General features: G+C 41.4%; 1 protein-coding gene across 2 annotated transcripts; it reads left to right on the plus strand.

Annotated features, from left to right (window-relative positions):
* The first annotated feature begins 41,205 nt into the window (after nt 1–41,205).
* KCNG4 (potassium voltage-gated channel modifier subfamily G member 4) lies at nt 41,206–58,302 on the plus strand. 2 transcript variants are annotated; one of them, XM_027685211.1, is made up of 3 exons: nt 41,206–41,636; nt 42,503–43,302; nt 56,823–58,302. In XM_027685211.1, the coding sequence occupies exons 2-3, from the start codon at nt 42,553–42,555 to the stop codon at nt 57,612–57,614; spliced, it is 1,542 nt and encodes a 513-aa protein (XP_027541012.1). In that variant the 5' UTR covers nt 41,206–41,636; nt 42,503–42,552; the 3' UTR covers nt 57,615–58,302. The 2 variants fall into 2 exon arrangements, with proteins under 2 accessions (XP_027541012.1, XP_027541013.1); XM_027685212.1 differs by lacking the exon at nt 41,206–41,636 and adding an exon at nt 42,004–42,076.
* Nucleotides 58,303–72,089: the final 13,787 nt, after the last annotated feature.

Raw genomic sequence — 72,089 nt, forward strand, 5'->3', positions numbered from 1 at the left:
TGTTCAAAGCAAAACAAGATCTGAGGGGCAGCAGCTCCTCTGCACAGAAATGATACTGGGAGTTATTCTGGCTGCTAAGGGGCTCCAAAGGGTGCTCATGTGTGCAGGAAGGGATGCTGCATCCCTGACTGAGGCTGCTTTATGGAGCTGTGCAGGACCTTTAATGGGACAATCCCCATTTAATCCCAGACTCCACTGTAATTCTCAAGTGACCAGTTCAGACTGCTTATTCTGAGACTTTCAGAACGTCATGCTACAGGTTTCTTTTTTGCTGTAATTTTGTATTCAGCCCTCACATGAAATGTCACTGCAGGAAGAAGTAGCAGATCACTTCCCCTGGAGCACTGGGCAATCCCAGCTCTCCTCCCACACAGCCCTGCAGCTCGCTGAGGGCTCTTCCCATGGCACAAGTGAGCAACAGAGCAAGTAAGCAAACACTTGTACAACATCTGCTGGAATTACAAGACCTTTTCCTCTGACTAGCTTTAAACATGAGCCATCACCTTAAAACTACTGTTATTTTCTAATCTCAAAGAAGTGCTGCTACTGCAGGCACTAATATTAATCAATGCCACTAGTCCTAATCAGTGTTGGCAACAGCTTCATCTGGAATTCAGAGAGGTGATAAACAGATATTTTCATGTTTTGTTTACAAACTCTCCTCTCTTCCCCGCAGGAAAATGTATGTTTAGTAAATACCTCTGATGACATGAGCAGGTTTTATTGTTTGAGTTAAATGAATGTCATAGACTTAATTAGTTACACATTTCCCGAGCAGGAAATGAGAACCCATTAGAACTGCTGCATTAAAATACCCCTCAGCTACTGCTTCTTTGCAGCTGATTTCAATTTTGTTCGTCTGCCTTTCCCTGTGAGTGGTTTCACCAGAGATGCTCAAGGAGCAGCATAAGATGAACTTTGCAAGAGGGAAGTGACCTCCCATTTTGCTTCCAACAACTGGAGCAGGAGCCCTGCACCCTTCCCAGTCTCACCCCTTCCCTCACAACAAGGGAATAGTCCTTTGGCCAGCTGGGATCAGCTGCCCTGGCTGTGTCCCTTCCCAGCTCAGTGTGCCCCCACCAGTCTCCTCCCTGCTGGTGTGGGGTGAGGAGCAGAAGAGGCCTTGGCTTTATGTGAGCTCTGCTCAGCAGCAACTAAAACATCCCAGAATTATGAACAGTTTGCAGCGCAAATCCAGAACACAGCCCCAAACTAGAAGCTATGAGGAAAATTAATGCTATCCCAGTTCAAACCAGCACACCTAAACTCCCTGACTCACCCTCATCTGTACCATCCTTCTGTCTCCAGAAGGAAAACCACATCCACCATCCTCTGGACATACCTGTGTGATTTCAGCCCTCTGGTGTTACCTGTCACCTACAGCTCAACTTTTCCCTTTACAGAATTGTCTCCATAACAAGAACAAGCAAAGAACTAGAGGAAGCTCAAAGAGGATGAGCAGACAGACAGGGGTTTAGTTTACCCCAGTTTCCAGCAATATGCTCAGAGAATAATGAGTATGATGTACTGCTCATTTCAGTTCAGGGCCATGTTCAAATAAGCTGAGCCATTTAATTAATGAATATACTTAAAACAAAGAATAGAGGGATAAAAATCACTGAGAGGTGCAATTATTTTGACAGATGCTGCAAGTAAGGTCCTGTAATTCCTCATGGAAGGATTGTGCTGAGCTAATTGTAGTGCAGTGATTCTGCAAACAGGCTCTTTTGGGGGGCTCTTTTGCCTTGAGTGGAACTGGTCCTTCACTGGGACTTTATTTAGAGACTTCTGAGGCCTTATCAAAAGCTGAGAAGTACTGTTTTATAATATAATATATAAAATGGGGCAAGAATAATCATTGCAGTTTGGATTAGTGAGCTGAGACAGGATTTTAGCACCTGTCCCTGAGCTCCTGCTTGTATTGCTGTTGAACACACGAAAGGCACATCCAGACAGGCACAAACATGGTCTGCACCATCCCAGGGTGGAGGGTGCTGGAGCACCTTCATGGTGTCTGACAAATGACCAAGGGCAAGGGCTTGTGAACCTTTTAGTCAAAGGTGATCACTGAAATTCTTTAACTCTGCCACTGCAGACCGAGAGCAGCACATCTGGAGAATCAAACTCCTCCTCAAAACAATTATCTGTGATCTATGTCATCTCCAGCTTTTAATCCTCTCCATAAATCAAAACACATAGCTTTCTCTTTTTTTCAGAGTACCCTAAACAGTCACACAAAGTTCACTCCCTGAAACCCACCTGCTCTGAGATTCTCACTTTAAAATTAGAGTCAGGCTTGCTTTGTATAAACTCAAACCACAAACTTCTACAGTGGGGGCCTAGAAGTCAGGGCTCAGACTTTCTTGAGAAATTTGCCATTTGAGGATGGATCTAGAGAGAAGTGCTCATTTTGAGTGAGGTCTGATTTTGTTTGGAAATTAAATCTATTTACACAAGCTCTTAGCAGCTTAACAGCTCTGGGTAAATCTCCTGTAACCCCACACAGCATTATCACTTCTGTTTGAGAAGGTACTGAAAGCTGAAAACTCACATTTTCTAATTTCAGGATCCTGTTTGCTTTCTGATTTGATAGCATCCTATCTTTTCTGATGCTTCATTTCTTCCATTTCCAGTTACGACTGACTCTTCCATTACTTCAGGACTATCAAGTATTGCAAAAGATGAATTACAAGAAAATAGAAGTTTGGTATTTCGTTAATGCTACTCAGCAGTAACAATCTGAAAAGCATTCTAAAGACTCTAAAACCTACTCAGAAAAAGAAATAACATTCATTTCATTTATTTTAGTGATGCTGTTAGTGTCATCCTCAAATGTCACACAGCATTTTCTCTTCTTTTAAAGGCAATTGAAGATCTGACTGCAACCCTGTTTGCCATTTTGCCACAACTGTTGATTTGACTTGAGACGATGAGTGTTTTTATTGTGCAGAAAATGTCACAATAGAAACAGCCTGGCTCCAGAATAACAAGGATCCTCCACCTTCTGAAAGCATGGCAGGGCACTGCAAACTGGAACTGGCCTGGGGGCTCAAACCCACTCTAGATTTAGACTGGGAGACGCCTTTGCTGAGACATTTAAGAGTGTCCTTCGTCACTTTTTAAGAATGCTGCTGTCCCAATCAGATTACATAGTTTTTTAAACAAAGATACTGCAATTCCCAAAGAACTGCAACTGTTCATGCATAAGATGTTCTCTTGATAAGAGGAAGAAGATGTAGAGTCTTTGCTGGTTGAATACACTTGTCCATGCAGTGATTTGTGAAACATCTGGGTGTGCAAGCTGTGATCAGGGAGCTGAGAACCCCTGCTTTGAAAGGGCAATTGATAATAAAGTGTCATGATGTGGAAACTATGTCTGTAACCACGACTCAGCTCTCCAGGCTGGCCCCTGTTTTCCTGCAATACTTGTTGGTGTAGCCACTATGACTTACCTGTGACAGCACTGATTAATGCCAGCTAAGAGCTTTCCACTGCCTTTCCCGTCCCACTGACAACCCCTGACTCAGATTTGTCTCCACGGACATGAACTGCAGCTTCCACAGCAGAAAATGGGACAGGTGGAAGGCAAGGGTCTGTTTTATTACTTTTTATCACATACTGGGTCTTCTAAATGTATAACCTGATATTGATGTACAGCCATTTTTGTCACTGAATATCCATCTGAGAACAGAAGACACTACAAGGACTTTAGGAGACCTGTTAACATCAGCTGGATACATGAATTTCTCCCGGAAACCTGGATGGCCTCCCTGTGCTAAAAGAAACATCTCTCCATATTTCAAAGGTAACCTGAAGCAGTGCAGCTACTGCATTAACACAATATCATTAAAAACTACTTAGGCTAAATTTCCACAACAGCCATTGCCCTTCCCCAGGAACAGTCACACCACAGGAGAGATAAAAGGACTGTTCTTCCGATGGCTGTTCAGTGATGGTCCACAACTGAGTGTTTCGAATTTCATCATGTTAAGCAATCTTTCTTCGGGGATATAGAGTCAGTGCAAATGAAAAGGAATTATTGAACAGGCTTGTAATTAGCCAAACTGAGCACTACAGGTTAAAGGCACACATATTCCCTCAAATGATGATGTAAGGACTCAATTAGATTTAAAGGATACTCAGAAAAAAATCATGATGTACATTAAGCACAGGAAAAACACTCCAGAAAGAGGTTGTATGAAACAAAATATTTACTAAGTCTTAGAGGAACCTGCTGGTGGGAGATGTCTGACTTGCAGCATTACCAAGAAAATAACCTCTTACAGTCTCCTTGGAACTGATGGGGATTTTCAAAGAATATTTTGCAAGTTAGTCCTATCCCAGCACATCTGCTCTTCAGACTAATGCTCCTCTGTTTCTCCCAGGTTCCTTCATTGTCTTGCACAGCCAGCAAGGAGACTCTGCCTGAGACCTTCATCCCAGAGAACAACATGGGAGCATCTCGTAGGGACACATTGAAACTTGCACACCAAACCGCAAAAGCAGCAGACACACTGTGGTACCATGACAGAGATCTAATTACATCCTTTTCCATCCACAATTAACCTTACAGGTGAAACAAGAAGGTATCAAGTACAAAAGTGCTGCTGAAATACAAAGTTAGAAAAGTCTCCTTCATTGCAGAGCTACTGTGAGCAAAGAGGAAAATCAAGGAACCAAATTTGAGGCCCTTTCTATGTGCCCTGTTAACCTGACACATCACTGAGCTGTCACAAACACAAAATCCAGTTTATACCAACAACAGGCATCTGGGCACACACTTGTTAACCCACACTGCAGATTCAAAGCAAAGTTTTAGCAGATTAGGGGAGAGAGAAATAAAAAGAAGTGAAAAATTTGTTGCTGTAGAAGCTGAGCATTTAAAGCACTTCTGTTCGAGACAGTGTGGAAATAAACAACTTCTTGTAGACACTGCCCTCATGCTGCCTTTTAATTGAACTACATAGATCAAGGAGTGCCACAGGGAGGAGAAAAACAAAGCAGCGAGGAATTTAAATGAGTTTTAGGGAGGAATTAGGAAAGTCACAATCAAGCCAGGACACAGCTGTAAATATCACCGATCCGAGTACAATGACAGGGTGGATTTTCACTGCTGGCAGCAGCTCTTACAGATGCCTGTGCAGATCATCCCCCTCAAGCCAGACCCCACAAAGCTTTACTCCTTTCTCCTGTGTGTTATGGATATTATTATGGATCCCTCCTGCATGAGCCCCCACATCTGTATGTGTGGATAACACCTACACATGGAACAGACAGGATTGCCCTGGATGTCTGGCTGTCACACCAACACCTGAGTCCTTCTGATTTGGGACTGATAATTCTTCTAGACCCAAATACATACTCTTAAAAGACTCTCTCTGTGGGGCCCCAGGAAAAAAATCATTTGGTTATACACAGGTACTTCTCAGCATTTTACCCATGATGAATGACCTAAAACCCAAATAACCTCTTTACTTGCCCAGTGCCACGAAGCCTGAGCTCTAACCGAAGACCCCAGATGACACCAGATAATAAATAATTACTATCATCATCTTCTGCATAAGACCAAAACCCAAAAAGCAACACTTGAGTGCCACTGAAGTCAATGGGAGTTTTGCCAGAAACTTCAAGCTGGCAGGATTTCACCCAACCTTTCTTTCACATTAGATTTAATTAGTGGTCAGTAATGAGGCACTCTTAAAATTCTCCACATCTGGGGAAAGAGAAACATGATTAGATTAGAGTGTACAGTTATAATTCACAAATAGGATTGTTAGAACTAGTTTTCCTCTGCTTTTTTTCTCCTTCTTTGCCAGGAATAACACAATTAAACTCAGCGTCTCCACACATAATTGAGTCAGGAATGACTGAAGAAAGGCGGTGGTGAAGAAACCTGCTGCAGACTCCTGACATGGAGGCCTGATTTAGGGGTCTCATTTCAGATTGGAGGGAAGTCTGATTAATTCACATGTGGTCCTGCACAGAAGAGTACAAATTAACCACAAGTCACCCAAGAACATGGCTTCAGATGGAAAATAAATCAAGAGGAAATTAGTCAAAAAGTAAACTACCTCTTCCATCAGGTTAATGAACACAGACCATTTTTCTTGCCAAGAGTGTCCTCAGCTGAATCAAATGAGGTTGTGCTCAGAAAAGCTCAGCTGTGAGTGCACCAGAAAAGCATCTCTGGTCTGGAGGCAGGACCCACAGAAAGCACCATGGTGGTGACACACACTCTGCAGTGCCATGTCACACCACTGCCTGCTCAGACCAAGTCATGGCCTGGCTGAGCCCTGGTAGAAAGTTGAGTTTTTTATTCATTTATCACAACACTGAGTTCCCATTTGGTTTGCTGGGTCTGCCAGACCTCTCCTCTGAGGACCTCCAGGGTTTACAAACTGAAGAGAGAACAACACTCAGCTTACTCTCTGACACCCAGCTGCGATGAAAATGTACAAATACACACCCAGAAGGAGCTGTTGCATTGGAGCTACAGCAGGGACTGTTCCACAAAAGGGATTCTGGTGAGAATCCACTCGGTGGTGTAAGGATTGGGGAGGAATAAATAACAGCAGAGTGGGGTGGCACAGCTGGTACAAGAGAAGGTCATGGGATAAGCTTAACAAGAAGGTTGCACACATTCCAAGTAGATGGAAAACGGGGTGATGAATGGAGGAAGTTCAGAGATCCAGCATGTAAGTTTGATGGTTCTTGGGAAAAGAAACCTAAACAAAACAAGTTTGTATTTGAGAATTCCATAGGAAGCTGTTCCTTTGATTTCCTAAGCAAACATTTCCTTGGTCATATCAAACTCTTCTAATATTCCACAGGGTCAATAGAAAACAAAGACTGGAAGCTGAGCTCAACATAATGCTGTGGCATAAACCCAAAGTCAGGCACGAGCTGTAATAATGGCTGGAAATATGGATTTTATTTTCCATTTGCTTTCCTGAGTAAGTGCTCCCTGGTTTTCATTAACATTTGGAAGAAATCATGCCAACTCCAAACCGATTAGGAGGGGAAGGCAGTAAATGTAGCATGGATTATGGGATCACTGTCTGGATTAAGCTGGCCAGAGAATGGCCACAACCTTCACTTTCACAAAGCACAATAGTTTCCACTTGTGAATGCAAATGACTGGACACCATAGTTACAGCTACATTATTATATCCAGGTCTTTATTTTCTCTTTCACTTCCCAGAGGATTACTCCATTTGCTTGGAATAATAAGCAATAAAAATGAGCGGGCTGTAAAACCCAGTGATCTGGATGGATTTACCCCAACCTGCTTCAAACAGCAAATGTCCATGATCCGTGGTCACAGTGATGTCAGACCATGGCCAGAAGTCTGCTGCAGTCCCAGGAAGGGCAGACACAGAATTCCACACTCACAGGATGAAGAAGGATGACTGTGTGGGTGGTTCTCCTCAGTTAAAATCCACATTTTATATTTTTCCTGCCCTTCAAACATCCTTTGCTATACTTGGGGGGTGTGGAAACGTGGTATTTGTTTCACTACACAGCCCAGAAGTGTTGAGTTTCTAACCTGCCTTTGCTCAGTTAACACCAAAATGAGCAATTACATTCAGCATAACTCTAAGCTCAAATGTCATAAATAGCCTGCCCTGGAGGGATCATATTTTCATCCTCATCAAGGTATAACTGTGCATATCCACCAATGTCACATCCACAGGAAAAAAAGTCAACCTTGCATTTTACACACAATCCCAGATGCTAAAGAGAACTTCTGTCACTGTTAGCCACTTACAACTGGGCTCCCACACAATTTGCATGAGCCTGTTACTGGCATCAGCTGGAATCTCATAAAACCACAGAAGAGTGGTTGACCTTGCATAAGCCTTTCTGTGCCTTGGAAGTGCTTACCAGGAGCCAGTTTGCAATGAAAAAACTCACTTCTCCAAAATGCTTCTGGAAATATGTGACCTTCAGAAAACAAGGTCATACTCTAGGTTCCAAGACTGATGAGCAACAGTTATTCCAATATTTCCTGTTGTTTCTAGAAAGAGGAACTCTGGTACACAGCCTTCCTGGAATTCTCAACTGCAGTGGTAAATCTGGGGACTTGATTCTTAGATACACCACAAATCACATCAAATCCTTCAGGGCAAACAGAAACAGGCTTCTGAGGTAGCCCCCCATATATTAATAAAAGTTTATTCATGTATAAACCCAATACATATTCATAAACCTCGATGCATCCATTGGGGGAATGTTGAATATATCACCTGTGTTACAATCAAGAGCCTGGTGCATCCCAAGGAGCTGCACATATAACTTTACTGGTTTGACAATATTATATTATAGAGCTGTGCTCTGTCACTGTCTGGCCAGGCTGTGTCATCCCGAGGGAGAGAATCTCTGCAGAGCCCATTTCTCTTCCAAGCAGAGGAGCAGAGCAGTTAAGGATTAAGTGCTGCCGGCCTTTTCTCAGGTTCCAGGTCTGAGAACAAAGATGTTTCCCTCCAGCAGCAGGGCAGGGAGTCTAAAACTTGAACAATTGCATCTTTTTTCCTGGAGACTTTTTCACTGCAGTGTAAGAGCTTGCCTCTCCTTCCAATTATTTTAACTCCTCGGAGAGCAATCACCTCTTCTAATGGAAGTGATGCCAAAACTCCTGGGAGCACCAGCGTGGCCCAAAAGAATATAAATCCTTCTCCCACTTTCTCTCTTAATCTCCACTAAATCCCCTTACATTATGCTGAATTAGATAACAGGGGGGGCATTAATATTTCCTCAGATAAGAAATAAGCTGCCCTCAGTTAAACATCCCCTATTATTTATATCCATGTAAGCAACGACCATGATTTAGGGAATGCTGAATTCCCTGGCTTTTTTTGGTTTGGGTTGTTTTTTTTTTGTTTTTCTTTTGAAATATGGTTGCATATTTCAAAAAAACTTGTGAAGCTGGGGACGGAAGTTATTAAATGGGAAAAGCCTGATGGAACAAAGCTGATCCAGAACATGGATTGAGGAATATTATGTAACTATAAAATGTTTCCCAAAAGCAAGTCAATAGTGCCCTGAATCTGTGGACATGACATCACCATCTCCTAAGAACTTAATTCCCACAGATCCATTGTATCTTATTATTATTTACAGGGAAAGCACTGAGTGAGATTGTCTCCAAAGCACACACTGTGTGCAGCCATTAGGCTTAGGAAGTGCTGCTGCCTGTCAGGGCTTCAATAACTGGGTTTATGGGCTTCTCTTTTATTATCTGTGCTGCCAAGACGTGGATCCTCGTTGAATCCACCCACTTCTGCAAAGGGGGAATTGACTGTTGGAGATGGGAAGGCTTTTCTGAGCAACACTCACCTCTCAGGAGAGAGTTTCTCATCCAAAGTGGAAAAGGATCTTTAAATATTTTGTCCAAGCAACAGATGGAAACATCAAAAACCTAATTAGAAAAGTACATTTATTTGAGCTGACAGGTTAATCTGAACTGTAACTGTGGATGACAAAGCCCCAGGCAAAACAAAATTCATGTGGTAATTCAGCAGGAGCTGTTGATTAAAGAATTACCAAATAACCCCCCTGAATCTGCATTTCTGAGGTCCAGCTCTGATTGCCCAGCAGTTAACTTAATGGCCAGCTGAAAGCTCAGTGCTCAAATGATTCAACAGAATATTCCATTTTCCATCAGCAAACACATAAACCAGGAGTTATGAGAAATCCTTTGTACCTATTTGGAATTAGCAGGATCTGGGCAAGCTACCTGTAACCATTTCTTTGATGAATGAACTTTCCCCCCTTGGCAGAGAGCACGTGTTGTAATTTTTCTGAATGTGCTTATTATTTTAAGTTGTTTGCTCTATCATTGTCTCAGCAAATGAAGGGAAATGGATTGTCAGGAAATAAATATCTGAGGTCATTGAATCTGCATGTTTAGTCACCAAAGGGTGTGATTTTCTATCATGAAATCTATTCTTCCCCTGAAGTATTTGTAAAGTGTTTTCTTGCAAAACAGAACACTTCTGCAAATAAGCATAAAGAAGGAACAGCAAAACAAGAGGTTCCCAGCCAGACCATTGCATACTTTTATTTCTGTTTAGTTACCCACAACACTGAGAGTCCTACTGACATGTTTAAATTCAAACTCTGAATTGCACCCACTACTATCAGTCCACCCCACATATCCAGGCTGGGTTTTTTCCTCCATCATCTTCACTGTCAAGGAAATGAACCTTCAAACTCCGTTACCCTGCAAATTCAATGAACTCAGTATAAATCCAGCTGCAAAGATTTCACAGCATCGTGTTAATAATTTACATCTCCAGCGTTTAAACCACACAAATCTCTGGTTCTGTGCTCAGCCCTGGCTCCTGACACCCCGTGCAGGGGAGCCCAGTGTTACACAGGCACAGGGAAGGTGTCTTTCCTCCTCCCAAACGCTGTCCTCTCTCCTCCCTGGCCATTAATCGAGGTTTGCCCGAGCCCTGGAGGAGGCTTTTGTGTGGGCAAGTGAAGAAATAGCCTGACAGACTGCTCCCCGTGTCTAATCCTGCAAATCAGGACCAATAATCATCTTAACTGTTCAGCAGATCTATTTTTAATGAGTGCCACCCCCTTGCTGACTTTGGGTTCCCGATTCCAGATGTGAAGCCATTGGCTGCTGGCTAATACTTGACTTTCACTGGGACTGTATAATCCCTTGGGATTATTCAGTGAGATTCCCTCTTCCTTTTACATAACCAAGGGGACCTTTCTTATTTATCATCAGAATCGAGTGGTTTCTAAATTCAGGTCAGAAAAGCTGTTCTCTAAACAGCCCTGCTGTACACTGATATTTATCCATTTATAAATGCAATATACTGAACTCAGACAACTAGGCTCCTAATTTTCAGCTTTTCAGAAATTGTTACAATTAAATCTCCAATAATATTTTTTTTTTGTTTTCACTAGATTCAAATTTTCCTTGGGGAAAAAAAAAACCCAGATTTTACTCCTAGCCCAAACCTTATATAACTCTTCAGGATATGATTCATACTACAATTGCATTTTGAAAGACACACACATAGACATTGATGTTGTCTGCCAGCATATCAATTTTCTCTGAAACACATAAACTCTCACTGCCTTCCTTTGACTGAAGGAAGAAATCTGTCAGTGTTTTTAAAGTCCAATATGAAATACCTCCGTTGTGACAAGAACTGAGTGGGAAGATTTTTCCTGTTCCCTGAAGAACTGTAAGATTTTGGAAATGTTTCATGTTGTGCATCAGGACAATCCGTCAACACTTTCCAAATTCTCCAGGAAGAGAAATTCAGATTTCTTGTCATAAGTTCTGTGCAGCCAAAAAGTTTCTTTCCTGTAATTTGGTAACATTTTGTTCCCATTTGAAGCATTACATTTTTGAGATATTTAAAATATTTAAAGGCGAAATTACTGCCTTCTAAAACCCCAACGATCTTCTTATTTTGATAATGATTTTAAAAATCATTAAAAAATAAGAAATTCCTTTAAAATTTTGTCATTTTCCAAAGGCAAAAATCCCATTAATTTCAGGAAAGAATTTCTCAGGGTGACTATTTCTTTAAGAATCAGCAGGTTTGTGGACTCAGTTACCTGTGTTATAATGTCTTAATTAAAATGGTCCATTTGAACAGGAGCCAGGGAGAATTCCTACACCTTGGCATTGTGTTACCAGGGCAGTGCCCAGGGGAGCACAGGGAGGAGTGGAGGGCAGCTGGCTCTGCTATCTGATTACTGAAGCACTCATGTGTTTCCACCCAGGAATTCTGCAAATATTAAATATTCCTCATGCTTTAATTCAGGAAAATCTCGCTACCTGATTTTATTTTATGTAAATTGGAAGTTTAGAGAGAAAAAAATTGTTTTCATTTTGACTGTGATGTTTTTGTCTTTACCTGTTACTCTTTAAAATCTTGATGTAAAAACAAGTGGGATCTTTGCTTTACAATTATTTTAAAAGGAAGTATTTTTTTAAACAGCTGCTGAATGTAGTCAGAGGTGTAAGAACCAAGGGATCTCAAACAAGAGTACTAATGACATATATGTCTCTGGGTTTGACTTTTGTAATTGAAAACAGAAGCATTTCTGTGATTTCTTGGCTACACCTGTACTACACCTTCCCATCACAGATTCCTTCCCATCACCCCTTCCTTCCTGCCACATATTCCTTCCCACTCTGTCCCGCCAAGTGTCTCTGCAGTGACCTGCATGCAAGTCACAGGGAGCCTGACACTGTCCTGCCCAGCCAGAGTTGCTGTGGAAGGTTTAGAACTCAACTGGTGGGTTCCCTCACCAGGACACACAGACAGACAGGGGGCTGCACAAACTAGTTGCCAAGGAAACCAGAAAACCCCAAAAAAATGCAATCTTGCCGGATGAAAATATTTAATTCAGTGATTTAACGACTTCCTCTAGATTTAACTTGGTCTTAATGACAATTTTTTAAAATTTCGACTCCTTGAGTAGAAAAAGCCCCTCATTTTACTTTTATCCACATTTTTAAAACTACATCACAGGTAGTTCATAGGACTTGGGCAAAAATACAGGACTGGAGATGGACTTTTGATCTCTTGGCCTTCCAGACCAAAGTTGATTAATTTAAATATTTTTTTATATATAAATTCCATGGTTTTGTTTGAAGGTTCATACTTTGCCATTATCAAGTTTTTATGCCTGTAAAGGGATTTCAAACCTACAACCTGGAGACACCAGGTACCACAGAGCTAAATCCAGTGAGACTGTTCTGTGTCCTTGGTTGTGTCTCCATGACAGAGCTGGAGAGTTCTTTAACTCGTGCTTTTTGAAAAAAAAAAAATTGGTTAATTCTGAAAGGTCAAGCTTTGCACTTCATGTCATTTGACCAAAGGCTGGAACAAAAAATTCAGAGATGCAGCAAGAGGGGATGGTGTGCAAGCAGTGCCTGCTTAGCCAGGCTGTCTTGGGAAGAGCTGGAAGCAAATATCACACTTGTTATGGTGCTGTGTGAATCAGCTATCACACACAATATCCTTTGTTACTTTAGCACAATCCCAAATGGCCTGAATCATTACATTGTTGTAATCTGATTTAAAATGAGAAATAGCCATAAACATCTGCTCCATCACCATCCAGTTTGGCTTGACTGAACTCCTGGGTGTATTGCAGTGAAGGAGCCACCATCTGCTGCTGAGGTCTTGCCCTTTCCATCTTCTGTGCCTCTACTAACAACCTCCAAAAAGCAAGAAAATCCAGAGAATGACTCAGAGGTAGAGCAGGACTGAGACCAGAGCTCAGTGGAAGTTGTCACATGGTAGGTAGGAACATCCAGGAGTCACTCACTGCTACCCACAAACTCCCACACAAATAAATGAGTGTACTTGGAGAAGCCCTGGCTGTGGAGCCATCCCACAAACATCTGTGCTATTTGCCACACTCCCTCCTCCAAAGGACCATGAGAACACGGGAGGAAGGTAATTGGGTCACCTGAACAAACAGGGGGATGAGAGAACACTGACTGAGAATTTGTACTATGAAATAGGAATAAAACCAACCTCAGTTCTCTATGTATCAGTATGTTTGTGCCATCTGGCTTATTTTTCTACAGTGAAAGACAAACTATGAGATCCATCAGTACCTTTTTCTGGCTGCTTCCAGGTGTACTGTTAAAAATATAATGGATTTGGAGAATGTATAATATTTCCCAACCTTACCACTTAGGCTCCAACCCAGTGCACCTCCCAGGTAAGAACACAGACCAGTTTGGGGGTTATGGAAGATCCTCTGTCCTAAGCAGCCAAAGATTTCCCCTGTGTTTTAGTTCAGCCTCAAATATTCATTCTGGATCTTGATATTTTCATTTTCCATCAACTTTTGTCAATAATAGACCTCAAAATGTAAACAGGGGCATTAAACTGTAAAAAAGAAAAACAACCCGGAGAAAATCCTTGGCAAATTGTCTTCTAGAAACACCCTGTTACCTATACATTGAGTTAAAAATCAAACACATGCAAGATAGAAATAGAGAGAAAGGAATGAGCCTCTTGCCTTCACTGTTTGGCTTTTCATATGTTGGCTGTGTTGTGCAAAATATTATTATTCAACCCCCCCCCAGCAATATTTCTCTCTCACAGAGCTCAGGGCCTTGGGATTTCAGCAGCCAGTTCTCACACAGTTGTTTCTGCCTTAAAATCTCTCTGCTAAGTAAATGTACTTAATCCGGTGACAGATTGGGCTCTTACTGTGTAGACAGAAGAAATAATCAAGTACAGGACAGAAAATCCCAGACACCCATATGACTTTACTGCCAGAGAAACCAGACGGTTTCTTAAATTACAGAGAACATGTCAACAAATAGCAATAATGTGGTGAACTATGGCCCAGCATGGCCTGATCCCTGTTCTAACACAGGGCTTGGCTTGTCCAGCTCAGCTCTAATCTTTCAGCTTTGTGGCTGGGCAGGAAGGAAATGCAAAGCTGGCATGAGCCTTGCAGAAAAATTTTTGGGGTAGTAGAGATGTGTTTCATTTCTATTTCATCTCTCACTGTGCGTTTCTTTGGTAGTTAAGTAGGATCAGTAGTGGAAGGAAGACTTTTTCCTTTCTAGTTTTTCAGACGCTGATTCTTTTCTAAAATAAGATCTGTTTAAGTGTGTCACAGCTCTCTGACCTGGGGCACTCATGGTAGCACGTCCATAGAACAGGCAAGGCCAGAAGAACCATGGGGAAAAGCTGCTACAGCATCTTGGTACCAAACTCACTCTTCCTTCCCACTGTGGAAGTCCTGAAAATGGGACTCTGTTCCCTGCTATGTACTTTCTCTTACTTACAGTGAAACCCAGACCACAAGGTTTATACATTTCAAATCAGAAATCCTCCCTGTGTTAGTTAGCATGGGCTCCCAAACCCTGTGGAAGGCATCTGTCTCGTGTAGGTGATTAAATACAGTAAAAGGAAATTCAATCTCCTTCTCAGAAGGCAGGGGCTGCCTCTCCTCCAGTCATGCCACAAGAGGAGAACTGAAGCTGATCTCAGCTGATCCATGATGAGCTCCAAGACTCTGAAGTCTCGACTTTGCTAAAAGAGGTAACAAAGCTCTCAAGAGTTTAATGAAGCCAAAACTCATCCCAGTTCACTGTTTTCCAAGTTGAAGGCTATTCCATTTGTCCATGTAAACTAGAGACAGTTTCCCCCAGATAGATCTCTCTGTTGTTTCTATCCCTCTTATCTAATAATTTTTTCATAATTTTAAATTGGTTTATTTAGCATAATGACACAGAACTACCTTTTCAGCTAAGAAATACCAAATATTTTAATGGATTTTGTCTCCCTTGTAATGTTTTTCATTCCCTGATGAACAGTACTTTGCTCGGTGCCTTAGGGAAAAAAATGTTGCGGACAGATTTCTGCATCCCTCAGACACTTTCAGTCTTCTTTTTTCTCTTCCTCTCATTTTTCTCTATCCCGTGTGATTTGTTTTTCCTCCTCCTCTTCTCATTTTATTCTGTTTCCTTTGACTTTCTGTCTTCTTTATCTCCTTTGTCTTGAGCTGCAGGTGCCCTGCAATACCCCCAGCTGCTTTTGCTTTTCAAATCCCTGCAGCCGCAGCCAAGAAACAAGCAGGAGGGATGGGAATCCTGCAGTCTTGTGCTGGGAAGCAAGAGGGAAAGCAGGAGCCAGAGGTGGACAATCTGTGAGGGACAGGAGCCCTGAGAAACACACTGTGAGTGGAACTGGAAACAAAGCTAAAAATTACAACCAGAGAAACTGAGGGGGCTGAGGGTAAAAAGTTCCACTTCATTTCCATACCTTCTGGATTCCTCACTCCCTTAGGTCCTTTCAAATTGAGTTGAATCTTTGTGATCCTCAGACAGGCAACGTTCACACTGACTTGTTATTTAGCATCCTGCTCTCACACCTCCTGAAGATGCATCAGGCCCTCATTCCACAAGGAATTATTCCAAACTGACGTGGCAGATGGACACACAGATCTCCACAGAAGTTCATTCCAGCACCAGTCCTCTGGTTTTTTTGAGACAACCCCAGTAATGAAAATAAATGCCTGGGGCCTGACAGAAAGCAGGCGTTTGATTACATTAACAGCCAGTTCTGCAGCCAAAAGTGATAAAAAATTAAATAGCCATCTGAGATGTTCAGTAATAAACCCAGGGATGCTGGCACAAACTGCCATCTCTGTCTTGCTCACAGTCTCCAAAGATCCAGTCTCCAAAGGCACTGAGCACCTTCACCCAGATGCAGCACAGCATGTGAGTGAGTGAGGGGTTGGTATCAGCAGCAAAGCCCAAGGAACAACTCATATAATGAACACTAAGCCTGTATTTAACTACTTTGCTACAATAAAGGCAGAAAATCCAATTGAACATTTAATATATATATATGAACTTTATATATATATGAATTTGATATATATGAACAAGCCCGTCCTTAAGTAAGTGATGAGTCACTTCCAATTTGCTCTGTTAGGAATAATGTCCTGCAGCAGATATGCACAGTTTGTATTACTTTACAATAGTTAATATTTAAACCTGAAGCAATAAAATTATGGTAATTCAGAGAAAAGATTGGAAGTGAATTTCTACCCTGACTATTTTAGCAGCTCCCCACAAGCGATGTTTCTCCTAAAGGGTGATTTCATGTTTCTGAGGTTCACAAGCTCCCGTGTAAATGTTTGCTCTCCACAGAAATGTGGTTGAAGAAATATCAGTTCTGACACATAAAATCCCACTTCTTGAGATCTCACAACTTACTATCCAGGTGTTCAAGTTTTTTCCACGGGAGGTAGCTTTGTGTGAAAATGTTTCAGCTAAAGTCATGCTGCTAAATAAAGAAAAAGCAGAAATCACCAGAAAAAAGTAGAAATAAACTACCCGCCCAGCCTGTGAGTAGCATTTTCTTTGTACAGGTTTCACAGCAGATTAAACCAAGAAGCCAAGCCTTTTCAATTTAATTTTCTACTCTTTGGTGCTTTCTTCTCTTTCATTAAATTTTGGGTCCAGCAAGCTGGTGGTTCTAAGAGTTTTAGCCCATATTAAATAAAAAATATTAATAAAAAAAAATTCAACATTAAGACTTCACGGTTGTAATTAAAAGATTAAAAATGCAATCTAAATATAACTTTCAGAACCAAGGAGGAGGTACAAGTAAGAGAATATCTTCATTTTTTTATAAACAAGTAATAATTTACGAAGATTAATTTGTGATTTAGTGGCTGGTGTTGGCAATGCTGTTGTTAAGCACCTGCTCCATCCATATGAAACCCTGTTGGCTTGTTTGACTTGCTCACTTAAATTTAAGCACAGGAACAACCACTTTCCTACACAAGAGCTGCTGGCAGGAAATTTCCCAGCAAGACTGAATTTGAAGGTAATTGATCTCCAAACTCCTCCAACAAAATTCCCTGCTCTGTTTGCTTACATGGTCAAAATGAAACAAATGCTGTATCAGAAAGAAAAACACTTGTAGATGATTTTGATGATTTCAAGCACTGAAAAGGGAATTGTAAACAACTTCCAATAGTTTCAATATTGAAAAAAAACATTCTTTATATTGCTAGAGGGTTCATTCCACTTTTAAAATCAAGGGTTGTGCAGGGTAAATGCCTTGGGAGAGCACAAGACATGCCAGGGATAACAATTTTGTCCATAAGTGCCCGTGGCAGATGCTCCATTCCCCAGGAAGCCAAGGTGGGACAAGGGACCGTGCTGATGGCTCATTGCCTGAGTGCCTGTGTGTGCTCCTGCAACACACTGTGTTTATTGAGGCTGCAATTAATGGGGAGTTATTAGTCATCTCCCTGCTCTGCCCACTCCTGCCATCTGACTTTGCAGCTCATCAAGGGCCCTCTCTCTGCTCTGCCTCCCGATGAAGCCCTCGATGGCTGCTGAGGACTGTGTTTTGCAGTGAGTCCTCACAGCTGGTGCTCCTTCTCTCCTCACCACGGAAGAACTTCTCCTCTTCACTGTGAGCAGATATTTCCATGTTTGCAAACATCTATGTGTGTTCCAGCCAAGGAACAGCTGATCCCAAGGGACTTGTGCAGGGGAGGACTGGCAGCTGTAGCATCGTGTCATGCAATCTTCTTTTAGCTCCTGGGATGGGCCAAAGTCCCCTTGGCTCTCTGACAAATCCACACAAAATACAGAACTGTCTTATACATCAGAACATCTTTGGGATCCCACTGTACAAGTTAACACTGTAATGATAAAATATATTTATAGCACTTCCATTATAAAGATTTTCACAATATGACCCATTGTCTCTACATAACCCAGTTTGATTTCACTAACTTTCTGCACACCACAACAGTCCCTTGACTGTCTTCTGTTACTTCCCCATGTGCCTTATGGTGTCATTAAGAAAACAAACTAGTAAGACCCACTAACTGATGTCATCCCCTCTGCTTTGTTTCATTTCCCTAAAATTAAAAGTAATGTCTAATTTCTCTGAAATTTTGAGAAGATCCCTCAAGGCACATTATGGGACACGAGTTTTCTTTGTTATAAAAAAATCCCTTAGTGACTGTGCTGTGTGTTTATCATATCACCATGCAGACACATGACACAGGTAATGCTCTGCTCTGCTCTTTGCCCCTCTACTCTGCTCTGGTGAGACCCCACCTGCAGTGGTGCCTCCAGCTCTGGAGTCCCCAGCACTGGAAGGACATGGAGCTGTTGGAGCGAGTCCAGAGGAGGCACCAAGATGAACAGAGGGATGGAGCAGCTCTGCTGGGAGGAAAGACTGGGAGAAATGGGATTGTTCAGCCTGGAGAAGAGAAGGCTCTGGGGTGACCTGATTATGGCTTTCCAGTACCTGAAGGGAGCCCACAAAAAAGATGGAAAGAGACTTTGGACAAAGGCCTGGAGTGACAGGACAAAGGAGGATGGCTTCAAACTGACAGAGAGTAGGTTTAGATTGGATATTGGGAATTCTTCCCAGTGAGGGTGGTGAGGCCCTGGCACAGGTTGCCCAGAGAAGCTGTTGCTGTCCCATCCCTGGAAGTGTCCAAGGCCAGGTTGGACGGGGCTTGGAGCAACCAGGGCTAGTGGAAGGTGTCCCTGCCCATGGCAGGGAGTTGGAATGAGATGAGCTTTAAGGTCCCTTCCAACCCAAACCATTCTGTGATTCTGTGAATGCTGGTCCTGCAACTTCTCATGATCTCAGCACAATTTAATTTTTTTCTACGCTGTGCATTTAATTTTTTTAATAGATGGCCGCCAATTCCAGATGTCTCTAAAAATTAGAGCATCTGAGTAATTCAGCACTCCCAAGTACCAGCTCTGTGCAAGCAGAACAGATGGCCAGTCCCACAGCCTTGGACGTACATTCTCCTGACGTGTGAGATGGAATCTGCAGTGCAGGAAAAAAGAAGGTATTGGGCTTTTTATTGGTTTTATCAGGTGACTGACATTTTGCTGGAAGCCAGGCTATTTCTGGCTGCCATGTGTGCTGCTGCTCACACCAAAATTGGAGATGAAGTTGTGGAAAGATGTGAAAACTGTCATGATGCAGCAGACAACAAGAGGATGAAAGTCACTGGTCCAGACAGATTATGACAGAATCCCATATTTCTAATTTAATATTGAAGGACATGTCTATCATCACTGGCAATGAGTGGACACACTGTGCTCCGTAAAAAAATAACCAATTATTATACCAATTCTATAAAAAGAAGTGGGATTATACAAGTAGAAATGAATGATAGCAAATATATAAAGAGATATTATAGTCTTCTTGCATCTCAACGTATAGGTAAAAAGCTGTAGATAGATATACATATAAAGAAATAAAATCTAGACAGGCAAAGAGTTGTCAAGATTTCAGTGCCTTGGCTCCTCTCATTAAATACAGGCCTAGAGCCAAATTTTCTCCTAACTTTCATATTGTTGAAATAAAAATGGCAGAAAAATTTAGCAGCTCTGACCTGTAGCAGGTTTTTCACAAAACCTTTCAACATCTCTGCAGAAAGAAAACCTAAAATTGTGGCTGCACTGGTCTATTCCATGACTGAGTAGAAATGTCTCTATTTCCAAGAGAGTTCTAAATTCTCTGATATATTACTCAAAGCACACACATCTGGATAATTTGCATATCCTAAACATTCCAATCTGGCATGTCAGTCCAATTTCCTTAAATAATATAACGGAAGCAAAACGTGTATTAATTCACCTTGATGCAGAATGACACCTACACAGATTCTTTGCACAAACTCTGGTTCCTAATTTCTGAAGCCTTCTGCTGGTTTTAACTAATATTCACTCTAAAAACTGTATACTTTAAATGGCAAGCTTTAGAAATTAAGTTCCTCTGCTATAATTCCAGACAGGAGGACTCTAAATCTTCCTACAGTGCTACACTAAAGTTGTGTTAACACATGAATGAATGAATGTTGCTTTATGTTGTCTCCCACATATGATATTTGGCAGCAATGTGCAGGTTCATTTCCCTGAGGTTGGGAAAGTGAGAGGTAAGAGCACCCCTGAGAGTGCTTCAAGTTACAGTCACAACACACATTCTCAATAGGACCAGGGTCACTTAATTTTATAAAGATCATTTACAATCCAGGCATTTTTCTTGTGTTCAGAAATCATTTCCTCTCCTGCAGACCACAAGAACACATTAAGCAAGGCAGCCCCTGCTTTGCAGCCTCAGTAGATTTCTGGGTTGCCTGAACTGTTGTAAACACTCTGCAAATTCCTTGAGGGTCTGATCCTTTCCTCAGCTCGTACCAAAATTTCCATTATTCATGACAGTGCAGGATAAAGCTCTAATTTTGTGTTTGAGGGCTCCCAGTCTGACTTCTATGGAGGGGCTGCACAACACCACAAGTTCCCATCTTTACCATCCAAACCATTTTGGTACCTGTAGCCCAGGGGCGTAAAGAATATTATAGAGCGTCTCTTGAAACAAGCAGAGAGCAATAAAGGTGATGGGAGAGCTGGAAAACATTATTTACAAGGAAAGGATGAAACTGGGAGTGTTTAGTCCAGGCACTAGAAGAAGTTATGAAGCCCTAAACTACACAGGATGATTTCCCTGACTGCTCTGCTCTTTGCAGTTCTCCAGATCCACCGGGCAAGGCTTGAACAGCAGGAGGGAGTTTGAAAAGTGGAAAAATGCAACAATTGCTTGTTACTCTTTTGATAAAGAGAGTTCAGCGCTGGCAGCCCAGGAATGGATCAATTTGTGGACAGGGGACCTTCTCAATAATCCATTATTGAGGGAATGAACATCAAGGGGATCAACTCAGACAAGTACCTGTCAGAAATGGGATAAAAGTAGTTTAATCCTGCTTTGGGATCAGGTGTATGTGGCCTCCAGAAATTATTTCCATCCCTATTTTTTATTACTCTGTCTCAAGTACAACTGGAAGATTTCTGCAGTCCCTCTGGGCACAAGTGACTCTGTGACTGCTCAAAGGCAACAGTATTTCTCCCAAGGAGAGTCTCACCCAGCAACAAGGTTGTGTTAACTCTTCCCATCCTCCTCAAGGAAGTAATTAATGTGAAGTGCAGCTTTAAGTACCTTCTCCCTTTGTTTCTTAACAAAAATGGTTGTGATAAACTGTCAGGTACTCAGGGGTCTGTGGGACAGTCTAAAACCAAAATGCTTTACAATTAAACTTATCTCCTACTTACTCAAACCCCAAAATAATTTTCAGTCCCACTGATGTTTATAAACCCCAACAGTCATACTGTCCTCCATCCTAAAGAAAACAACCATAACACATGCACGTGTTTCCCAGCATGTGTGCTTTTTGCCAGTGTGTAGCTTATGATCTGGGCACTTGCCAGACTGCTGGCATTTCAAAATTTATCCCATTCCCCTTGTTCTGTCCCTCTGAGGTACCCACATTAAGCTGAAATGATTATTATGGCATTTATTTTAGAAAGACATCCAAAGAAGGAGGGGAGAAAAAAAGAAACTATTATTTTTTTTAATTTGGAGCGGAAAACGTGCTTCTGATCTACCTACTGTTTTTTTCTATTTTACTATTTCATTACTTAATCTTGATACAATATATGAATAGACACAACAAAATCCAATGGGAGATTTAGAGCAGTGAGAAAACTAATCACTGAACAAACTCTCAGTGAGAGGAGGGAATTCTTTGGGTGGCCACAAGCTGTTGACACAAGACCAGTGGAATCAGGTTTGTGACCTCGTTACACAGATGAGAACAGATGCTATAAACCCCTTGGGCTATAAAACACTTTCTGGTGTTTATGTACACACTGAGGGATAGAGAAGGTGTGTCACAATTGTGTTAACAGAACAAGCTGGAGTTTCTCAGCTGGTCTTTCAGAACAGAGAGTTAATAAAGACAGCAAAATGGATGCTTGGAGTAGTCCCAAAGCTGGGAGACACTCTGTACTCTGAGCACCTAAATTCTAGCATGCTGTAAGAATACCATGTGCTGAGAGGAGAAGTGCTGGCTAAATCCTTCATCCAAAACCCACAGCAAGTGTTGCCTGTGGATACACTGAGCTGCAAAGGGCACCCTTCTTATTCCTCCTCACTGGAACAAATGCTCTGCTATTTAACTGTGACAGGGAACTGTCAGAGGAACGTGTCAGACAAGGGAAAGGTAAGGAGGAGTTTCTCTTTGCTTAATGAGCTCTCTGTTGTCAGTGTCAGATGTACAGGAAACCAAGCTGGAGGTCACCTGCACACACAATATGGGTCACCAGGAGTCAGCAAGTAACCCGAGGACAGCTCCCTGCCCTGAAAACAGGCTGCAAATGGGCAGCTTTAGTACTAACTGCACTCATTGGATGTCTTGTTCCCTACTTACATAGCTAGAGTTTGCCTGTACACGTGCTTTTCTTTCTTCCTTTACAGATGTTTTATTAAGCACACAATAGTGGTCAAAAATGTGAACCCTTCCCCCCATTTCAGACAAAAATTAGCACTAAGGAATAAAGCATCCTTAAGTTATTGCACAGGCTGAGTATTACAGCTGCCACATAAATGTACTGCAGTGCTGCTCAGAACTCTGGATTCAGAGCAGAAAACGGGTTTCATTGTGACACTTACTGTAAAGGGGAGATGAGAGTGGTGCCAGTTTGCTGAATTTGTCAGAGAGAATAATTTAATTAATTAATTTCTGCTCTTTGTTCTCCCAAGGAACAAGAGACAGGACTAGAGGAAATGGCCTTCAGTTGAGCCAGGGGAGGTTTAGATTTGATATTAGGAAAAATTTCTTCACAAAAAGGGTTGTCAAGCATTGCTGCCCAGGGCAGTGGTGGAGTCAAAATCCCCTGGAATAGTACAAAAAACATGGATATGGCACCTGAGGACATGGTTTAATAGTGAACAAGGTGTTGGTGCTGGGTTAATGGTTGGACTTGATCTTGGAGGTCTTTTCCAACCTTAACAATTCCATGATTCTATGAATCTGCTGTCCTTGAGCAGCATCAGAGATCTCTGAGCACTACAAATCAGAATAAATGCACCAATAAAGTTTCTTCTTTGAACACCTGGAAAACCCTACCTAAAAGGCTGGCAGTTTCAGTATTATTCCCCTTTGGAACATCAGCCTGTCCCTGAAGTGTCCTATGATTGTAGTTCTTCTTGGGTTGAATGACAGCTTTAGGTAAGCAGAGATTTTTTTAGTGGTCTACACAGCAATTAACTTGCTTCTCGCCTTTAAAATGATAATATGCCAGATGACCTTTTTAAAAATTTATTATTTAATAAAGAAGCTATTGAATTTATTGGAAATTTAAAACCTGTGACCAATTTCTCCTGAGTCTTAAAGAGAGACAGCAACAAAAGCTACATAATAAAACCCATCGAGAATCCTTTGAAATTCCTCAAAATGTTTTTTGTTTTGTTCAGTGCTGGATAATTCAGGGTCCTGGAGGTGCTGGCTCACACCTGCTGTGACCACAGGGTGCTCAGAGCATCCTCACAGAGATCTCTGACAGGGATGGGGCAAGAGGAGCACACCAAAAAGCCTCTCTTTAACTTATTAAAGCCCTCGGCTGCTGCTGACTGTGGAGGGACTGAATGATCTCCCACACACTTTGAGCAAAGGTGAAAAAGGGCAAGAACACAAGTTCAAAGTGAGGCTTTGCCTGGCCAAGAAAACCCATCCAAGAAGCACCACAAAACCACCTCCAGTTTCCCAGTGGTCTTGAAGTCAGTAACAGGTTCCCATTGTTGTTACTGGGTGTGCTCTTTACAAAATAAAAAACACATATATACATTCACAAATGTGACACAGACTTTGTCACATAATCTTAGACACTAAGGTTTGCATGACAAAAACTGCTTAGAGTTAAACAAACATCACCTAATAGTATAATCTCTAAAATGTGACTATTTTGCTAAGCAAGTCAGTAGCTGCTGGGCTCAGGCTCCTGACAGTCTGAGAGATGGGCAGAAGTACATGTTCCTTTTCTTTCTTTTCAGACACAAATATAATACTGAAGATATTGAAATATTCATGATACTAAATATTTAAATTCTTCCATCCTGCCTGCTTGGATACTTCTACATTCACCCCCCCCCAAAAAAAAAGAAAGAAAAAAAGAGTTCTAACAAACTGAAAAGAGAAATAGAGGGAAACAGAAAAAAATATATGTTCACAAACACAAGTGAGTGTTTGGGAAACAACAGCTTTGTTGAAAATAGATTCCCAATGAAACAGAGATGAGCACATTACAAAGGCATGACAATAAGAAATTCCCTTTCTCACCATACAGTGGCACACAGAGAACTAAGGGTCAGGCTCTGCTCATTTTAAAGACCTCAAGGGTCAGATGTAAAATTTAGATCCAGATTTGATTCTAGAGCTCTTCAACCTTCAGGGTCATACAGTCAGATGCCGGGGCCCTGCTGTGTTTTATTAACAACACTGTTCTTTCTTGGAATGTCCCAATGTGGGGATGGAAGGCATTAGTTCAACTCACGGATGGGCAGTGGGCTAAACCCAGCTGGGTTTGACTACAGGGCAGACTTACGGGAAGCAGAAAGGTGCAGATCTTCAGGAAGGTGGTTTTCCCTTTTTGTTTTAAACAACTTATTCACAGAAACTAGAGAGGGGAAGGAAAGGGGAGAGACAAAGCTTTACAAACTCTTACTGCTGGAGAACCCAGATGTAGAAAGCTCTCCTTGATGGGCATTTCCAGGCCAGAGACTGGCCATCCCCATGTCCCCACAGCAGCTTCAAACCAGAATTCCAATAACTTGCAGGGTTTCAGGTGAGGGAGGACCTGTTTATGAAGGGAACTGCCCCTCTCTCAACAAAGAAGGATGTTCTCAAGTCTTTCTGGGCTGACTTTTTAACAGGGAGCACATTATGAAATACATTTTAAGAACCACTAGATTGAGTCCAAAATCACCTCTTCGCTTTAAATAGTTATTGACTGAGACACCCAGATCCCCTCTCACACTGGAGTTTTCTTGTCAGTCTTTATGTTTCCCAGAAACACATGAGTCAGAATTATCCACAAATTCACAAAAAAATGTTGACATTGGTATGCTGAATATAGAAAACACATGAGCAAACATCTTCCAGATATGTTATTAAAACTAAAGTCATAAAGTTTATCCAACTCTACAAACATAAAGTCACAAAAAAACCTCAAACAAATAAAAGGCTTGTTGAACCTTGGTAATTTTACTTTTAAATGCAAAATTTAAATTCAAAACAAATGGATCATTTCTTTCATTTCCAGCCATGTGAGTGATGCTGAATTAATATGTGGGTCACATTTAAGGTACTTTGCTCCAATATTAGGCCTTTAAATACAAGTTTTTGTTCCTTATTTCTTTCTTCCATTCTCTTTTCTATAATCCTGGGGTATATGAGGTACTTTAATCCTTTAGCTCTTCTTGATACAGCTGCAACCACAGCACCAGGTCACTACTGCAATACCAAAAATTTATATGGTCACTCATTATGCTGTGATCAGCAACATGAACTCAGAGCTTGTAGGGCAAAATTAATTGAGAGCAAACTAATTTCCAAAATGACTCCCAAATAGGGTTCTTAGAATCTGAAATCACTGGGAGCAAATTGCCCCAAGTTCTGAAATTCCTGAGATAGTTTTGTTTTTCAGGATTTTCTATGGACATGATATATGGAGAGCAAAAGGGGGGGAGAAGCCATGTTACACAACCCCCCTTCCTCACGTTTCCCTTGACAAAATGCTTAATATGAGCACAATCTGCCAGTGTCACCCACATGACAGAGCTCTGCATCTGTGTGGCCATATGAGGGCTTAATCTGCCTGTTTCATAAGATAATTACTGAAAGAGGCACCAATATGAGCCATAATCACAGTGGCTGGGGCTTTGCTAACACCTCTAAACTGGTCAAGTTCCCACATCAGTTTGCACAGAGCTTTGAACTCTTCATTGAACATGGAAGTTGGAAGGACAGGATTAGGACTGAGCCTGAAATTTGCTGCCTGTGAGCTCCGAGTCCACAGCCATTACAACCCCTTGGGATGTTTGCCTCAGACAAACTGCTGTAAATAATCCATCAGCCGGTTAAAAAGCTTCCCCCTGATTTCTCTGGTTAATAAAAGAGCATAAATTCTCTCAAAATAATTGCATCAAAATAGAAAATAATGTGGGGCAGGTTAAATCTCTTTCGAGGAAATTCTAACACTGAAATGTTCTACAGAAAATGGTTTCTCAAAGTTTGCAAATCAGTCCTGCAGAAATGTTAAAGAGAAAAGTCCCCATTCCTGCCTAGTGAAAATGCAAAAATTTCTTAAAGGAACCAGAGCAGTGATTTTGCCTCCTGCATTTCTAAAAATCGGGTGTGATGGATTATTCATCATTTGTGACACACCTATATCCTATAGTAGGTGTGCATATATATATATATATTTATTTACACGCATAAATATGTTTAATACAAGTAATAGGAATTAAGAAAATGAAGTTATATAGTAGAGGTAAACAAAAATTAATATAAAACATGCCTGAAAGGGATCTACACAAAAATGGTAGTGAGGAAATGTTCTTTATATATCATCTCCTGCATATGCACTGCATGGAAATAAAATTCTTTTGAAATGACATAAATACGAGTTTTTGTCAAATTCCTCACTCAGTTAAAAATTGATCTTTGCTAGTGCAGGAAAAATACTTTAATTCCTCACAAAATGCTTATTTCCACGTGTCCTTTGGCTGTATTTGGTGACAGCCATTGAGCTGCAGAGCTGCTCTCCTGCAAAGCGAGCAGCTGTGATCCGACACCCGGCGATGCCCCGGGAGGGGTGAAGGAAGCCCCATCCTCGGGTTTCAGCATTGTCAGGGGGCACAAAGACAGGCAGGAGGGATGTGAGGGTGAGGCAAAGAGCAGGATCATCTGCTGGGCAAACAACACCAGCCAGGTGATCCCAAAACAAACACGACACCGCGGAAGACAGGGTTGATGACAGACTCCTAAACCTCCTCGCCTGGGATGTCTCTTTCCATGACTCAGTCGTTGGTTTTAATGATGGTCTCTGGCTGCTTGTGATCCAAGAGAAGGCCTTAATGAAACCACTGCTGCCTGATTAAACCACTCATAAGATATCTGACAGCAGCAGAACTGTGTATGAAAGGGAGGGTAAACAGCCTTTGGGAAGAGAGGTGTTTTTCATTCATCAAATGTCAGACGAGAAAAGTCCCAAAAACTGAGCAAAACCAAGATTTGTCAGTGGAGAGAACTCTTGCTGTCACTCCAGCTCTGCTGATTCCAAATAGAAATGGCAAATGCACAGAACAGGATGTTTTAACAAGGGTTTGAGGGGACCTCACATTCCTGGCCCCTTCTCCAGCAGTTTGCCAAAGGAAGGAGGGCTCTCTCCTGCCCGAGGAGATCCCATCCAAGGCATAACCCAGAGGGGGATAACTGCTGGGGCTCAGTGGCTGATTGCTTCCCAAACACTTGGGAAACGTTCCCACTTGGTTCTTGTGGGATAACTCACCGGATTAGGTAATTTTAGGAGCCCAGCTTTCCTCCTCTGAAGGAGTGGGGCATCTATCATGGATCAAAATGACCCAGAATCAACTTTAATAACAAATAAATAAGAAACAACTTAAAACCAACAAGATTAGCAGAAGGGAGTCAGACTGAAAATGATGAAGTGATGAAAAATATTAAGAATGACAGAACTATCCTCTTTCATTCATAAATGCGATGATTCCATTTTTGTTGTAATAACATTATTTTGCACAAGCGAACGGTTTAAAAAAGAACACTAAATATACACTTAAATCAAGATGTGTCAATGCAATAAAAGCATTTCAAAATCCCTGGCCTGATTTTCTACTCACTTAAATCTCTCTTTGCTTGTGTAATCCCATGCAATATAATAGCTTTGTTCTTTAGGGGATAAAATCAGATGCAGAAAAGAAATTACGACTGGAAATGATTCCAAAAAGTCACAAAATAACTTACTCCCCTGTGCAATATCTCAAAGTGGGAGAAATCATGTGTCTATATTTTTGTCTGGGTAAGAAGACAAATGAATAGACAAAAATTAAGTTAATCAGTATTAAACAACACCACCTGAAATGCTTCTAGATAGATGTGACCAAGAAATTAATATCTTAAAATCAGAAATATCAAAAAAAACCTCTTTGAAGGCTGAGTATCCTTGAATATGTGTCTTCATTTTACCTCCAGTGTGGACCAGACATTCCAGACTCCGCAACTTCAAATACACAAGTGGACTTATTCCTTACTTATACAGGTTGTAAAGCATCAGTGTCCCTTAAAAAAATAAATTCTAAATGCCAGGATATCAAAAGCACTGAAAGTTCATTCTCAGGTTAAACACAGAAGGATTAAAATTAGGCTTCCTTGAACCCACCCAACAGGACAAATAAACAGCATAGCACAGAGCTGCTTTAAAAAGATGGAACTATGGGAATAGTCTCAAGTATTCTCCAAGTGAATTTATCCACAAATGAATTTGGTTTCTTTCCCCCCTCTTGCCTTTATTTGAAACAAATGCTATCAAGAATAGTGATAAAATCACTTTTCTGTCAATTACGTATTAAACTGTGAGGCAACTAACTGAGATTATTTTTTCTGCATAAAAATGATCAAAAAGTATAAAAAGAAAATGTTAATAATAAGCCAACTGGCACATTTCGAGGCCCTCTCATGAATACAGCATCTTAAATGAGTTAGTCATGAGGGTGTGTTTTTGAAGAATCTACATTCACACTAAAAGATGATATAACTCTTAGTAAAAGCAAAAGGATGAAAGCTTATTTTTGTTTATAAGTCAGCCTAAACAAACTGAACTGTAGTCAAGCATATCTGGAGAAAAGAAGGAAAACATTTGCTGATATTGTAACACAATCACGACATCCTAGTCCTGTGAGGGGCAGAGTGAAGGACAACCTTGTGTTCAGGAACATGCAGGGCAGTGGGGTGGGTGAGATGGTCACAAGGACTTTATTGTGCCACAGCACTGAAAGGGCCATTAGGAGCTCAGCATTCTGTGTGCTTGGGATCAGTAATTAAATTCTAATTTTAAAAAACTGGTTTTTAATAGAAATACCAGGATATGGGAGTGTTTGTGTGACCAGATTGCATCTCCAGCCAGAAGAGTTTGCCCCTTATAAAAAAATTCACTCCAGGTTCTGTATACTGGCACATAAAATAAAATCACTTATTGAACAAACAGTAAATGTTGCAGGTAATTTTTATTAGAGCTGTAAATGTAATGAAATTAAAATCTTTTTAAAACAAGGTATTTTGAATATTTCATAAAGTCGTGTAGCTTCTGACTACAAATCAGCAGTCTGCTCTTACTCTAAAGACTCCCCAGGAGAGAGACGTGGTGGGAATCTAGCAGGACAAAGCTTCAGAAAAGCAAAGAATTATCAGTGGAATTTATTATGAAAGGATGAAGTTCAAACACATCACCATTAGCCAGCTAAATCCATTGTAAATAGCTTCTGGAAGGAATTGCAATTTAAAGGACTCATTAGTTAAGGTGGGTTAATATCAGCCAAAGACTTTTACTGCCTGAAGCAAATTCAAAGTGAAGATATGACTGATGGTAACACTTGTTCTTACAGTCTTCTCTGCACATGATCTACAGCTCAGCATTACTTCACTGGAGCCTGAAACTGTTTGCTTTTGCTTTGGCCTTGGCCTGGAAACAGATGGTCCTTCCTTTTCTCTAACAACTGCTGACAGATTTGGCTTGTCATGTCCATATGAACATTTCATACTCACAGTTACAGGACAGAATCCAGCAGGATTGAAACGAACAGAACAATCCTGGGATGGAGGCAAACAGGATTTGGCCCTTCAATTATATATATCAGGCAATTGGCCAATTAATGACAATTATGGGAATTCACTTGAGAGTCTCTCGGTGAAACCGAAGACCCAATTTTGCCTTGAAAATGGGAAATATTTTCATATGATACAAACCCACAGAGCTGACTTAGTCTGTTGCATGTATTTCAAGGGTGAGCTTTCTAAGACAACAACCATCTGTTTGTCCTGTGTTTGTACTAAACAAGAGGGTGTTCAAGTCTATTCCTTGGGCTCTTCAGCTCTGCTACAACACCACTAATGACCAAGTAATAGAAAAAACAATCTTGTCTCAGACACCAGGAAGTCAGCATTGATTTCTAGAGAATATTCATGTAAGAAAATATTGGGTTTTGTTGGAAATCCTAGAGCCATAACACAGCAAAAACATCATGGAAAGTCCATGGCGAGGGAGATGTACTACAGAGGTGGTTGTATCTCAATTCCCTGAAACACTTCATCTGAGCTGGAATATAAATTATGAGCTAATATCACTTCACATGAAAACAATAACACTTCTGTAACAGCATAATAATTAGGAGCACTACCAGAATGTGAATCTGGAGTGTACTAGTCCTTCCAAAGCCCTGCAGCCAGCAAAAATATGTTGGAGTACAAAGCTTCATAAAGCTGTGCCTTAAAATTAAGATCTCATCCTAAAACCAGGGAAACATTATGCCACTTCTTATTTTTCTAATCAGCTTTAGTTCTTTCCTTCTTCTTTCATCAGTAATGAAGAACTTATAGTCCAAGCTATGCCCTCCATGCCCTTGGGTCCCTCTCAGCTCTCGTTCGTCACTGAACTCTGCCTGAACTTTGTGATCAATTCTGTTGACAAGGCAGAAATGGGAAGATGATTTAGCTGCTTTTCTGCTGGCAGGATTGCTTCCCCAAAGCTGGAGGAGAGCAGCATCCTCAGTACCAGCAGCAGTTCTGCCTCTTAGTTCAAGTAGGGAGTTGGAAGTGCTGAGTAAAGCAGCAAAGTACAATTTTTTCCTTAGTCATTGTTCAGAGTAGACTGTGTGTTCAAGTGATGCCCTCTGATAATCTTGTGTTTAGATCACACCATCTCAAGTACTCTCCCTGTTTTATCTGCTGATGCACTTACAGGTGAGAGAAGTAAGCACCTGCATTGATTTTATAAGGTTTTGCAGAAAAAGAGGAGAGTACCAGCAGTAATACACTGCACTGTCACCTCATGAATGAAAGGATGCACTGTATTGCCTGGTTCCACCCCCATGGTCTGACACACCGAGGTGACTCCTGAGAAGGAAACAGGCTGGCCAGAGTTCCTCTGGAAAGGCCAGTTACTGCAGAAATAGTACAAAATGGCAGCATGAACAAACCCCAGCAGCAATCAGAGTGTGGAGGGCCGTGGAAAATCATTCAATGTGTGATTAACAACCAGGGTGTCTTGAAGGACTCCACCAAGAATGATATCAGGGAAAGCTTACTGATACTTCTGCTGCCTGTGTTACTTGAGGAGCTTATGACAATTTGGGTCATTTAATTCTAATCAAAATCTTTTCCTATTTCTAATCCCTTCAGCAGATTAAATATTGCTAGAAGGAAAATCAACACCCACACAGAAAGCCTGGGCTCGGCCGTTGAGTGCTGTTATCTCCTGGAGGTCATTAAGGTTGAAAGACAGGCCCTCTTGGCCAGCTCTATACCCAGTAGGGAAGGACAAGCAACAGGAGAGAGTCAGCCTTCTGGAGATCTCTATCACCCTCTAAGTAGTTTCTTGTTCTCTGCTATCGAAATAACTAGTCTGCAATGAATAAAATTCAAATTAGTCTCCTTCGTTCAGTGAGATGGAGCTGCGCCAAATGCTGCCATTTACTGAAGTCCTTCTACACCACTGTTAAAAAGGAAAGTTCTAAACAGTGACATCTTGGAGGCAGAATTTGTTCTGGGCAGAGACTGTGAACAAAATGTATGCACTAATGTAAAATTACCAGGGACTTGGGGTTTCTGCAGCTCATGTCTAAGGCAAGGAACTATTGCTGTGGTTTAAAGCATTTCAACTAAATAGGATGATAATTTCTGCTTACCTCGAGCAAAGGGGTGCATGGAGACATGTTTATTGTGTTTTTTTCCATGTGAAATGGTTAAAATGAACTACAGAAGTTCTGACTTCAATACATGAAGAAATATTACAGCCACAATGAGCCTTCCAATTCACTTTTCTCCTTTGCTTGCTGCCATACATTTATATGTAATGCAGCTGCCTGGATATTTCCCAAGCGAGCAATAAGAGACCAAGTGGTAATTAAGTTATTTCACTCAAGCATCAGGTGTATTTGGAGCCATGGTAATATCTCAGCATCTCCTGTACCTTTCATGTCCTGTTGTTTACCAAAGGAGCAATGAAAAGGAGCACGGGAATGAGGTGTAGATGGATATGAATTATTGAAAGGGACTAGGAAGAGAGAGCTGCAGAAACAGGAGTATCTGTCATTTAAGCTCTGGGTAAGAGGTTTTAAAGCACAAATGAGAGCAGTGAATGTGAGAATGCTCTGAGTGGTGTTTGTGCTGCTCAATAGAGAGTAGGGGGTGTTACTTTTACAGTTTGCAGCAGTGCCTTGAGCCAAGGGTAAAAACCATTCTCTCAAACACCATCCTCTCCTGCTTACACCAAGGGCTCCCACTCATCCAGACCAGCCACTGGCTGCTAACACCTGGCAGGACAAAACCGCTGGAAAAGCTCCTGTTCCTTCGAGAGCCTACGTGACATTTTATTTAAGGTATTTTTTATCGTCTAGTCCAGGCATTCAGCCTGAAATTTTATGTCTTTCCTAAATCATTCAAAGCAGTATATCCCTTCTCTTCATGTAACACCCATTTGACAGCTGCGGGTGGTGGTCATGTCACTGATCATCTTTTAAGTTCTTCTGCCTTTTCTTCATAAGACTAAACTTTCATGTCTATAAATTACTTTGTCAACTCTATTCCTCTCCAATCCCACAAATCCTTTTCAAACAATGAAATCCAAAGCCACAGGAACTGAAAATGTAACACTACTCCCATTTAATCCATGATCCATTGCATCTTCTCTTTAAAAATCTCTACAAGCATCTTTTGATTAGTTTGGTGGATGGACTACACGAATGGAGTAATTTTACATTTTCCTTTCTTCTACTCCATCATATTATAAAACCAAACAGCATTTCTGCTTTCCAGACTCTTGCTTTTCATTTCACTCATCTCTCTTCCTATTTTATGGCTGGTTTGTTTTAGATTAATCCCCCATAGTGGACACATAGTCATTTCCTCGGGTTCAGCCTGATTTTATGGATGCCTACCATTTCCTCTAATCTCTTCAGCTCCACTCTGTCTCTCTATCTATCCTGCCAGACATTTCCCTTGATTTTATCTTTAATTAATGCATCTTTGTAGTGTTTACAACAAAGGCTGGGTTGTAAACGTGACTCACAGATCCATTCCTTACCCACCCCCCCATCACACCGTTGCTGACTCAGGATGCTGATAATATTCAGATTATAGTGAATGGAACACTTGCTGATTATTTTTCCCCTCTGACCTTTCAGCAGTCACAGCCATAAGTCCTCCTGACTTTGTAGAATGCAGGGGGATGCAGGGAGTAGAACTGGAGAGCAGAGTGACCAGCTTGCAGAAGGTAATGGCCCAGAACGTCAGCTTTGGGCAGGGAAGCTCATGAGCAGCACTTGTCCCTTCCTAATCCTTGTGCCACTGCATGCCAAGCCAGCTCTCTAGAGAGCCTTCGAGCAACCCAAAAGGTCCTCTACATGAAGGGCTGGTGAAGCAGCCAGAGATCAGGGAAAAGTGGAAAACACTTCCCTATTGACAGCAGGACAGGAGCTTGAGCAACTCTTTAGCAGGACTGAAGCTTTTCACTGCTGAAGCCTGACAGCCCTGAACCTGGGAGGGGTCTGTGCCTGGGGGCTGATGGGACTTTCCAAACAAACAGGGAAACAGGTTGTAGGGAGGAAAGGGCAAACCAAGGGCTTGCTTTTGAGAGCAGCTTGCAGCTCTTAATTAATTTTTGAAATATGAACCTGCAAAGAGCAGGTGCTGTCAGAGGGATTGAAAGGTGGGTCTGGTGAAGAGGTGGAGGGAAGAACTTGGCTTCTCCCCTGATGATGGGCTTTTAAAGAATGTTCAGTGTCAGCCTAATAAAGTCACCCCCAAAGCAGATGGTGCAACTCCCAGAACACACACAAGGAGTAAAAGTTCTCCCCTTCCCTCTCAAAGGGAAAAGTAGAACAGTTCTTCAGAGGTCAGTGGGTGGGGATCCCTCACAGGTTTGCAGAGACAGCAACACAAGGACATGGTCTCTCTACTAATTCCTTACTAACATGATCAAATCATAATATCTTTGTATTTTAGTCTGAACAAGGCTAATATTTCATGGATTAAAACAGATACAGATCTCAAGGAGAAACCAGCTAAGTTATTAAGAAGAGCTCAAGGGTACTTTTTAAGAAGTGGGTGGTACTACAGCACAACAATGTCTTTTATACATATTGCTTCTAACACAAGGTCACAAGGCTTGTAAAGAAATCTAATTGGAATGATTTTTTCTTTTATATTTAATGCATCATAAATGGAGAACTGGATTTGTAGGGGTAATTTGTTTGAACAGTATGGTATTAAGAAAAACAAGATGAAGAGATCAATCTCACCCGTAACAAACCAAATAAAATTCTCAGACCTTCCTTCACTAGTTTTAAATGATTTGCAAAATAAATCATAACAGGAGAAGGAGGAAAAAAAATCAACAACATTCAGCATTCAAACCCACATCACCTGCTTAGCAATTCATGTTTTAATCTGGGAGTTCGTCACAGCAGCTAATGGAATTTTAACACCGTTTCTCTTTCTATTTGAAAACTGAAAGCACTGCTGTATTTTATTCTTCAGCTACACAACTTTAAATAATCAGTCTTTCTAGTGACTCACCCACCCGTTAAAAAACTGTCTTTTTCAGCACAGTTAGTTGAGGATCAACTTTTCAATACCCTCCTGTCCTCCTCCTCAAATGGGAGCTTGTTGTCACATCCCAGTATTACAAGCACAGTTCCTACAAGACCACTGTAGTTATATTTATTTGATTTATGACTAGGAAACAGAGGCACAGGGATACTAAATGATATGTCTGGGATGACAAAGAAAGAATTTTTGTCTGTGTGTACAGGTAGACACCCACAACCCTGTGAGCTGGAAAACCAACAGTACTTACAGACTTACATGTCCTCATCACGTAATGACAGTGTACTTGAAGCATGTGTTTGAATGTTTCTTCAACCTTTCTTCCTAGAAAATTAACAACACCTTCTTCTGCACATTTCCCTCTTCAAATTCTGAAGTGGGTGTTACTTTTTCCTAACTCGTGGTGGCACAGATACAATCTCTCTGTTACCTGTCCCTGTGCAGACACCCCTCAGAGCTTCTCTTTGAAGCAAAGCTTAATCATGTCTGCTGTTACTGACATAGAAATGCATGAAAATGGTAAAAACCCCACCAATCAGTCAAATATCCCTTTAGAGGGTCACCTGAAACAGTGGAAGTTATTATCTGTATGGCTGTATCCTGTACTATATATTGGATATTTGTGGTATTTCAATGATCCTGAGGTGGATCACTGAAATGACTCTTTTAGTATCAGTCATGAAAGTGGTGTGATTCATAAATGCTTTGGAATTGAAATAAAAAGCACTTGGCAAAAAAAGCATTTATACAGTTTCCAATTTTTATCTCACCAAAAGATTTGCACTGTCGAGATGTTTTCAGCTCTGATAGAAACATCAAAATGCACAGTCCAAATGTGCCTGCAGGGTATGAGAGAAAATGGAGGTTTGTACTCTTGAAGAGAATTTCATTTATCAGCAAGAGCCTGATTATCACCAGGGCCTCTCTTTCAAGCCCTTTGGTTGCTAAATTCTCCGTGAGGTCAAAGATGCCAACCCAACTTATTTCCTCATGTGCACACAATTAAACAGATGTGCCCTCTGCTTTGGAGTCCAGGAAGGGAAGGTTGTCTTTGTTTCCCATAAAAAGTGTTGTCACCCCCTAATGCTCAGAGGTGGCAGAAAAACTTCTTCCTCAAATGCTCAACTTGTGTGGGGGGCTGAGGGTGAGACTGATCCCCAGAACTGGAATCAGGAGAGATTTGTTCTCCAGGTCTGGCCATGAAAGACTGGAGGCTGCCTTCCTCTAAAGCAGTACTCCCACATTCCCTGGGCACATCTCCCCTAATCCATCTCTGGCCATGTGGAGAGGCACCAGCTCAGCTCCAAGTCATGGCTCTCAGCTGCTTCCATGCCACACATTTTAATGCCCTGAAACCTTTTAAACCTCAGTGATTCAGCCCTTATGCAAAATTCATTGGGATAGACATAGGAATGATTATCCATTTGAGATTCCTTTCCTCAGGTACTGTCCATTAACAAGTATAATTTTCTAGACAGTCCAAAGGAAATGAGCACAGAGAACTTCAGGGGACTTATCCCAAGGTGATTCAGGTTCAGTCTTCATGCATGGAGAGGAGTGAAAGGGCACAGAAATAGTGTGTTACATATCATGGACCTTATTTTACATTTACATAGCAAAGAAATCCTCTGAATGGTTCATTTGCTTTAGTGGTAACTCACCTAACAAGAAATGGCCCCTTTTAGTTTCCATCAAACTTGACAGAAAAAAAAAAGAAACTTTTACCAGGACAAGGATGAAAATAAGGAATGAAACACTGCCAGTGATATGTGACTCAGTTTTCCAGGACAATTTGTGGCACATCAGGACCATGGATCACTACTGGGGTTTCCAAGGGCAGAGATGAACTAGAAATATATTATGAAAGTGCTTAACAAATCAAGGGTACCCATGGCCTGATTTAACACATATTCCTGGGGATTGCAGCATTATTCTACTGGAATCAATAATGCTGCAACTTGGTAAGACTTGAATAATGAAGAGGTGAATCGAGTCCTTTACTGTCAATTTAATTATTCATACAAACTAGGCATTTGGCAAGAGAGGGTGTTTCTATTGCTCCATAAAGATAAATTATGAGGAAATAAACAGGAACATGAAACAAACATTGTTGGACTGAATAAAATGTTGGAATAAATCCTTAAAGTTTACATTGCCATGTGTAATGTCATAATTAAATGAAGAAAGCAAGACTGAGCTATTCTTTATGCCCAATGAGTAATAGAGGGATCTGAAAAAAAGCTGAATTTCCATGTAAAAAGGCTATTTAAATCCAATTAATTCCAGAAATGCCAACCACCTGTGAACACAATGGAAGCATTTAAATGAATTTTTGAGTGTTAAAATGCTCTTTTCCATCCCATGTAATTTCTTTTTTTTTTTTCAAATGAATGAAATTTTTTTTTATTTATCATAAGCTTTCACGTGGCACAAACATAAAGAATCTGGGAAAAGCCAGGCCTGTACATTGGCTGAAGTTTAGAGAAGAATTAGGCAGAAAAATGGGCTGTGTACTCAACTGATAAAACAAAAAACATCCAGTAATTTTGTGATGAAATTGCACAGACTGACAATTCAGCACTGGGCTATTTTCTAAGCCAATGAATGAAGACAGTGCAGGGGTTTAAAATTAGTTTCTTTTCCTTATTTTTTTTGGTCCCCTTTTCAGTGCATTCGTGTTTCCTTAAATAATGATTTTTATTTACACTTTTGTTTTCTCTCTGACTTTAAAAGCCTGAAATGCACCTTGTGTTATAGATTCCAGGCAAAGCAATTATCTTTGTATTATCCTTAAGGGTTACAAAAAGCCCAGTTGTGAAGGAAGGAAGATTGACAACAGGGTCTTTATTAAATTACATGAAGCATCTCTGAGTGTGCAGCCTCCCCCTCTGTGAGATTGCCCATTATATACAGACATCATTGGTCTGGAATATATACATGTATACATGCACACACAGATATAATCAGAAAATTCAGCTCTTTTTTTGCTGTTGTAACAGAGAAATATTGTCAAGTAAGTAGTGCATGATCAACCCAACTTAGTAGAGCCCAAGGTTCCTCGGGTTCCTCAGCATAAGAGCATCTCCACAGAGTCACACCAGTAGCTGCCACATCATCTATCAAAAATCTTGGGAAAAACAGACCAGGAAAAGCACATACATTGTGCTAAAATATCTCCCTGCTGCCCAGAAACATGTTTCTGTGCCAGACATTGGATGTCCCTGGTGGACCTTCCTGGTTTAAATTTCTCAGTCCTTTATCTGGGTACTTTACACTTTGGGCCATCACAAAACCATGTGCCCATAAATTCTGCAGTTTTAGTAAGTGCTGTGTGAAAAAAAACCCCACAAACAAAGTATCTCTGTACTCTATATTTATCTGCTGCCTGATACAAGATTCTGGCATAATCGCAGAGAATAAAATAGAGGAGAAGAAATCACAGGTGAGGAAGTGACAGTGAACATCCCTTCTCTTTCCCATCTCCTGCAGTATTAACTATTATCAATACCCAAATACCAGTCCTGCAAATGATTTAATTACTGAAATGTGTAAGAAAAATCTGCTCACTTCAATGGATGCCTGCACCAGATTCTCCTGTGTGTGTCCCAGGGAGAGGATTTTAACTGCACCATCACACCCACAAGGTTTCAAGCCAGCTGGGGAAGCACCACCTCCCTCTGCTCAGCTTTCCTCTCAGCAGCACCTCGTCCTTGTGCAATGGGAAGGAGAGGCAGGTTTAAAACAAATTACAGTAGAATGACAAAACAACCAAAGGAGGGAAACAGGCTTGTCATTCATGTCAACAAAGAGATGAAGCATATGGAAACTGCATTTAAGCCATAAAAGGTATGTAAGGAGTTGATATGACCAGATGGCTAAGGAGCAAGGAGAGAGCAATTCCAGAAACTGTGAGGGAAATAGAGAACAGAGAAAAAGATTAAGGATTATGAACTTCATCTTGAAAACAACAAAGGGAATTTAACAGAAAAACTACAGCAGTAGCTATGAAAATTTAAAAAAGAAAAAAGTGAAAAAACACATCAGCAGAGGTTAGAACTGAGACAGGAATATGCCTTTCCCACCTGGGGGGAGATATCAATTTTGTGGTGTCAGCATTTATAGTTTTAGATGCTCCACTGCTGAGGGGGATCTCCCACAGGCATGGCAGAAGGTCTAGGGGAGCAGAAGCAGAGACTGGCCAGGGTGGAAGGACAGTTTTGGGGTGAGTTACATGTTTAAGACCTTCAGATCTGGGTTAAGGGCTTGGCTTCCTCAGACACTAAATTAAGGATTTCTCTTTTGTGTGCCTTCATCTCCTGTTAATACAATCCAGATAAAAACATTCCTGTCTCATTTGCGAAGACAGAAGACTCTTAAGGACTGTCTGACAGATATTTGTACAATTCCAGTCAGCAGTGAGGTCCTGATCTAGTTACAGACACAGCTGCAGATCTCAATAAAGCAACTATTAGAATACCCAGTATTGAAGTCTTAAAAACTAAAATCCATGTATTTCTTGATAAATAGGTATAGCACTCAAATCACTCAATTGCATACAATAAGTTCTCTTTTTATTTTATTTATTCACCTTCTTGTGAGCTGGTTTCAGAAATATAACCTTTAACAACACCATGCAAGGGCTTCACAAGGTAAGAAGGAAATGTTAATTGCTTTTATCCTTTTGTGAAATAATCCATCCAGAGTTAATTAGAATAGGTTTGCTTTTTTTTTGCAAAAACAATCCATAAGAAAGACTGATAGGCAGAGCAAACTGCCAGAGGGGGTAGGATTTAAGTGATTTTGAGCTACGCTCCCAGAACTCAGGTGCCTTCAGGCATCTCTCCGGTCTTTCTCTTGGATGGCATAATTAGGACTTGAGTGAAAACCCCAGTGGTGAAGCCTGATAAGAAGTTAATCTTCTGGACACCACGTGGGCCAAGAGAGATGTGCCAAAAAGTCCAATTAGCAAAGGCTTCCTGTCCCAGGCTGTACCGTAGCCTTGCTCAGCACTGACAAACAGCCTCAGCACCCGCTGCCAAGGTGAGTGCAGTGGGGCACAAACCCCACACACACCACATGGGTAAGGGGCACCTGCACCTTGTCCCCATGCTGCTGAAAACCAGCTCAGTGATCCCAGCTCATCACACTTCTCCACACAACCTTCACACTCACTGTGGGACGTGGAAATCCCACAGATTCACACACCTCTCTAGGAATAGGATTCACCTCAGTGCTTTCAGCCCCGCTGGGTATAGACACAAGCTAAGGCATTTGGGAGCACCACAGAGGGCACTGGTCAATAGAACCTCAGCCCAAGTGTACTGAACCCTCTGACTGAGGCCAAACAAGCAGGATGTGGGTGAAATCCGTGTCATCCCAATTACAGAACAAGGCAGCTCAAGACCCGCTGGCAGTACAGGACCCAAAACATTACAGCAATCTCAACCCCCTACAGCCATGCATGAGTAAAGTGAGAAAAGGATAATGTTTGATTTCCCATCTTCTGTAAAGAGGAAAGGAGAAAGCACTTGGCTGTCAGAAAAGCACTGCAGATCTGGAAAAGGGACTGCTCAGCACCTGTGCTTTACAAGCCAGAGACCCTTTCTTTTACAGGAGGAAAGCGTTTCCTTGATAGCCAAAGGAATGCTGAGGCACAGCATCCATGCACCCAACAAACTTCCCTTTCCTTCTAGGGATATTAAAGAGCAAAGCCCAGTTTCATGGGGGATGAAGGTCATGGAAACTGCCTCTCAGGAATTTGACTGGTGTCTCCAGCCCAAGCAACTGTAGCATGACTATGATGGAAGGAGTTAATAGACACTGAAATTGTTTTATTAAGTAGATTTGCCAGAATTTACTGATTATTAAACCTCATTAGTCGGGGACTTGTACTCCATGTTCTTACCCAGTTGCTGCCTGCTGCCTGCTGGATAGACGGAGGGATGCTGGAGAGATTATTTCTAAGCCCTTCCCCCTTCCCTCTCCCCTCCTCTTCCAGGGCCACATTGGCAGTCCCGGGGGAAACAGAAGAGAGACAGGGAGAGGGCAGGATCCTCCAGCTCTCACTCAGCACATTTCACCAGGAAGCCCCAGGAGAGGAGCTGCCCCTCAGGACACCGTCTCCCTTGCAGAGGATCTATCAGTACAACATATGTTACATGAACACGCGCGGCTGTTCTCCCCTTCCAGGAAAGCAGGAAAGCAAGAGGAAGAGCAAAGAGACTGCCATCTCCAGAGTGCTCTGATGATTTTTTACATGTAAACAATACTGTAAAACATCCCCAGGTGTTTGTGCTGGACGGTGCCCCAGGGAGCAGCCGAGCGGTGGGCGGGATGTGCTCTTCACCTGCGGGGCAGGCGGGCACCCGGCAGCAGCACCCGGAGCGCTGGTAAGGAACTTCGCGGAACTTTCCTTGCAATTCTTGCACTTCGGGGTAAGACTAAGAAATGCCTTTTAATCTTTAGAGCTGATGAACAAAAGCAGGGATTTGTTCCTGAAAGGAGGGAAGTTAAGGAAGGGGTGAGTGTTTCAACTGCTTCCTCCCTCCAAGCTGATAAAACACTTTCTGTCTGTGTGGCAAAGTTTTCTCCTCGGTGGGCAAACGGTCCCTCTGTCTTCTCGGTAATTTGCAGTGACACGAGGTCGGGTTGATAAGAATAGTCATCATTTACGCAGCACTTTTCCACTTAAGGAATTCTATAAACCTCTAGTAGCTAATCCTTGCCATACCCCCGAGAGGCAGAGCCGGCGTGCAGGGAAGGAAAGAGGAATCACAATCCGAGCAGTCAAGTTAAAGCAATTAGGAACTTTGCATCCAGCTGATGGCAGGTAATTGACCACTCCATCCCTAATAACTATTAAGCAGCTTAGTTGAGTTAGAGAGTGTTTAAGGGTTTATAGAAATAACAAAAGCGAAGCGGCAACTACCGGAAAACAAGGATCTAACGATGCCTGAGATCTGCTCGGGGAAGAGCCCGATCTGTTCCCCGTTGGATCTGCAGGCACCCGACCCTCTGTGATAATTATGAATGAGGCTGTAGCTCCTCTGTGCCTGTGTTGCCAGACAACCAATGAGGCTGCAAAGCAAAGCTCATTCACAGGCTGCAGGTTTCAGGAAGAAGCACAGAGGTGACTTTTACTTACAAAACAGGCACTCATTAATTTTGTGATTTAGGAAAGTAGCTGAAAACACCTTTTGTCTTGCAATAACCTCTGCTATGTTTTTTCCTCCTTCCTGTATCTTCTGGCTGACAGATACCCCTGCTCTGATGCCATTTCGGATGTCCCGGTGAGAACTCTTAGAGATGCCTATTCTCTCCAGAGGCAGTGACCAAGACTATAGTAACATTAGCTACAACTCCTGTAATTCCTTGAGCCACTTCATTCCCATCTGTGTGGAAACCCCTTCTGTCAAAGGGGTCCATTACCAGAGAGCCAGGAGGATTTACCACCCCGACCAAGTCTCTGCGGCCGATCTAAAGACAGAGATCATGATAAATGTTGGAGGCATGAAGTACCTGCTGCCTTGGAGTACTTTAGATGACTTCCCTCTGACCAGACTGAGCAAACTAAAGCTTTGCAGCAGCTATGAAGAAATAATTCAGCTGTGCGATGATTACGATGAAGACACCCATGAGTTCTTCTTTGACAGGAACCCCAACGCTTTTGGGATGATTGTCAGCTTCCTAGCAGCAGGGAAGCTGATGCTCTTAAGAGACATGTGTGCCTTGTCTTTTCAGGAGGAGCTGAGATACTGGGGGATTGAGGAATCCAACCTGGAGAACTGCTGCTTTCGGAAACTGTTTCAGAAACTGCAGGAGTTGGCCGAGATCCGCAAAGAAGAGGAGCTTCGGAGGAGCAAAGAGGTTACATGTGTCTTGGATGAGAAAACCAGATTTGGACAGTTTATGAACAGACTCAGAGATATGGTAGAAAATCCCCAGTCAGGACTCCCAGGCAAAGTCTTTGCTTGTCTCTCCATTCTCTTTGTGGCCACCACAGCTGTAAGCCTTTGTGTCAGCACAATGCCGGACTTAAGAGCTGAAGAAGACAGGGTAAGTAAGTCCTTTTTAGCTGGTCTCACTACAGAACTAATGAAAGTCTGTACCAGAAAACACAATGATGGCTTAAATCAGTTCTATCATTTTCAAAGTGATATTGAGAATAATATGAACAAATATTGTACTAATCTTTTAACTAAAATACAAGAAAGCTTCTGGACAGAATAGATATTTCAGCTTTCCAATAAAACACTTTTTTCCTTCTTAGAAAGCACTTGCCAGTGTAAGATTAAGTTGTTAGCACTGAGACTCTCAAAGTGAAATTGTGGAGTTTTCAAGATGCTTTACTCTCTAGTTACAAGAAATGTCTGATTTGGACACATCAGCTACAGAAATATTTTCCTCTGACATCCTTACTTTTAAATCAGCTGGGTATCTTCCTTTGTGATTAGACAGTCAAATCTTTAAAGAGGAAGAAATATTCATTAACTTTTATTGTTACAATGTTACATTTCAATAGTTGCATAAAGATTAAAGGATGAGAGACAGATTAAGTATATTTGCAGATACTGATATTTAAAAGCTGTGCCTCCAAAAATCGTAATTCCATGCTAACTGAATTCTGTATTTGCCCACATATATATGTACATATTTTAGGAGTAATGCCATACACTAGCTGAAGTGCTAACTGCATTTAAACCCTCCTCAAATAAGTAATCCACATTAATTCAGGGTAAATAAATCAAGCCTGTATAATACATTAAAGATCTCTATAACATTGCTGTGAATATTTCAGCATTTAAAAGATTTATTTTTCTAATAATAAAACAGAGGAAAGTAACAATACAAAGTTATTGCAGACGTGGTAATGTCCAAATTCATCAAGTAACCTTGACTAATCTCTGTAATGAATCCTGTGCTTCATTTGCAAACTGCCCTTTCAAAAGTGCTGAGGAAATCTGTGTGAAATAAACTCCCTGCCCCAACCACTGCTGTAAGATAAGACACCCCTCAGAGTGTCATATATCGATGAATAAAGCCATTTTTTTCATTTATAGCACAGCAGAGTGTGCACAATACAAAAATCTGTGTATATTTTACTGCTCAAGCCATGAGTCGAAGCAGCACCGTCGTGGTGAAATGTGTCATGATATTTGATGTCTTTGAATAAAACTAAGGACTGCACAGGAGGCTGAAATCTAAGATCATTCCCTGTTCCATTTTAACCCCTTGAATATTAACTTGCACTTGCATAGGAAGACTATAAGGAATAAGCCTGATGCTCTTGCAGCCTTCCACAGTTATTACTTTTTGGCAGGAAAAAGTGTTATCACTGTTCCAATGCTTCTTCCGAGGAAGTACTTTAAATATAGAACATCCTTCTTAGAGATGTACAAACGTTACAAACTCTGCTCCAGCAAGTGCTTCCTACTAACTTTGTTAATGGAAGTAGACCAATGCTTTTTATCCTAATTTCCCAACCACTGCAGAAAAAGCTTTTATAAATACTTCCCATGCAAAAGAACAAGTACATGATGTTTCAGAGCTCAGCCAGAAGTAACATTTTGTGTGTTTTAAAAATAATTAACTCTAAGTTAGAAAGGGAAGCTCACTGAGGGTTATAAGTTTATCTGGTAGCTGCAGTGGAGCTGCTGTTCCTGGATTTCCTATAAAACATGGATGACATTACTACTCAGAGATTTGCATATATATCACTACTTTTAAAAACAAGCAAACTGGCATGAAACAGGCTCAAAAGATGGAATGTTTAAAGTGCAGGGGAGAGGATAAAGGATGAACTTGAGCAAAGGACCACATTTGTCCAAATATTTGGAAGCATCCCAGAGTTTACACTTACAGTACCAGCCTAATGCACTTTGTCACTGAGTCCCAGAAGCACAGAACAGAGTATTAAAAGTCCTATTACTTGACTCATGTGAAATTATGCCATAGAAAACATAGGGGAAGATACAAGACAAAATACTCATGGCTTGTGGAAAGCAGAGAATCTGAACTACTAAAGAGCAGGGTTTTTCACCCTTACTTTTCCATCCCTAAATTCTTATCTTTCAACACCTGAGATTTTCTTACTGGGATCTCAAAAGAGAATTTTGGCTAGAACTGGACAAATAACTCCATGAATTTAATTGACTAAAAATAGTACTTGGCTGCAGCTGAGTCATACTTAGGCAAATTGTAACTCCAGGTTGATTTGTAACTCAAAACTCTTCCCTGATCTCAGAAAGTGATTCCAAGATGGGACCGCATTTACCAGCAACCAAGGACAGGCATTCAGAATCTGAAATTTTGGCTTTTTAGGTTGAACACAATGGTGACTCGATATCTGTTTGCTCAGTGACAGAAAACAGTCAAATTCCTTCCCAGAGTTTCTGAACCACCTGTAATTTCACATCTGAATTCTATCCTCTATCCTGAGGTTTATTCATTTCTGAGTTAAAGCTTGACAAGACCTCTGTGGCAAATGTGCTTACAAGTACTGCAAGGATCTATTTTCCAATGTCACTAACACTGAAAATTGAATTTATCCATTCTGAAATACAAACAAAAAAGGATTTACCTCTGGTGCACATGTGCCACTCTAGGGTCCTGTTTCTCCTCATCACAGACACATTAAAGAGTGAGAACTGGCTCAAGGAGAAGGATTAGAATCAAAAACAAAAAAAGAAAAAATAATACAAGGTGACTTCCACTTCACTCACTTTGCTCAGAGGCTGCTGATCCCACCCTGCAGGCACATCAAATCCCTTGTCCTTTCAGCAGCTGCTAAACCAGGTCTGCTCAGGAGGGAGAAAAGCTGCCTGGGCAGGCAGAAGAGCAAACAGGAGTCCTCACTATCCGAGGGAAAGTGAAAACTCCAGTCTCTGGGAGAGGGATGGCAAGGAGCCAAGGAAAGAGCATCTGCATCAGGGAAGCCCAGTCACCCTGGCAACCAGAGGGGAGGGAAGGATCCATCTCCATGGGCAGCAGGGAAGGGAGGGGAGGGTTTGCTTAAAGACAGGAACACAGCTGAAAGTAAAATAAATATGTCAAATGCCATTTAGGAACCTCCTCGTTAGAGATATGAAAGAAAAACACAGATTTGGGCAAACAGTTCTTTAAGTATGGATCGCATATGCACCTGTCATGAATCCCAACCCAGAGTGAGCAGTCCCAGCAGAAGGAAGCCAAGAGTTCAGGAAAACTGTAGGGCAGCAAATGAATAGCTCTAGTGATGTCAATTTTAAGTCTGACCATGAAATAAATATACAGAAGATTTTATCATAATATGAGGTTAAGGAAAGAGGAGTCATCAAAACAACCAAAATGTCACGTTTTCCAAGAGTAATACGTCCTTGCCCATGATATTTGCATTTATTCTTTATGGAGATCAAATAGTCTTTGGTAAATAAGCAAATATAATATCACCAAAATTCAGCAATCAAGACACATGTGTACATAAAGATACAAAAAAGCATATTTGGAGATAAACTGTTACTGATCAGAATGGGCAGCCTGAGAAAACTAAAAATCTGAATCAGAGACCACACACATAGAGGATAATAAAGATGAAGGGACAAAGTACACCAATATTACCCTTAAATGAAGGAATTAAGATCATCCCCCTAGAGAAAAGGCAAAAATCCCATCAAAGTCCCCCCAAAGCCCCAATCCCACATAAAAGTTACAACCAGGATCCAAGAGGTGTAACTGCAATAGTCACTGCTCAGCACATCCAACCCAAAGGAAAAAACATCCTTACACCAGGGAACTATGGAATTAAGTCACTGTAGAAGAGTCTGGAGAGGCAGAACACTTTGAAGCACTCTTGGGATTTTCCTCAGGATGAGATATTTCATTTAATGAGTCCCTAAAATTGGCATCCTCTCGAGAAATGACTCAGCAGAAAGGACCCAGCGAGGTCTTTGCTTTGGGAAGGCAAGGAAATTAAGGTCAGGGGGAAGAAGAAGAATAAAAAACCCCAGATATTTCCCTTCTCTGACCTTGTTAAGACTATTTTTGTATTTGCTCTTAACTGACCTTGAGAAGGTTGTAATTGCTTTAGGTGTTGCATGGAACCTAATGAAACACAACCCACAGAAGCTGCAGCCACTGTTGTCTCACGTGAAGACTTTATCTTGAAACACAGAATATTCTTTTTTTTTTTAAAGCTTCCATTCCTGGAGTAATTTCATTATTTGAAAATCTAATTCCTTTTCAAAGACTAAGTTTTTGGTCTGTGGTTGCACTTAGAACCTAGAAAGTGTAAACAGATGTAAAGAACCCAATACTTAACATATAGAACCACTTTTCAATTATTTTTTTTCATTCTGCACCATTATTCTGGAGGCCCTGACTTATGCTTTTCAATGTTTGATGTTGCTGAAGTTATCTGTGTGACACTGAAGCCAGAATATTTGGCTTGTACACTAGAGGAAACTGCCAAGAAACACATTTTCTTTAAAAATGGAATAATTTTGCTTTACAGGGGAAAAAACAATTTATTTGCCTTACTTTGAAGAGAAACAAAATCTAATGCTCATTTACAAGTGTAAGACTATAAAGAATATGTCTACATGCCCATCTATAAATATACTGGCATATACATATGACTTGAAATTACTTGGAACAAAATAAAGCTGGATGTGGTTTGGGTTTATTGCATTGGCTCAAGTACATTATTCTGTGTTCTTATCAGGTCACCTTCTGTGGACAATCCCTCTCCTAAATTATCTAGGCATCTAGTACAACTCTGATTTCTTCTAAGCATTTTGATCAGTAAAGAAAGTATTTTAAAGTAGGAAAATGTGTTTCACTGAAGCCCCAAAACCCTCCTGGTCTAGGTGTACTCAGCACAGCAGAATCCAGCCAATTTATTTCCTTCATGGACTGAAGGAGTTATATTAATAATGACTGAAGAAAGATGAAATAAGAAGCCATTAAATCAGAGTATTCAAACCTAGGACTTTGAAAAAAAATAATTATTGTTTAATGGGATCTACCTTTTTTTTGAGGCTTGCATTACACTCAGTAATGTCAGAGGCTTTGACCTTGAGATTGCACTGTTACATTAACACTCTGATTTCATAGGTCCACGTTATAAGTAACCATTTTCCAATCAACTGCAAAGAGAATTGCATATTTCAGCATTAAATCTGCTATGTACAACATAGATAAAGCTCATATTACTTAAGCTCTTCTCTCCACAACCAAAGAAGGCACTGCAGGGTTGGCCACTGCTGACTCTGTCTGTCCCAGAAAACAATTTTCTTCACAAACTCGGGACACTCCAGTGAGGAAAAGGGCTCTACACAGCTTTCCAAAGCTGGCTCTGCCAGTCCAAGGCCCAGGGTTCAGAAAGCACAATTAGACATTATTAGTTTGCCTGATGTTCATCCAGTTTTGGCCGTGTCCCAACAGCACTAAGTCTCCGAGCTTTGCACGCCATGCTGGGGGGACACCCAGCTGTTCCAGCTGCTGGGCAATGTATTATTTAGTAAATCCCTTCTTTGGGAAGGTGGGTATTCCCTCTGAGGGAGGTGCTGTATCTCTGGAGAACTCTATTTGAAACCAATGCATCCTCCAAGTTGCTAGCAATAACGCCACAAGTATTAAAAATAATATGTGCTGTAGAAATGCCTCTTTCACTGTGATGAAAATCTTTGAGGACTCTTCAGTCTGCTGCTGCAGTCAAATTCACAGTCTGGTGTTTGAATTCTGAGCCAAAAAAATCATAGAACGGTTTGGGTTGGAAGGAACCTTAAAGATCATCTAATTTCCATCCCCTGCCATGGGCAGGGACACGGGCAGGGACACCTTCCACTAGACCAGGTTGCTCCAAGCCCCATCCAACCTGGTCTTTAACACTTCCAGGGCTGGGGCAGCCACAGCTTCTCTGGGCAACCTGTGCCAGGGCCTAATTTCTAGTTATAAAATCTAATTGTGAATTCCATTGCAGCATCAGGGCTTTGAACTGCATATGTTGTGTTCATTCCCACAGTGTCAGCACCTCCTGTTAGCATTAGTATTTTCCCTTATAACAGATTCAACCATACTTGAGACCTCTTGTAAACCCTGTACTACACAGATACAAAAAAAAGAAGTTTCTGCTCCAAAAAACTTACAGTGTAGTGAGAAAAGAAGCACAGAAGAAACAGTAACAGAGCAAATGATTTGACCAGCAGCAAAACTGTCAGTTGAAGGTCATCCTTTCAAGTCCCAGAAAAACACCTTTTCATTTTGACTACATTGCTCTTCACAGTTACAAGATTAAGTCTGTTGAATTTCTTACTAGAAAAACAAGAAAAAAATCATTCTTCCACACCTTTCTCCTAACACAAACACTTTGGAGTCACCAATTGGTTTAAATCAAATTCAAATTCTTCAGATTGATTCTCACAGTATTTGCAGAATAAGGACCTAAGCTTAAAAGTTAATTGAAATATTTTATTTTAGTTACACTTCTGCCCCAGAGGACATAATTATATGTTGGACACAGAGGTAATAATTTCTTTCTACGTTCTTTCTAATGTCCACATTAATACAATCCCAATATTAGTTTAGTTTCCTCAAATGTTCTAGTTGTAGTAATTGTTTCCCTAAGTCCAAGCTTCTTTCCCATAAAGCAGAATGAGTGGGAACTCATTGTGTGCTCAGAATACGCAGCACTCCTTTAACAAGCTCATCATCCTCTAAATCAGGTTACAGTCTCTTTCTCAGCAGGCTGTAACCTTCTGTTTTTATTGCATCAGTCTGAAACCATAAATCCATGCACTGAAGTGATCCATAACACAGGGTTTTCAAGCTCTCCCTAACCCTCATTTGATTCAGCAGAGCATGGTTTAATTATTCCAATAACAGCGGCAATGCGGCCGCAGTGATTCAGCAGTACCTGCAGCACTGCAGCCGGATCCCACAGCTCAGGTATGCAGGGAAGTATGCAGGGAACACACCCTGGCACGACACTGCCTAACAGAGTCATCTCTTAGCAGCCAAAAGGGATTTCTCCCCTGTACCTGTTCATTTCCTGCTGCCAGCTGGGATAAGAACAGCCTGGAGCTGGTTGGGTACCTCAGTTCCTTACACCGAGGTCTTGGTTTGCCTCTGCTCCTGCCTAACCACTGTCTAGAATTTGCAGCCTCCCCCTCTATCCCCACTGCCTTGGAGCTGTGGGCAGGCAAGAGTAAGAGCCAAAGCTTGTTTTTCATTGTGCCATTAGTTTGTATTTTTTCCCACAGAGGGAACTGCTCAGGGAGAACCTGTAGACCAAGATGCACTGACCAGGGATAACCTAGAGAAGAGCGAAAGGCTGGAAAACAACCCTCTGCCCAGGAAATGGCAACCTTGGGCTTAGAGAGGGAAATTCCTGCTAGTTTTGCTTCTAAATCCTCCACACAGAGGGCTGAATGTTTTTGGACAAAGGGCCAGGCTGCAAGAAGAGCAGCCTTGCTGGGATAAGTGCTGGACAGCACAAGCTGGCAGAAGGCAGGTCGAGAGCCACAATACAGGCTGATCCCATCTGCTGCCACTTCAGTGGACACTGGCCTCTGTCCACAAAACACTGGATCAGAGGAAGGATCTGAGCAGTAACTGGCTGCACTTGACTGTGCCAAACAAAATCTGGACCTGCCAGGGTAAATTTAGCAGATGTGAATCATGACCTTGCACAAACCACGGGGCCAGGCATGTTTGTGGTGTGAAGGATGATGTTCTGGCAGCCTGAACTTTGACTGCAGAGTGTTGAGAAGGTCCTGTGTTTAAGGAACTCCTTTAGGAGTCCAACAGGAGTCAGAATAAAGAACATCAGGCATATTGCTCTGTGAGCTCCTTCCCTGCTTTGTTTTAGGCTGTTTAGTCCAGGTGACTGAGCACCAGAAGAGCTTTTACTCGAAGCAATCACTGCTGCATCTCAGGCAGATCTGGCTGGGAAGAGGATTCAGACCCTTTCAGTCCATTGCTCATCTGTGCTATGATGATGAGCCAGCTGGTTTCCATAAACATACCCTGGGAACAACAATGTTTGCATACAGTGGTTCAATCATGGCTTCTGGCTGGGTTCAAGGACTTTTATCAACTTGGCTTCATAAATAACGTGAGATGCCTTCCTCCTAAGTGTGCTGTGTAAGCAGCATATCTACATATTGCTGATGCACATGCTGATTTCCACTCTGGAGCTCTGAATATATAAAGCTCAAAAATATCAAACTATATGTATGACATGATTCTGAAATAATCCATATACTGATCATGCAGTGCTTGTTAGCAAAGTGTTCTACAAGCATTGGAGGAACTTTTGCCACTTAGCTAGGAAATAGATTATTTGACACAAGAAACACTTGGTATCACTAACACCATCCTGAGCAGTGTTCACTGGCAACACAGAAAGGAGATAGTGAGAAATGCTGTAGGTTTCCTTGTTTTACATCTCAGACTCCACCCTGTTTATAGACTGTGTGAAATCCCAAATTACACTCCACAGAAAACAGGTTCAGATTGCTGTCAATAAACTTCCACTTAGAGTCAGTCACAACAAGGGCAAAAAGTTGGTACCTATCCAATTCTATCCTCATACAGCTGCAGCACTGCACTCCCAGTATAATGGGAATAACAGGATTTCTTTCTGCAATTTACTCCTAATTAAGAGGGACAAAAGGGTAAACATACATTGTAAAAAGTGTTGAGGTAAATCCTTGGCAGATCAGGTAATATATATTATATATATATAATGTATAATTCAGTCTCCCTGGGCATTACCAAAATTATCGATGCATGTAAAGATATTATTTTCACTAGATGAGATTTATATCTCTTGTAGTTTAGGTTAGTGTTGCATAGCTCTGAGATCTGATTTTATTATCCTCAATATCATTATACTTTAATTAATGCTTTCTGGTGAACTAAGAGGGCGCTTGGCCAGGAAATGTATCTTATCTTGTGAGTGGCACATACCTCAAGCCCATTTAGCTTGAATTCACAATTGGTGAATAAATTTCTATTTTGGAAACTCACCCATGCAATTGAGGTCTGAGATTTAGCTGTCACACAATACTCTGGAGGTGCTGAATTCCTGAACCTTAGGTCCTTTCTAGAAAAGGTATTTCAAGAAAGCTGCAGTAACACTTACCAGAGTCACACAGTTTCCCACTATTACAAATATTGCATTATATGTACAATATACATATTGTCCTTACATAGATCCAAGTGGCTTAAACTTTTTTGAACAGTGTACACTAAAACCAAAAAAATTATTGAATTCTTTAGCATAAACTGGATATAAATTTGATTCTGTAACCTACAGCTCATCCACACTTTAAAACTGCATGGCCAAACTTCACAGAAGAGCAATTCAGCTTGATTATACAGCACATCTCCTTTGGCTCAGGGAGCTGAAGAACAAGGGGGAATGGCTTTAAACTGCAAGAGGGTTGGTTTAGATGAGATATTGGGAAAAAATTGTTCCCTGTGAGGGTGGAGAGGCCCTGGCACAGGTTGCCCAGAGAAGCTGTGGCTGCCCCATCCCTGGAAGTGTTCAAGGCCAGGTTGGACAGGGCTTGGAGCAACCTGGTCCAGTAGAAGGTGGCCCTGCCCATGGCAGGGGGTTGGAACAAGATTACAAGGTTCCTTTCAACCAAACATTCTATGGAGCTCTGGAGTGGAAAATAGAAGCCAGGAGATTTGCCTTGGGCACCTGTTTCCTCAGGCTGTTGGAACACGGCACTGGCCTAACTGGATTCAGCACCACTGTTCTTATATTTTACTATGAATCTAATTTTTTCATATCTAAAGAGAAGTTAACAAAAGTATCCTAAAATGAGCAATCTCAGTCTAACACTGTGAGCTCCAGCTCATCAAAGAACACAGAAAATAAGCCACTGCCTTGAACAGCAATAATGAAGAGGAAGCTTGAATTGCTTATTATCTCTGGTGGTACAGGAGTTTGAAACAACTCCTTTGCTTCTTTGAGGTGGTTTATAAATTTAAGAAACCACTCAATATTTCAGGCATCAGGCTCAGTATATATCTTTTAGATACAAAATATTGTTTCCTTCACTGCTGAGCCAAATGCTCCTTTCACACATAAGATCAATACCAGCCACTCATTTTATGACATTTATATCATATGAGGCAGAATTTCTGCCAGAGGCAAGTTCCATAACTCCTGATAAATTCTTGCATTGTTGAAAAGTAAATCTGCAAGATGAATAAAGAGTTATATACTCGCTCACCACTGGCTCTGTGATGACTGTTCTCCCATCAGAGTTCATGAAGGTTTCAGTACTGATTGATGCTACCATAGAGTAAAACACGTTGAAAATACCCACCCAAAATATGCTGTTGTCAGTTATAAATAAAACCTCACCTTCCCCTCTTGTTCACAGTCAGCACCATAGTGGCTTGGAGCTTTTACAGCTTCCACTACACTCATGGTACTTCATGTTCAAAACTGCAGACAGGAAAAGAAAATGGTGAGTGAGAAACTGGACTGAAAGATATGAAAATAAAATTCTGTCTAGTTAATGGTGAGGAGTTTGCTGTGTTTTGTGTTGGCAGGCCCTGAACACTAAAATTTCCCAAATGGGTTTGTTTTGTTCAGGAAGAAGAAATATATGGACGTTGTTGTGGTAGAGAAATTTCCTTGTTTGCCATGTAGGCAAAAAAAAAACCCTTTCTTGCATCAGAGTATTTGGGCCATAATTTGACAGTTCACTGAAAGTAACTAATGGGAACGTGGTGTCAACAGCAAATTTAACATCTCCAACTGGCACAGAGGCATCAGCATTTTGATAAGAACATAGATTTGAAGTCAGTATGTTATTCTGCCTGTTCTTAAGGCAACAGTTGTAAGTGGAACATAAACCACTGAGTTCGAAAAATCCTCAAAAATACTGGGAGAAACAGAAATTGGCTTTGGTAATTAATATTTTCTCTTTTACCCCTCTTATTCCAATAGTTGCTGCTTTTGAATAGGATGTTTGAAAGCACCAAGAAAGTTTAAAGAGACTGACATTAGAGAGGGATATTCTATAAATATTACATAATATACACAAATGTTCCTAATATATAAAACATTCCCATGCAAACTCATTGCATGAAATCTATCTTCCAGTGTGAAGTCAATGAGCACATTCTCATGAAACACAATAGTCCAACACTGTGATATTTTCATTCTTTTTGTTGCTGCAGCAGAAAAAGGGACTGTGGTTTCATAGGATGATATGGAAACATTTCTGAAATGTCTTTTGCAAGGTACATAAAAAAGACAAAGTGTGCTAAGAGGGGAGAACTCCCTATCCTTTACATCCACAACTATGCTCAGAGGGAGAATAAAATGCACAACAACATTCCTGAGAAGTTTGAGCTGAAGGATGCTTTGATCTGAAAAAAGGAAATACACATTTAGGAAGCTGCCAGCACAAATTACTTTCTCTAAATATATATAACTTTCCATGGGGAGTACTGAGGCAACTGAGGATGGCGAGGAAAAAAAAAAAAATCTCCCAACCAGTTCTTACAATGCTACACCTTGAAACTACACACTCAGTTCAAAAAACACCCTGGATTTTATTGGTTAAAACTTCCAGCAAACAAAATTTCTTTTCTATTTTCCAAGGAAGAAACAGTGAAAGCTACACGATGATCTGAGAGTAATGTCACCTGTAAATTTATAAAGGGAAATAAATAAGAGATGCACTGGAAATTCAGCCCAGTTAACAAAAAATAAAATAAATCTTGATGGGAACAATGAATAATTCACAGGCCACATCACTGGAGTGACCACAGGCGGGTCTGTGCAGGGTCCAGGCTGCACTGTACAAATAATTTAGAGCTCAGAAAGAGTGAGCACTGCATAACACAAGTGCTGATTGCAGGCAATCTCCTGCAGCCCAGTCAGCAGCTCTGCAAACATCAATGCACTCCAGCACTGACTGCAAATGGAGCCAGAACCTGATCCTGCAGGGCCAAGACTTCAGTAGCTTTTGTGGTGTTTGCTTTTACAGGTAAATTGTGAACTCAACAGTTTACTGTGCAGAAAGGAAAATCCCCCAAATGGTGCTACAGAGCTAAATTGTTCTGAGGGTTAGACAGGGTAAATATATCCCTAAGGGAAATGTTGCCACTTTGCCTGGGGAACCTCAGGTGGCCAAAGCCATAACCACTGCCTGAACAAAAAGACTTGGTACCCCTGAGTACAACAGGAATTCTAACATGAGGTACACTCTAAAGCCCATCACCCTGCACTGCAGAGAGTAACTGAACTAAATTGGTAGTTGATTAGTAATAGGGGTATGTGTTTCCTGCAGTGCTTTTAATCAATATTGCTCATAAAATCTGGCTGAGAATGGCTGACTATGAGGAACTCTTCCACTAAATTGTTAAATTCCAGAGACAAGCCATCAGGAAAGGTGCAGGCAGAAGCCCTGACTTCATTCTTCAGAGGTTACAAAAAAGCCTTTCACAAAACAAAGGGTCTGTGGATATTCCTGAATAACACGTGGCCACTCTGCTGTCCCAAAGAGGTTCTTTCTCTGCACAGATCCTCCTTCATCGTCCTCAGTTCTACTTGATCTTCTGCAGTTGTGAACATGCCAGAGATGCAAGTCCCTGTTCAGCAAGAACACGAGAAGACTCTTGAACCTTGCTAAGCCTTCACATATCAAAGTTGCAGCTGAAAAGAGACATGTGCTAAATATTAACTTCCAAGTAGTGTCAAAATCTCAACTGAAATTTGCACCTCCTGCATTTGGGTTTCCTTGAACATGCAATGACTACCCCTAGTCCAGCCTGGAATTTCAAAGGGATGTGATACTGGTCAATCACTTTCTCTGGTTCCCAGTTACAGCTGAGATTTCTCATCTTCAACAAAAATCCAAACCCCAGACACTGGATTTTGATTACATGCTCAGCAAAGGAAAGCACACAAGGCTGCTTCAAAGTCAGCCAAAGTCCATGCGAGACTCCAGTTCACTTGAGCTGGTTTTGGATTAGAGCTGCAATCCAAATGTTTGCACTGGTGGAAGAACTTAAACGGCAGCATGGCACTGTGAGAATATCATAAAATACCTGTTAGGTGGAATTTTTCAATAAACTTATTCGCAACACTTAAAAACTAAAAAACCATCATTAGTCCCACTATAAGACAAGGGTTATTAACCCTGAGTATTTTATTTCTGTGTATAAGGACAGGAATATATCTGCACAGGCTCATAAATCAGTCAAGTTTAAATTGATTTCTGTTTGAGATCAGAAAGTGAGACTTACAGGATGCATGCCAGGAGTTTATATAGAGATGGGTTTCATTCATTTAGCCTGGAAGAAGCAGCCTAATAAAAATAATAAAATAATCATTTAATAATAAAAATAAGCTGGTAGATAGGTCTGTTCATTTAAATATTTCACATGCTCGTTATTATCTACACACAGCTGAAAACTGGCTTTTGTACAACTACCTGTTGCTGGGATTTGTTTATCTCTGATACCAGTGACTCAAGCAGATCCATATTGCTTCTCCCTTGGTGTTTTTGGTTGCTGGTTCACAAACTGTTCTTTTATTTAACTCTCTCTTTGTTTTGTGTCAGGGTGAGTGTTCCCAGAAGTGCTATTACATCTTTGTCATAGAGACCATCTGCGTGGCTTGGTTTTCCCTGGAGTTCCTCCTCCGTTTCATCCAGGCAAGGAGCAAGTGTCAGTTCTTCAAAGGACCCCTGAACATAATTGACTTCTTGGCTATTTCCCCCTACTACGCTTCCCTCATCTTCTCAGAGGACGACTCCAATGAGGAGGACGACAGGCCAAGCAGCAGCAGCAACACGTACCTGGAGAAGGTTGGTTTGGTGCTACGGGTTCTACGTGCCTTGAGGATCTTGTACGTCATGCGCCTTGCCCGGCACTCCCTGGGCCTGCAGACCTTGGGCCTCACGGTTCGGAAGTGCACGCGGGAATTCGGGCTGCTCTTACTCTTCCTGTGCGTGGCTGTCACTCTGTTCTCTCCTTTGGTTTATCTGGCTGAGAACGAATCCGGGAGGGTGCTGGAGTTCACCAGCATTCCCGCCTCTTACTGGTGGGCCATCATCTCCATGACCACCGTGGGCTACGGAGACATGGTCCCACGGAGCGTCCCGGGGCAGATGGTGGCTCTCAGCAGCATCCTCAGCGGGATCCTCATCATGTCCTTTCCTGCAACATCAATATTCCACACATTCTCCCACTCCTACTCGGAGCTGAGGAAGGAACATGAACGGTTGCAGTCTCAGCTGAACAGAGCGAAGAACGCCAACCACGCCGGTGAGAGCGACACCTTCAACGAGACAGACAGCCTGATCCTGGAGGAGCAGGCATCTCCCATCAAATACATCTACACAGGGAACTGAGCCTGGCTCCAAAGCATTCCCAGACACACATCAACAAAACACACAGAGCAAAGCATCAGCATAGGTTACAGCACTGTCGTCTCTTCTGGCATAGGTATAAGCAGCAGTCAGCCCAACACAGGCAGCTCCAACAAATCCCCACAGAGCTGGAGGTTGGGAGAAGGTCAAAAGTCACTTTATTCAATAATAAATACTCCTTCTCTGTGACTAACAACAATGAACTTTGTCTCTACCATCATGTATCTTGCTGAATACCTAATAACAAACCAGCTTCTGTCGGCACAAACACACTCATTATTTTATTTGCCTTCGAGTTTCCAATGTTCTTGCAATTAATATCTTGAGCCAAGCATTAGAACGCATTCTTTGAGGGCTGGTGTTGTTATACAAAGTTCATCCACCAGGCACACAGATAAAATCTCAATTCTGTATCTAAAGCCAGTAATATGCTTAAAATAAAATGACTGTATGTGAAAGCTTTCAAAGTTTGCCTGTAGCCAGATGATCAATCTATAACTAACAAACTGCACTGCTATTGTATAAAACAGTGTTTGCAAGAGCATTTGCTTGAAATGCTGCCACAGTCTGCTGACTGTAAACGTACCATACTAGACAGCAAAAGTCTTCAAATTTATTTTCACATACTTATTTAAAATAATAACGAGGAATAAAAAAGCCCAGGCTTATTAACCACATTTAAAAGTGTTGGTGTTATCTTTTTCACTGGATGGTGATAGTTCCTCTAGAAGAAAGACAAAAGATAGACTTATTGAAAATGAGATAACTCAGAAGTATCCAAAGGTATAAATAGTGAAGAATGAGGTGAATGTTTGCTAGAGAGGATGTGGGAGTGATTTCCTAATGCTAATGGAAGATGTCCCTTTTGGGATGTCCAAGTATAGCCAGAAGGAAGCAATATGAATATGCAGAAGTCAATGCTGCTTCATGGGACAGTCTGGATGGTCTTGTACAATTTGAGCTCTTGGATGGTGTGAATGAAGTTGGTGAAAACCAAGTCTCAAAGGCCAGGTGTGCACAGACACCTGTGTGTTCAGGCCCACATCAGCTCACAGCACACAGCCAGTGCTGTTGACACCCCCAGGACATTGACACGCTGAATTTTGGGCATGTATTTAAGCACAGAGATTAATCAAGGCCTAAATTAGTTTTTAATCAGATTTTCAGCTTTCATTATTCCATTTCTTAAATCTCACCAAGGTGCCCGTGACTTTGGGACAGACCAAAGCTCAAGGAAGTGACCGTTCCCCGGAAGCAGCTTTTGGCAGGCACCACTCCCACAGCATGGGGCAGTTTGGAGCCCGGGAGGCACTTCCAGCATTGACCCTTCTCCCACCTGGACACACAAACACAGGCACTTGCAGAGTTCTGCACCTTCCTGCAGGTATTTGGTGTTCAGAAACTCTCCTCCCCGAGCTGCACAGCTCAAGTACAGAAAAGCACAGTTGTTGGCACAATTGGGATGACGTGACTGGGATTAATCTCATGGGTTTATCTTGCTATTGACCTTATGATTTAAACCAGAGGAACTGTAGCAGATTATAGATGGGATGTTCCAACACAAGTGGAACAAGTTGACATTAGATAACAGGCATTTATGTTTACCACACAAAGGGTGGAATTTCTCCTGGTTTATGCTTAGGTCACTCTGATTTTTTTAAATTATTTTTATTTTTCACAATTAGCATTTATTTTTTTGCCAGGAATTCTCTGTTGAGATGGTAAACCAGGCAAAATCCCACCCTGATCTGGACACAACCCAGACCTCTCCAGGGTCCTATGCATGGTGATGCCACCTGCATTTCTCTGGAGAGTCTGCATTTCTTTACAATTAAATCCAGTTTCTGAGGCAAACCAACTGCAGACTGCCACAATACCCAGCCCACTTCTGCCCCACCTCTGGTCTGGCAGAGCCAAACCAGTGCTTGCTCCTGCTGACTGGGAACTGTTGGGACACATATCCTGATGCAGAATAGCTGCACCTTTTAACAGACATTTCTCCCCACTGACACAGACTTTGGAGATACAATCAGGTAGGACAACTGGTTGTTTTTTCTAATTAACAATTGCCTTGTTAGCTCAGGAATTAGTTCAACATGGTCCCACAGAAAATCAGCCCAGCCTGTTGTTCTAAATATGTAGATAGCTGGAAAAATATTGGGGATTTTGCTGCTCAAGTCCTTGTAGGTGGGACCGTGGACATCAGATGCATCCAAAAATCACAGCAATCCAAACCCTGACTAGGTCAAGTGTTTAAGCTTGTGTAAGTTCTTCCAAAACACAACCCAAGAATGTGCTGAAACACAGAGGTAAAACAAACAAGCAAATCACCGATGTCTGACAGGGAGGTGAGCGTTTGTATTTTCAGCAGAATCAGGATCATCACACATGTTCCTGATTCTAACTTAATGTCCTCCTCTAGCTGGGTCTGGGCTGCACCAGCTTTCACAGAAAACGTCCTGCATGATTCATTGTGTTACTGGGGAGGGAAAAAATATGTTGAGAGGAACATTTAGTGCCCGTGTAACTCAACTGAGTAACAAATTCAGAACAAGCTGTTACAATTAGCAGATATTGTTGTTGCCAAGATCATATCATTTCATAACCAGATTTAATTAAAAGAGCAGTTTAGATGCCTGGCACCCAGCTTCTCTTAGTTCAAATCCTTTTCCCTGAATCTAAACCCCAGAACCAGCAGAGGAACAGCACCCATCACCCAAGAGAAAGCAGGTTGTTCAGACCTTACCAATGTATTACATCTCTTTTTAAGCTTCTAATTGCTACTCTGCCATAGCAACGACTCCTGTTGTTGTAGGGAGCTGTAAAAATCCCCACCAGGTTGCTTTTTTGGAGAAGTTGATAGACACCCTGCTCTGCAAGCCAGACACAGACACCAGAGTGTGGCAGAATCACCTGGAAACAAACACAACGCAGGATCCTTCCAATTGCTCTGACTTGCAACCAAAACACAGTGAGTGGGTTTTGATCATGGGCTAAAAGCACATTTTCTATGATGCTGAAATTGCAGTGAGGGGTGGAGACCTTTGCTCTGACCTAACTCTCATTTCTTCAGGCATTCTGCAGATTGTTTCAGGTTTCTCTGCAGCCCTGATACCTCCCAGCTCCTCTCCAGCTGTTTCTCCTCTTTGACTTTCGTTGGTTCCTCGGGCAGAGAAACATTACATAAGATGGACATATTGTTATCTCAGTAATGAACTCCCATTAGTTTCATAAGTTTGGTATTTTATTATTTCAACCTGCTGTTAGACCCCCTGAAAGCTGCTTTTCACCTGCCTTTGGCAACCTGAAGTTTGCATCCAGTCACTAACATTCATAATATAAAGTTACCTGCTTTATTATTTAAGTCACATATTGGAGGGAACAGTACATTATTTTAGGAGCAAATTGCAAAAGAATTCACTAAGTGTACTGCACATTCTATGCATTAATTATAGCAGAACTATTTAAAACTTGCACTGGTCAATAATTTTGTTTCAAACACGTCCAAACATTCTGCAGTTATTTTGATCAATTAAGCACATCTGCTGACAGAAGTTACACTCAGCGTGACCCTTCTGGTTTTATTCCCAATGTAAGATTTTCCTCCCTCTTTTTTTTTTTTTTGGTTCAGAAAATTATTTTAATACATTGCAGTAATCTATAAATAATGATGAAAACCTACAAGGTCAGGGAAAGGAAAAGCACAGCACATTCCCTGAAGGAGCATTAGAAAGTTTTAACTTCTACAAGTAATAAATTATGAGCCACATGTTAAAGTTAAAACTGAAAAAAGGCCATGTTTCCTAAATGGAATCTGGTTTCTGCATGGTAAAAATTGAGATATTCCAGCACATTTGACTCAAAGAATTAAATTCCTCCTTCTGAATTGTTTCTTTCTGTGGCAATGGGTGAGCTGAGCTATACAGGGCTTTAACCTCTCCCAGGTCCCAGTCATGGAAAAATATCCAGCTAATCCCTAAGAAAAAGGCTGCAGATCTGGTTAGGAAGCTCCAGTTCTTAACTTTCAATATTAGGATGAATCTTAATACTCTGGGTTACTTTATTTTTATTTCTGGATGACTAAATTGATACTCACCCAAAAAAAAAAAGGATGAAGAGAAAGAACTAAGGTGTTTCCCCTCCCCTTGTGCTCCTGTCTCTACCATTTTCCCTCTGATAGGAGATAGCTCTCAAAAACTTATTTTCCCCAAAGTTTAGTGTTCCTGTGGTTCCCTTATGCCAGTGGAAATACTCACAGAGGGGAAAAAAAACAACCTAACCCAAACCTACTGCACTCTCAGAAAGATCTGCATTCAGAGGAGTACCACAGAAACCTGTGTAAAAAATCCAAGCCTGGATTATCAGCACTAAGCAGAAGTGCTTAAGGAGCACCTGAGCAGATTATTGCAGTAGATTCAGCAAGAGGGATAAAAATCCAACTGGGATTTCCTTATTTCCATACTTGATTCCTGCCCTAACTACAGCAGTTGTAAAAATCAAGCAGATATCTAAAAGGGAAGGGCAGTAAAAGGCCCTTCGGGTGTTTCTCTTCTGAAAGTTACAGTTTGTTATGTCTTCAGTAAAAAGTAATAAAACATAATCATCCTGAAACAACACCTCCAATTTTGAATCTTAAATGAAAAGCTTCAGGCCTGACAATTTTGTTTAAAAAAATCATTTAGGACTTAATGTATTAGCACAGAACTCCAGGCATGCATGTAATAAAGTCATAATATCTTCTGAAATGTCCTGCCTTCCACTTCCAGTGTTCAGCCAAATATTAGTCAGTCAGACAGTAACCACGAGTCAACAGGTTTTGTCTCAGCTTATTCAAAATAATTTCTTTTCATCAGCTTTCAAGAAACTGTGACTATTCTCAGTAAGAACAATCGGAGTGAAACAGAATTTTCCTTCTGCCTGAAGCTCAAGCAGATGAGGTACAATGAGGTACAATTTATATTGACCTTGCAGGGCAGCAAAGCCTCTGTGAGGATCCAGGGATGTTTCACTTGATTTTAGACAAACAACACGAGCATTTGCTGATATTCCACCATGTGCCTTTGACTCCACATCCAGACCCACATCACTCCCCAGACAGACAGGACACAGAGCAAGTCCTGTCCTAGTTCCATGGCTTTTGTTTTCACCTGCCTGCGTGGGAACCCTGTGTCAGGAATTGTTCCTTTGCTGTACAAAAAGCCATCTCATTAAAGACATTTCTTATTAAAATTCATAACCTTAAAGGTACCGTGTGAGAAATACTAAAGATAATTGGATTGCACTCATGAAGAGAGAATACTAATAAAACAAAGGAAGTGCTTTTATGTCCTTCAATCAACAGCTCCTGTACTGTCCTTTAAGTGTCTTACACAGTCTTCAAGAAAATATCCATTAAAATTTTCTAATTAAGATTTTGCTTGGAAATCACTGTTCTTGAAATATCTTCACCAGGACAACAAAGCAGGTAACACTCATAAGACTTTATGCCTTGAGAATCTGCTTCTCCAAATGATGTAAGTTCTCATTAGTCTGATGCTTTACTTTTTCCTCTCTGTCCTGAACTTTTCTGAGCTGCTGAGTTCCACACCAAATTAGTCCGAGCTCTTCTGCCTCTGAGAGACTTTTATACGAGTATTTCACAAAAATCGTCTCAGCTCAAAGCCAAACTCGAGGAGATTTCAAAGCTTCAGAGAGACAAAAAGCTGTGAGCTACTCATGATTAAAGGAAAAAAACATTACACAGTTCAGCAAAGATTCATGAACAGGCTCCTACAGCACAATTACTGTTTTTCACAGGATATTTTTAGGAAAGAGAGGGTGAAACCACACAGGCTGAAACCACCTCTATCTGTAATTCCTTGTCCATAACCTGACTGATGCTTGCAGAATTTAGAACACTCATTTCCAGACTGATCAAGATAACACTATCAGCTCATTAGGGTGTGAGTATGCATGCTTAAATAAATTAAACTAATTTCATGCTGATACAAAGATACCTAAGGGAAATTGAAGGTCAAATAGATTTATACCATAAGTGATTCAGAGATTGTGAAATGTTCCAACAGAATTTAGAACTCCATTTTGTCTACAGAATCATCTGAAAAAAACCGTAACCAAGGGTCCATTCCTCTGAGTTGTTACATGAGTGGCATTAAAACAAACAAAAAATATAACAACCTAAATACACAGAAATGCATTTCAAGAGTAAGAATATTGGAGGGAACACTACACAGAACAGAAGATAAATCAGTTTCAAATTGTCTCCCAAAAGAACAAAATATGGCAATACCATGGATCTGCTGGTCTTTAATCACTGTTTATTGAAATAACAGCAAATTAAGGGCCCATTTTTGCAGATTCTGGTGTAATTCCTGTGCCAAGTGTTTCCAGCTTTTTGAAAGTCTAGAGAGTTCCAATCTCCCAGTACTCTGAAAACCCCAAAAAATGCAGATAAATATTATAAGGTACTTAAATTTTATACTTGACTATATTTTATTGAAGTAACACAGATCCTGACAGATATTTCACACTGCCTGATTCTGCACCTCATCTTGGGATACCAAAGACAGAAAGAAAAGCAGCCCAGGTGTGGTGTAAATCAGTGTCACTCTTAAAATCCATTGGCTTAATCCAATTTACCACAGTTAAGAGGGAGGCTGTAAACACTTGGACATTACTGTAGCATGTTCACTCTCATCCCCATCCTTCAGCAAATGTAAAATGTAAAATGAGGAAGCTGAAGAGAAAACTCAACCTTTCTTTTACCACCAAAATCAGCACTTCAGGCTTCACAAGTTTTGTTGGACTGCGAGCCCTGCAACCTGCTGACAAGATTTGTAAACCCAGGTACAACCTAAAGCCTTTGTATTTCCATTTTTACCTATATTCCTACCACTGCACACTGTATTTTTACATCTGTGCTGACTACAAATTTATAATGACTACACCAAACACTCCCAAACACTTGCATTTCCATAAGGAAGAGAGTTTCATAAAGTCTTTAGAGATTTCCAGGGTGGCTGATTCTGCTGGGAATCAGGAATAAAAAGGATTCAATTCTTGATTCATTCTGTTTCCAACAAAGAGAAAAGGGTCCACCAAGGGATCACCAACAGCAAGGAATATCCCAATGTGTAAACTCCTAGGCAATAGTTGTGTCCCTGTGTATGAGACAGAATATACTTCAATTATAACTACAAGGAGGTGCTGAACCTACTCCTGAAGGGCACATTTGAGAGAGAAGCTGGCACAGTCAGAGCTGTTTGCTTGCTCAGCTCTGGCTAAAAAGCCAAGGACTGCCAATATTTATGTGATTCTCTTGCTTTATTCAGAGAGCAAGAACAACCAGCCAAGAAGTCCTGGAGCAGCACCCTGAGCACAACAAGACAGATATAGCACTCATTAGTCATCACTGCTTTTCTGCTGAATAGTCAAGTTTATATTAGTTTTGGAAGTTTTCCTCTCCTAAGGTGTGGTGGGTAATTCAAGTGGCTTCTAAGCTGGACATTCCGCACAGGGCTTAACCCTGCCAAAATCCAGCCATGGGAATTGTCCCAAGGTACTGTATTTGCATGACTGGGTCTCATGAGATGTCAGGGAAGCAGGTCTAGAGGAACAAGTACTATTGAGGGTTTTTCCTCAGGAAATCTGTGGGTTTGGCCATAAGAAATGACTCCAATTTCTACAGCTCACAGGTTGCCACAGGTATAGTTTCCTCCTTTTTTCTTTCCACTCAGGCCTGTTGTGCTGCATGGGGACAATCCATTTTTTATTTACTCTCTGGAGAAGGATCAGTACTTCCACTGTGCCAGAGCAGGCAGTTTTTAAGTGAGCATCTCCCCAGCTGTGACCTGCAGCTGCACTTCTGAGGAGTGAAGTGTGTCTGTGCAACCTTGCATTGGCCTCCCTCCAGCACAGTCACTCTGACTTTTACTGACTGAAGGAAATTACTGAAGAAGCATCTTATCAACATATGCTCCAAATGTCCAAGTGAGAGCAGCTGAATCTGCAGGAACACCGCTCTGGGGCTCAGCCAATACTAAGACATCGGTGTTCAGGATTTTCTCCCACTCTTCCAGTCTATCAGGGAAGTGAAGCACACACAGACAGATGATGTGCTCACTCTACAGGGGCTGTGTTCCAGCTCTGTTACAGACAGATCTGAGCCCAAGACTAGGGGCCAAACAGGACCCCCACAGTGCTGGTCCCCTTCCTATTTAACATCCTCTCTATTTTGTTAACACTTGAACTACCAAATCAGAGTTCACTTAGCCTGACAACAGAGGCTCAAAGATTTCTTCAGCCTATGAAACCCCACAGCAGACCACAACCACACTGCTTCTGAATCACAGGAGGTTTGGGTTGGAAGGTTAAAGCTCATCTCATTCCACCATCCTGCCATGGGCAGGGATACCTTCCACTAGACCAGGTTGCTCCAAGCTCTGTCCAACCTGGCCTTGGACACTTCAAGAAGAAGCCACAGCTTCTCTGGCTGTGCCAGTGCATCACCACTCTCACAGCAAAGAATTTATTCCTCATGTCCCATCTAAGTCTACCCTCTCTCAGTTTAAAGCCATTACTCCTTGTCCTATCCTTACATGTTGCTTTCCAAGCCAAAACATCAGTCTGTTTCTAATTAACAGTGATGATTTGCATCATATAAAGGCAATTCAGCAGGACTAAGTGTCTTCAGCCCTCCAAACATTCTGACAGTTAAGATCCCACCCCCAAAACACTTCATAAAGGCTCTGCATTGCATCCTGCTCTGCCCTGGAAGCTCTCCCAGAGGTTCTACCACCTTCTGTCTGACAGCATGTGACCCTCACACCTTGTCTGACAGCACCTGTGCTGCTGCCCAATGCATGATTGCTCCAGGACATGCCCAAGGTGTGCAAGTGGTTCAGTGACAGACACAGGTGATACCACTCCAGCCTCTCTAAAAGTCTTGCCAGAAGGTTTTCATTAGGAAGCACACAGACAATGATTCTTATGGCTGCCTTTAGCTGCTGCACACTCCGAAACCTCTCTGATCCCTCCCCTGCTCTCAAGCACCTTGTACAACTCAATCAAAGGTTGTCAGACTCCTCCTGCAGACTGAACTTGCTACAGCACTTTCCAGTTGATTCAAAGCACTTTCCTGCCCGTTGCAACAAATACAACTCGAGCTATTCTAGTTTCTTCCTCAGTCACCAGCTGGATCCTTTGGTAATCTAAACGCTCAGATTTACACCAGAATCACCCGGAGATCTTTGCCGTGCTCTTATCTTCGCTTATCCCCTCTGTAATCTCCTCCCACCTGAGCCTTGCTCTGCATCGTCCCCAGCAGAGGCAATGAGAGAACAGATCTCCGAGCTGCTTTGCATGACAAAGTAACAGAAACCACACAAACCTGGGCACATTCCTAAGCTCAGCAGATCATTGCACCCATTCCTGACTACAGACATCGTTCACTGGGCTCGAGACTCTACGGGTGCTGCACTGCCCTGAGGTTCCGAGAGCTGTGAAATTAATAATGAAATATCTTGGGTAGCTTAGCATGAAGGCAAGGGAGATTGCAAATTAGCATTAAGTTTTATTCAGGTTTGCCCGGAGGGCAGGAGTGTATCCTAGAGTTAAGGGAAGAAAAAAAACCCTGAAAAAACCCCTAAGATTTAAAGAGTCAGGACAAGTATTCAGAACCAGGTGTGGACATTCCATATATTACAACCAGCTCACAAAAATCCATCTGTCTCCAATGTTTGCCTTTGGCTGTACATGTAGGGGTTAATTCACAATACAAAGATTTACACAGTTCAGGGGAACAACTCGTTGCCCAAAGCATGATTTGACCCCAGAATACAACACCTAGTCCAGCTACTATCTGAGTGCCATCAGGCAGATTACTCAGCCCAGGGCTCTTGCTGGAAACAAAAGTTGTAAATAGAATTTGAAGGAACATGAGTTGTGGTCAGCTCCAAAGATGAGGATATTGGGGAGCTCTCAGCACACTGCACTTCAGGATTGCTCTTCCTCTACATTTAGAACATTCAAGCACCAAATTAATTAAACCCCTCAGCTTCTCACAGCACACAACGTTTTCCTCCAGCACTCAGAAGGGGCATATGAAGCTTTCAACCAACAAATAACACAAGAGAAATAGTTCTAATTTAATATGAACAGGTAAAACCCACCTCATTTCCTCCAGCCTGAATTCTCCATAGAAAAGAGGGTTGTATTCCTTCTGCCAGCCAGCGTGCTGACCACTCAGCCCAGGTGGCAGAATTCCCCAGGAGGCCCAGACTGCTCCTGATCCTCACAATTTATAATGATCCCAGCTGGCCCTCACCCCCAGCCTGATTAATTAACCCAAAGGTGTTTTTTCACTTGTTGGGGCTCTGTGTCTCTTTACAAGGAAACAAAGTGAAGAAGAGAAAGGAAAAAGCTCAAGCTGGCACTCATCCAAACATATATCTTTGCGTGGAAAATAATATCCTTGGGGAGGAAAAAGGACACAGTAAGCTTTCCAGGACATAGTGCAGCAAAAGAGTGCTGTGTTATGCACTTTTTGGGCTTTTTTGCCCCTATTAAAAAAGTCAGCAGGTTTTTTCAGACACTTTATATTGCCTCCTTTCACAGTTCAGAGGCATCAGTCACAGAGCAAGCTCAGGACCAGCCCTCCTTCCCAATAAATCCACACTGAAAGGAGCAAATAGACTTGGTTACTGATGTGCACCTTTCCAGAATGGAAGCTCCAGCTAAGGGCTCAATAGCTTCCTGGGAACTCCTGGTGAAACATATTACTTCTTTTTTAATGTTTGAGAGCAAATGGACCAAATTACAGAAGTATGAAAAATCAGGCGAGTATTTGGTCACGTACAAATGCAAATACAACGTGTGCAAGTTTACAGGAAAACAAACAAATGACTCCCTATCCCTCTGAAACCTGAAAAGGTGGGTGGGAAGAAACAACAAAATTAATTAATCTTCAGACCTCAGCCTTTTCTCTGCAGATAAATCTCTGTTGAAGTCAAACCTGAGTAAACCAAATTAAAAAATCTAACCACAAAACCTAAAGAGAATTCAAGTTAGTGATGTGAGAGAGAGCATAATTTTGGTCACCCAGTCTGACCTATAGATTTTTCTTCACATTAAGCTGCTGAAATGACTGAATCAAAGTCTGGCACAGGATTACTCATCACTATTTGTCTGTAGGTCCACCAAATTGCACCCCGAGTGTATTCCCTGAAGGGAGAATGGATGTCTGCTCAAAGGAGTTCACAGTAAATGCAAAAGGAAGAATGATTTATTATGAATTTTCCATATATCTCAGTGGTCCCACATTTTTATCTAATGTTCTTATTCTCAGCCCTCTATTTTTAAAACATCTCAGAAAGATGTGCTTGTGGTGAGCCAGCGGGAAGGTCTGAAGGAGGCAAATTAAAAAGAGAAAAATTCAGAACAGTAGACAATGTTAAGAAGGCAAGTCCCTGCACAGGGAACAGGGCTGGAACATGGACTGTGTAGGAGATGCCTCTCTCATACCATAAAAGCACATTTTGAAATGTGGTTTTCACTGCAGTCCTAGAGCTTGTCATCACCAGGGCTCGTTGATCTTCACTGACTCATCTCTGCAGGACTGTGAAGCTGCAATTTTGTGGCCTGCACCCAACAGCACAAATGGGACCATCCCCCCCAGGAAAATGCAGCAGAATGTTCGTTAGGACCATTTATCAAGCAGGTGTTCCCTACTTCAACAACAGTACAAAATCGATAATTGCATTATTGACAACATGTGAAGATTCAGTTCCTGGAAGAATTCCACAGTAGATTTTCATAAATTCTGTCTGAAAACCAAAGCTGACACCTGACTTAGAGTCACAAAGCTCAACCCTGACCCAGCTCCCAATTTCTCTGCCCCTCACACACCCATGGACTGAAAAAGCCCCTCAGGTGTTCCAGGGTCACAAACTGAACATGAACCAGCACAGCAGGGCCATGAAGAGGAGTTTAAACCCTGAACCTCAGTCTATCAGCCTGGCAACTTTGAAACTTTAAGTTATTTTTTTGCCAGCTTCTATGATTGCTGCTGTGGAACTTGGAGTCCTAGGATGTTGGGGTTGGTTTTTGTTTTGGGGGTTTTTTTGTTGTTTTTTTTTAATGCAGAAAAAGAGAAAAATGTGGCAAATTGGAAATACGAACCTTTTAAATGAACATAAAGCTGCTGAAATGTCTTTAAGAGAAATTGTTGAGATGGAATTTTTGCCTGAACTAAAAAAAAATTTCCTCCTATCAACAGAAAATATTGAGATTTTGAGACTTCTATATATAGAATTTTTTTTTTTTTGCTTTTTACAAAACAGCTGTTTTTCTTCCCAAGACAACTGAAGCTGTTGATTTATGTGAAGTGAGATCAGAACTGTAGATGTGAACACCACCTGTAATTAAGAGGTTTTCTTTTCCTATTTGTTTACTGATGGAGTGGAAGGTTGGACCTTTGGTCTTCTCTAAGAGAATATAAAATGAAACCCAGTAAGAAGTGGCCACCATGATGAAGATGCCTGAAATAAGTGGGAATACCATGATTAGAGAATTCACTGGGGGGAGGGGAGGTGAAAAGTGGAAAAATCCCCATATTTCTTTTTTTTTTTCTGTAAAAGCAGAAAGTTTAACACAAGCTTTTGGCTGGCAGCTAAAAGTAAAACACAGATTGTTTCTTAGGCTGAATTATCAGTACGTTTCATAAGGATTAACTAGTATGTTGTTATTAGAGTAATCAGTGATTCAGGATGCCAGAAGACTGGAAGATTAAACAAAAGCTAATCTCTAGAAAAGTAGGACAAAATGCTTTGTTTCTTTTTCAGGAAAAACAATTCCCAGGTTCTCAAAAGCTGCTTCCTCTTCGCTTCCCCTCTTGGTAAGGTGACTTTTTCTCAACAGCAATACTTTCACATCTACCTCTCCCAAAACAATGTATTTTCCAAACACTGTAGGTACAGAACATTAGGGACCAGGAAACAGCAATGTTGTTATTTTTTTGATGGCTTAGCACTAATAATAACGTATTTTTCTATAAATCAGGCAATTCTCCTGTTGCACTGATAGTCAGAGACTGACACAACTGGAAATGTTGACACAAACACATTGCTGTGGAGTTTGAAGAGGCATCAGCAAACCACAGTGAGAAGTGATACACTTTCATTTAGCAGGATATTTAAATAATATTGAATTTTTTTTTATATGAGAAAGGTGGTGAGTTTAGAGCCAAGCTCCTAATACAAGTCTACATCAGGTTTTCCTTTTATGTTTAAGTATCACATTTTCAGCAGCACCTCTCACCAAGTTCTCTATTGGAATATCAGTGACATTCAGGACTGATAAACAGGTAAAGGCAACAACAATAAATACAGTTCTTGGTAGGACACAAACAGAGAAACTCCTACACAATAAAAAAATTTTTAAAGATGGCTTAGGTTTTGAACATTGCAAAGAGATTTTAGTATTTAAGGGACTTCTGACAAACAAAAAAATCCAGGAGTTTAGCACTCAACTCACGCAGAAAATTCTGGAAATGGTCTAAAATAGCTTTTGAAATGTACAAATATCTCCAGTAGCTCTGCGAAATGTTTAGTATCATGCTGTAGGACAAAGAGATGCCACCTCTTAAGTAGATCTCTTGTACACTTCTACTAAAAATTCTCCTGCACAGGAAGAAACTTCCTGTCCAAATGCAGGAGATTGGCCAGGAGTGGAAGTAGCACAAGTATTGCTGCTCCTGGGAGGATTTATCCAGGAGAGAGTAAAGCTTTAAAACATTTGCAATTCATACCTGAGTGATCTCTTACTTTCCCCCAGGCTCCCTCTGCAGTCGTGTTCTGCTGAGACTCTCAATTAAACAGATGTAGCTGCTAAAATTAGTTATTTTATCCAGGATGCATCAGTTCAAGCCCCTCGTTGGGATCAAAGGCACATCAGTGGGACTGACTCTGACAGCTGGGAAGGTCACTGAGGAGTTCCTACTCAGTCTGCTCTGGGTCAGACCTTTCCCATGGCAATGTCTGGACCCAGCAGTTGGTAGTGGGTGCTTTTTGCCTCCAGGAAGCTCTGCCATGGGTGCAGTGATCTGCTAACCAATGGAAGCAGCAGGACTGGGCTCTTAGGTCTGCACAGCGCATCCCCTTCGGCTGGACTATGTAGGAAAATGTAAGAACCAACTCTGACTTCCTGAATTGATAAATTTTAATATTCCTTGGCAGTCTCTCAGCACACAACTGTCTATCCCTTGAGACTGGAACTCAGCAGAGACTGACAAGCCCTACAGAGTGGTAATCTGCAGGAGAAGAATGTTAAGACTACTTATCAAAAATAAAGCACATGAAACCTTCCCCTCAACAGGATTTGGCAAATTACAACAAGCTTAAAAGTCCTTGTTCCTTTTATCTCTGTTTTGCTTTGCTCTCCATCTCCCTCATATCCCACTTA

This window comes from Neopelma chrysocephalum, unplaced genomic scaffold (genome assembly GCF_003984885.1).
Source record: "Neopelma chrysocephalum unplaced genomic scaffold, ASM398488v2 Primary Assembly neopelma1_68, whole genome shotgun sequence".
NCBI classification, from domain to species: domain Eukaryota; kingdom Metazoa; phylum Chordata; class Aves; order Passeriformes; family Pipridae; genus Neopelma; species Neopelma chrysocephalum.

Bases quoted from the DNA above. Each gene is read 5' to 3' on its own strand.
- KCNG4 (XM_027685211.1), top strand. From the start codon at position 42,553: ATGCCTATTCTCTCCAGAGGCAGTGACCAAGACTATAGTAACATTAGC. The intron at 43,303-56,822 runs GTAAGTAAGTCC...GTTTTGTGTCAG, and splicing joins TAAGAGCTGAAGAAGACAGG to GGTGAGTGTTCCCAGAAGTG.